Here is a 72,089-nt window from a genome sequence, read left to right on the forward strand (position 1 = left end):
TATGTGTTGTAGCTACATCCTAGTGCTATATATGTAGTATCTACATTTTATTATTCTATATGTGTTGTAGCTACATCCTAGTACTCTATATGTAGTACCTACATTTTATTATTCTATATGTGTTGTAGCTACATCCAAGTACTATATATAGTATCTACCTTTTAATATTCTATATGTGTTGTAGCTACATCCTAGTACTCTATATGTAGTACCTACATTTTATTATTCTATATGTGTTGTAGCTACATCCAAGTACTATATATAGTATCTACCTTTTATTATTCTATATGTATTGTAGCTACATCCTAGTAAGCTATATGTAGTATCTACATATTATTATTCTATATGTATTGTAGCTACATCCTAGTGCTATATATGTAGTATCTACATTTTATTATTCTATATGTATTGTAGCTACATCCTAGTGCTATATATGTAGTTTCTACATTTTATTATTCTATATGTGTTGTAGCTACATCCAAGTACTATATATAGTATCTACCTTTTATTATTCTATATGTGTTGTAGCTACATCCTAGTGCTATATATGTAGTATCTACATTTTATTATTCTATATGTATTGTAGCTACATCCTAGTGCTATATATGTAGTTTCTACATTTTATTGTTCTATATGTGTTGTAGCTACATCCTAGTGCTATATATGTAGTATCTACATTTTATTATTCTATATGTATTGTAGCTACATCCTAGTGCTATATATGTAGTATCTACATTTTATTATTCTATATGTGTTGTAGCTACATCCTAGTGCTATATATGTAGTATCTACATTTTATTATTCTATATGTGTTGTAGCTACATCCTAGTACTCTATATGTAGTACCTACATTTTATTATTCTATATGTGTTGTAGCTACATCCTAGTACGCTATATGTAGTATCTACATTTTATTATTCTATATGTATTGTAGCTACATCCTAGTGCTATATATGTAGTATCTACATTTTATTATTCTATATGTATTGTAGCTACATCCTAGTGCTATATATGTAGTATCTACATTTTATTATTCTATATGTGTTGTAGCTACATCCTGGTGCTATATATGTAGTATCTACATTTTATTATTCTATATGTATTGTAGCTACATCCTAGTGCTATATATGTAGTATCTACATTTTATTATTCTATATGTATTGTAGCTACATCCTAGTACGCTATATGTAGTATCTACATATTATTATTCTATATGTGTTGTAGCTACATCCTAGTGCTATATATGTAGTACCTACATTTTATTATTCTATATGTGTTGTAGCTACGTCCTAGTACTATATATGTAGTATCTACATTTTGTTATTCTATATGTGTTGTGGCTACATCCTAGTGCTATATATGTAGTATCTACATTTTGTTATTCTATATGTGTTGTAGCTACATCCTAGTATTATATATGTAGTACCTACATTTTATTATTCTATATGTGTTGTAGCTACATCCTAGTACGCTATATGTAGTATCTACATTTTGTTATTCTATATGTGTTGTGGCTACATCCTAGTGCTATATATGTAGTATCTACATTTTGTTATTCTATATGTGTTGTAGCTACATCCTAGTATTATATATGTAGTACCTACATTTTATTATTCTATATGTGTTGTAGCTACATCCTAGTACGCTATATGTAGTATCTACATATTATTATTCTATATGTGTTGTAGCTACATCCTAGTGCTATATATGTAGTATCTACATTTTATTATTCTATATGTATTGTAGCTACATCCTAGTACGCTATATGTAGTATCTACATTTTATTATTCTATATGTATTGTAGCTACATCCTAGTACGCTATATGTAGTATCTACATATTATTATTCTATATGTATTGTAGCTACATCCTAGTACTCTATATGTATTATCTACATTTTATTATTCTATATGTGTTGTAGCTACATCCTAGTGCTATATATGTAGTACCTACATTTTATTATTCTATATGTGTTGTAGCTACGTCCTAGTACTATATATGTAGTATCTACATTTTGTTATTCTATATGTGTTGTGGCTACATCCTAGTGCTATATATGTAGTATCTACATTTTGTTATTCTATATGTATTGTAGCTACATCCTAGTACTATATATAGTATCTACCTTTTATTATTCTATATGTGTTGTAGCTACATCCTAGTACACTATATGTAGTATCTACATTTTATTATTCGAAATGTGTTGTAGCTACATCCTAGTACTATACATGTAGTCTCTACATTTTATTATTCTATATGTGTTGTAGCTACATCCTAGTACTATATATGTAGTATCTACATTTTATTATTCTATATGTGTTGTAGCTACATCCTAGTACTATACATGTAGTCTCTACATTTTATTATTCTATATGTGTTGTAGCTACATCCTAGTACTATATATGTAGTATCTACATTTTATTATTCTATATGTGTTGTAGCTACATCCTAGTACTATATATGTAGTATCTACATTTTATTATTCTATATGTGTTGTAGCTACATCCTAGTACACTATATGTAGTATCTACATTTTATTATTCTATATGTGTTGTAGCTACATCCTAGTACACTATATGTAGTATCTACATTTTATTATTCGAAATGTGTTGTAGCTACATCCTAGTACTATACATGTAGTCTCTACATTTTATTATTCTATATGTGTTGTGGCTACATCCTAGTACTATATATAGTATCTACCTTTTATTATTCTATATGTGTTGTAGCTACATCCTAGTACGCTATATGTAGTATCTACATTTTATTATTCGAAATGTGTTGTAGCTACATCCTAGTACACTATATGTAGTATCTACATTTTATTATTCTATATGTGTTGTAGCTACATCCTAGTACTGTATATGTAGTTTCTACATTTTATTATTCTATATGTGTCGTAGCTACATCCTAGTACTATATATGTAGTATCTACATTTTGTTATTCTATATGTGTTGTGGCTACATCCTAGTACGCTATATGTAGTATCTACCTTTTATTATTCTATATGTGTAGTAGCTACATCCTAGTACTATATATGTAGTCTCTACATTTTATTATTCTATATGTGTTGTAGCTACATCCTAGTACTCTATATGTAGTTTCTACATTTTATTATTCTATATGTGTTGTAGCTACATCCTAGTACTATATATGTAGTCTCTACATTTTATTATTCTATATGTGTTGTAGCTACATCCTGGTAGTCTGCATGTATGATGGCTACATCCTAGTACTCTACATGTATGATAGTAGTCTATTCTAGTACTCTATATATGTGGTAGCTATATCCTAGTACTTTATATATGTATGATAGCTAAATTCTAATACTCTATATATGCGGTAGCTAAGTCCTACTATTTAATATATGTGGTAGCTACATTCTAGTGTTCTATATATGTGGTAGCAACGTCCTAGTACTCTCAATATATGGTAGCTACTTCCTAGTACTCTGTATATTTGGTATCTACATCCTAGTGCTCTATATATGTGGTTGCTTCATTATAGTACTCTTAATATATTTGGTAGCTATATGCTAGTACTCTGTAAGTATGATAGTTACAAACTAATACTCTATATATATGGAAGCCACATTCTAGTACTCTTATACATCTGGTAGCTACATCCTGGTACTCTAAACTATGGTACTTACATCCTAGTACTCTGTACATGTAGCAGTTGCGTCCTGGTACTCTGTATATGTGGTATCTTTAGTTTGATACTCTATATCTGATAGCTATTGCCTAATACTCTTATATATGTGTTGCAGCTACATCCTGGTACTCTATATGTATGATAGCTACATCCTATATATATATATTGAAGTTACATATTTTATTACAAGTTTATTTTTTTATATGTGTAGTAGCTACATCCTAGTATTCTGTATATGTGGTAACTACATCCTAGTACTCTATATGTGTGGTAGCTACATCCTAGTACTCTATATGTGTGGTAGCTACATCCTAGTACTCTGTATGTGTGGTAGCTACATCATAGTACTCTTGGTGTGGTAGCTTGGTGTGTGTTTCCTGTAAATAATGAATCAACTCACAACACCAGTTTTTATTATATACATACATGTAACAGTGTCAAGTGCAACACACATAAAAAAAGACAATAGTTTGCAACGACTGCGTTAACTTGTATGGAACAAAATATTTCTCCTCAGTTTAGCATGAGTCTCTCTGTAAGCTATACGTAAAAGATAGTTACACTATTCAAATAAAGAGAAAAAAAAGAGTATCTCTAACAGGGATTTTATAGATTCTAAATGGAAATCTTAAAGTTTTACAAACTCTAATCTGACTACAGCCACAAATCCCACAGTGTCTGTCTGATAGGGGAGAGTTTGACGTTCATTATTAAACATAATAGTACAAACAAAACCATAGTGCTCATAATATGCATCTCGAACAAATAACCTCGAACCGCTATCCGTGGAGTAAAAGGATGGTAGAGCTCTAAGTTAGTATGTGCTCTGTCGAAAGAAAAGATTTTACCTGTTTCGGGACATCACATGAAAAGTCACAACTGTTCTTTCTGCAGAATAGCATGTTTAATGAATAATTAATAAACCTCGTCTCGTGCGTAGCCAAAGTAAGGAGAATTTAAAGTCAAAAGAACTCTGTTCGTAAAGATCTTTGTGAAAAGTGTGTGTTAAAGCTGTAATGCTCAGTAATAGAAATACTATGCTCCGATGTTTTTAGAAAACGAAAAACAAAAATAGAGTTGAAGGTCAAGTGACATGCCTGGAGTTTTGTGTTTGTGGGCAAAAATCGTTATTACTGTGTTGGTACAATAATTCTTGTTGTTCATGATTACAAGAAACCCATTTGAAGTAAGAATGTATTCTATATACGGCTGGTATTAAAACTTTAAAATAAAATATTAAAATAAAATACAAAACAATTGATCTTCTTAGGTCATTTTCTGGTTAACAAAGATAGTTTGTTCTTAACCTGTATTCTAAGATGTGCCCAGTTTGTTCTTAACCTGTATTCTAAGATGTGCCCAGTTTGTTCTTAACCTGTATTCTAAGATGTGCCCAATTTGTTATTAACTTGTATTCTAAGATGTGCCCAGTTTGTTCTTAACCTGTATTCTAAGATGTGCCCAGTTTGTTCTTAACCTGTATTCTAAGACGTACCCAGTTTGTTCCTAACCTGTATTCTAAGATGTGCCCAATTTGTTCTTAACCTGTATTCTAAGATGTGCCCAATTTGTTCTTAACCTGTATTCTAAGATGTGGCTAGTTTGTTCTTAACCTGTATTCTAAGATGTGCCTAGTTTGTTCTTAACCTGTATTCTAGGACGTACCCAGTTTGTTCTTAACCTGTATTCTAAGACTACCCAGTTTGTTTTTAACCTGTATTCTAAGATGTGCCGTTGCAGTCGTGATGATGGTTTACATATATTCTTGAACCACATCACTTTTCATCCACTACAATTTATTATTATCCAAAGTAGAACCTTAGATTCAGTAGGAAATAAACGGGAGAGTCATGGGGCTATTTTACAGTGGTGAAAGCCATTATTAGTTCTAACTATACTATTAATTGGATAATATATATATATTATTTTTGTGAAAGTTTTTGTGAAATTATTTTAAGTTTTTTGTGAAAGCGAAACTTAAATTCAATATTGTTTACTTTTGTGTAAATTTGCATTCATGAGTTCTTTCATAATTGATAATTACAGTCATGGAAAAATTATTTCATCGCCCAGTTTTTTACACTTTTTTTGGTTCATGTGATTCTTACAAAATTGTGCACATGTCAGAACTAGTGTAAAACGGTTATTGGTGCAAACCGACTCAAATTAAAATATTGTCGTATTTGTCAACTATTTGTTGACCATCTGCTGCAATGTATTTGTTAGATTTAAATGTTTAATAACTATTCACATGGATCTCTGAATAAGAAAACACAAACCTAAAAATAATGTAAATGACATATAGTAGTTGCAGAGTCTATTTCTTGTTTACTATTTGGTAATGCCCCTCTGGTCTTAAAATGTGCTTGACGTCACCGTGGTATAAGATATATTAGGGTCTCAATGTAGACAGGGATGAGTTAATATAGATTATAGATTCCTGCAATTCAAAGGTGCTTCTTGGTTTTGTTTTGCACTTTAGAGGCTCTAAACCTCTAGTAGTTTTCCATAGTTTCTTGACTTTCTCCCTTCTTACTTGAGTAATGAAATAAAACCTAATATGTGTTTTCACAGCCTCTACTTGAGTAATGAAATAAAACCTAATGTGTTTTCACAGCCTCTACTTGAGTAATGAAATTAAACCTGATATGTGTTTTCACAGAGTTCATGAATATTTCTAACCATTTTAGCACTGTGGCATGAAGCAGAGTGATTCTGAAATGCGCATTGGTAAATGTTTCTGAACTGGTTGACTTCAACTTGGCCTTGAAGATATTACTATATTTGTCGGCATTGACAGCGCTTTCCACAGAATTCAGGCATCTCACACCCTGGCCAGAGATGCATCTCAATATCACCTGACCATGAAGGTGCTTCACAGTTGCATTGAAACTCTATTACACATTGACGTCATACAAAGTGTTTCCCATGCGGTTTGAACTTCGGTTAATCTGAGGAGATCATACTGTTTCAGCTTAGCCAGCATGATCGTCAAGTTGAACCTCATTTTGTTGGTGAGAATGAATTTCTTTCCTAACCATCTTGCTGCAAGACCAGCTAAGCAGACAACACTGGAGATTGCATGTGGTAACAGTGGCTGCAAGACCAGCTGATCATACAACACTGGAGATTGCATGTGGTAACAGTGGCTGCAAGACCAGCTGAGCAGACAACACAGCATGTGGTAACAGTTGCTGCAAGACCAGCTGAGCAGACAACACATCATGTGGTAACAGTGGCTCTTGAAGTTTCTTGCCATTGTTTTTGAGATCTGTGAACGACAGCCAACGATTCTCATACATATATGAACACGACCATCAACTACTGTGCAAGTTTTCTTCCTATCACTTCCCTTCTATCACTACACACAGTTAGTCTCTCTATATCTCTTCACCCAGCAGTTCACAATAGATTGGTTAAACTCAATTCTTCTGGCAACCTGCCTTGTCAAAAGTCCCTCTTTGTTCAAAGAAACAATCACTGTTTTATTTCCCCTTTAGAATTAACTTGCAACCTTTGCCCTTGGTAGCATAACACACACGTTGTAACAGATAGGCATTTACACCGATATTCGGTAAGATGCAACATCTAGACAGTCTATAAGCTGCTAATGTAATAATTAAATGGTATTGCATCGTTCATGAAACATTTTTGCACTTACATTCATTAAAGCCTCAAAATAGACGGTGGTTCTGTAGAAAAGTGTGAAAAATTGGATGATGCAAAAATTCGTTCCACCACATAATTTTTCTGACTACAGAAATTCATTACGTCAATATCTGGCTTTCCTTTGTACAAATTCAGCACAAACGAGAGCAACTACTCAGTTATGTTATGAAGGTTTTCCTTCTTATATCTAAATTAAGTGCGCTCTTGGAATTTTCGTGGATTGTAACTTCATTGTGTTAAGAAAATATTCAGAAACATCTGTACTTTTGAAATATTTCAAGTTGCGTGATCAAAAACTATTCAAGCATAGCCAAACATTGAGTGTAATTGTATAAGCATTTCATCCAAGCATCTGACATAAAAAACAACTATTTATTTTATTTAGGACATCAAGAATGAAATCACAAATATTCTTTTCGAAACAAAATGTATTTAATAACTAAATTTTGGCCTGGTCTCACGTGCAGCCAAAGTAAAAAGAAGTGATGTTGTTTATGTGAGTAACTCTTCTTGTCGAAACGAAACACATAGGCAACAACAATTTAAAATGTATATCTCTAATGGTTTGTTTATATATATACAAACATTATGTCTCTAATGGTGTGTTTATATATATACAAACATTATGTCTCTAATGGTTTGTTTATATATATACAAACATTTTATCTCTAATGGTTTGTTTATATATATACAAACATTTTATCTCTAATGGTGTGTTTATATATACACAAACATTTTATCTCTAATGGTGTGTTTATATATATACACACATTATATCTCTAATGGTGTGTTTCTATATATATATACACATTATATCTCTAATGGTGTGTTTATATATATATACACACATTATATCTCTAATGGTGTGTTTCTATATATATATATACATTATATCTCTAATGGTGTGTTTATATATATATACACATTATATCTCTAATGATGTGTCTGAGAAGATCACCAAGTTGAGGGACTGACAACTTAATGAATTTTATCAAATTATATTCAAGTACACTGATTTTAATCAGTATCCACAGCACACTTGGCTCTGTAAAATCTTGCAAAGAAAAAAAGAAGTGGTTGAATAAAACAATAATCCTTATTTTTACACAACTCACAATATACTGCATGAGTTTTGCATTACACTCGGCTACAACTGATAGCTAAAGCAGACACCTGGTAGAAATAACGTTTATACGAGATAAAAAGCAAGACAAAAATCATTGCGACACCATACTTTAAACTCAGATTATGGTTCTAAAGTAAAATCGTACAATCTTCAGATTACTGTCGATGATTTTTTCAGATGATATATATATTCAAGAGAAATACCCCTCCATAACTCAAATAAGTCACTTTACTATTTTTTAGAATGAATCTGACCTCATTCAAGGTGAGCATAATATTGAATCAAGACCAAGCAAGTATAAGTCTTACATGTATTTTTAAACAAAAGAAAATCATAGGTGTACAACCATGTTCTTTTTACAAGAATGCCATAAACCACATGCATGTAAATCTACAAAAACAAACATCATAATATATACCAGATAATGATATGTTATTTCTAATTGTGGATTAGCCCATCAAGGATGTCACTTCCGCTCTTAATCATAATCATCCATTACTATTTATGTATTCATCCGATCCTTCCTTGAACTCAGTTAAATTTTCTGCCCCATCATCCTTGAAGGCAGCTAATTCCAAAAGACAACCATCTTGTTTTAAAAGAAATACTGTCTAAGCAGCAGACGATTCCTACGCTATTCCTAAAATGTTAATTAATGCCCCTTAGTTTATTGTTTTCATTGCTGAACACACACACAAAACGTTGCTGGATTTATATTATTAATACCCTTAATAATCTGTGTAACATCAATGAATCCCTCTCTGACAATTTTACCCTAAAAGAATTTAGAGATTTCTTGCCTTTCTTCGTAGGACAATCCCACCATTCGAGTTACCATCTTAGTGGCTCTTCTCTGAACCTTCTCCAACAATCCAATGTCCTTCTTCATCAAGGGATTCCAAAACTATATATAGTACTCTAAATGAAGCCTTACAAATGATCTATACCGTGAAACAATAACAGCCCTTATCTTATATTTAATAATTCTGTAGATTCTACCCCGAATCCTGTTAGCCCTAATTCTATCTACAAGACACTGTTCATTCATAATGATGAGAAACTCACTTGAAGTAAAAATGTATTCTCTTGACGGCTGACATGGATATTAAAACTTTATTTAAAATAAATTACACAACAACGTTTCGACCTTCTTAGGTCGCGAGTTCGAATCCCCGTCACATCAAACATGCTCACCCTTTCAGCTGTGGGGGCGTTATAATGTGATGCTCAGTCCCACTATTCGTTGATAAAAGGATAGCTCAAGAGTTGGCGGTGGGTGGTGATGACTAGCTGCCTTCCCTCTAGTCTTACACTGCTAAATTAGAGACGAAATTCAAAACAAACCAAACCTTATTTGGTCACATTCAGATACACGAGAGAATGCAAGACACTATTTAGATAACTTAGGTAATTTCTCAACCACAACACCAAGATATTTGCCTTCAATGACAATATTTAATGTATTCCCATTAAACTGTAACAATAATTTGAACTGTGAAAACTTACATGCATCTCTTTACATTTTGGATTGTTAAACATCGTCTACCACGTATTGGTCCAACACATCAAATAATCTAAATCTCCTTGTAATAGTCTGCAGTAGCTCTAAGGTTTGGTTTTGGTTTGTTTTGAACTTCATGCAAAGATACACGAGGGCTATCTGCGCTAGCCATCCCTAATTTTGCAGTGTAAGACTAGAGTGAAAGCAGCTAGTCATCAGCACCCACCGCCAACTCTTGGGCTACTCTTATTACCAACGAATAGTGGGACTGAGCATCACATTATAACGCTCTCACGGTTGAAAGGACGAGCATGTTCGGTGTGATGGGGATTACGAGTCGAGTACCTTATCCATCTGGCCATGCCGGGTTCAGCTCTAAGGGCTCTAAGGGAAGAGCTAAACGTGAAATGAATGCTGCTTTTACAAAATGCAATGAGTTTTATAAAAACAGCACACTTTTAACACATGTTGAAAACGGTAGTAAATGATTCAATAGTTTTATTTCCAAAAACTAAAGCAGAATATTTATCCCAAAGAACCGACTTTTCTCTGGCATAAACTATTGTCAAATGTTTCCTACTTATAAATTCATTGTATTATTTTCTTGTTTAATTATATTAAATCATTAAAAAATAGAGATTTCTGTAAACTTACCTGAAGGCTTTTATGTTATTTGACTTTCAAAGTTGTGAGCAGCTTAATCATAGCAAATTCTCTTTGGCGTCTGTTCTCTATTTCGGAAAATATCAATATAATTTGATTGTATGCAATTAATCATTAATATTTGAAGCTATCAGTGCTTAGAGAAACTGTGTAATTACAAAGTTTAACTCATACAGTATTTCAAGTTTATTCATGTTTGTAGATCATAGTTGTTCCTAAAAATTAACTTTACAACTTTAAACCAGTACTTCAAGACTGGAATGGGCTTATAACTAACTAGTAGTGCAAAATATGGAGAAATTAGCAATAACGATATGAGGACCGTAATTCGCTATGATTATACCAAGGTCATATTCTCTGCTGGGCCCGGCATGGCCGAGCGCGTAAGGCGTGCGACTCGTAATCCGAGGGTCGCGGGTTCGCGCGCGTCGCGCTAAACATGCTCGCCTCCCAGCCGTGAGGGTGTATAATGTGACGGTCAATCCCACTATTCGTTGGTAAAAGAGTAGCCCAAGAGTTGGCGGTGGGTGGTGATGACTAGCTGCCTTCCCTCTAGTCTTACACTGCTAAATTAGGGACGGCTAGCACAGATAGCCCTCGAGTAGCTTTGTGCGAAATTCCAAAACAAACAATTCTCTGCTGTTTTTTCTTCTTTTTTTACCCTCTTTCTCTCGCTCTCTCTCTCATACACACACACATAATTAGATGTTATTGCTTGAAACTTCACTTTAATCTCTGTAGATTGTAGAATATTAACTCTCGTTAAGGTATTGACACTCACAGTGATAACGGCAATCCATTGGAAAACTAACTTCTGGTGGAGGAAGATTATTCACTGGCCATTGAATCCATAGTCTATACTTTTATTTTATCTCTCTAGATATTTATTGTTGTACTTGTGCCAGTTCTGTTGATTTGGCATAAAATATCGTGCAAAGTAACATAATATTCTAACATGTGTAATATTAACGATATTCCCTTAACTGTTCATTGTTGCTATTTCCTCAGAAGAATAATAACCTAAAGAAGGAGAAAGAAGTAATTTTTTGACTGAGTAAGTTAGAAAACTGTTAAGCAAAAAAATATATATATATTAAATATTTAAGAACGGCTCGCATAAGATGGTAAGTAAAGTCAGTTCGTTGCGCTACCTAGTCTACGCAATTATCCGATGTATTATTGCTACTAATAGTTACGTTGAGTTGTATCAGAATATTGTTCATTGAATGTAACGTATGTTTTATATTAATAATAACGTTTATTCGTGCTAGAGGTTCTGTACTTAAATATCACCATTAGTAATAAAAAACGGTATGTAATATTTTGGGAAAATATTATTTTTTTTTCAAATTTTACTCTTAAGTTGGAAATATTTACTATTAGTATTATTTAGGCGTATATCGGAATCACTCCACTGAATTACAAATTATTAATTCTGGATGATTCACACTCGTACTCATAAGCTAATTATATTTTGTAATAGGCTAAGTTTGTAAATCACTCATCGTGATTTATAATAAATAGGAATCTAGCATGTTTAGGACTAGAGGATCGCAGTAAGACGCCGTAAGTGATAATGAAATTAACTATTACCAGTACTAGGAATACCATTATTATTTTGAAGTATGATTCATGACAAATGAATGTAATAGCACGACTTAGCCCAAAGTTTACACTTAAATCAGTCGAGCATCTTTTTCCAACTCAATTTACATTCGTGGTTGATAACTTCAGATAAGTGAAAAAAACACTTTGAGTTTAAAAGTAGTTATTGACTAGAGTCTGAATTTTTTAATGTTACTAGTGATTGTAGTAGAATGTGACTGTCTGAGTGACACGTGTATAGCCATGATAATCTAACTAGTCATGCTCCTGATACAGCCCGAGTCATAGTCATACTTCATAACGAGAATGACTAGGTCAGTAGTACTGAGTCACTTAATATGACTCATCATACTACTATATGTTGATCAGCCCAGATGTTATTACACAGTTTACTTAAAGTTTGGTTGTTGTTAGTCCAGAAGACAGACTTCAGTTCTCAATTTTTTGCTTCGCTTTTACCTAAACCGAAAACATTATAAAGTTTTATACACTTAAAACAATGTAACACATAAATATATCTACAGATAAAAAAAGATAAAATGATTTATAACTTTAATGCAATTGTAATAAATTATGGTGAGTGTAATTTGATTATTTTTGTGTGAATCTTATGTCAGAATTCCTGCACCATCTGAGGCTGGTGTAGAAATGTGTTGTTTCTTAAACTTATTTCAGAAATACTCATAACATTGTGTACTTTTGTTATAAAAGTTGCTTGGTGTAAGTTTTTCCATTACTGCTGAGAGCAGCAACCATTGACTTATCAGGAACCACACTAGCTATTTTCTGTGTTGAAATGTCATTTGTCCTTTCAGTTTTCTTTTAATAATATACTTCTGTGTTGCAAATGGTTGTAATTAGCCAGCTTACAATGTATTTGTCTTTTTTTTTTTTTTAGGAATTAACAGGTATTACACTATGTATTATTATTATTACACTATGTATTATTATTACACTATGTATTATTATTACACTATGTATTATTACACTATGTATTATTACACTATGTATTATTATTACACTATGTATTATTATTACACTATGTATTATTACACTATGTATTATTATTACACTATGTATTATTATTACACTATGTATTATTACACTATGTATTATTATTACACTATGTATTATTATTACACTATGTATTATTACACTATGTATTATTATTACACTATGTATTATTATTACACTATGTATTATTACACTATGTATTATTACTCATCATTTAAGAGGTACTCGCAGTACTGAAATTTGGTTATATCATGATGTTTCATAAACACTAGAACAAATTTTAATAACAGCAGTTAATGACTGAATAATGTAACTGTATTAGAAACAAAATTTTTAAATGAACTATAAGTTCCTATGATAGTAATAATAATAAAGGATTACAACACAGTTACAATAAGTGGATCTAAAAAAATCTTTTATTTTTCTTTTGTGACAGATATGACTTGTATACCATTATTTTTTGTATTATTACACTTTATTGAATATTTGTTTTAATTGTAAAGGAATCTCATTATATTAATTTTTTGCTTATATTTTCAAACTTTAATATATAGGAATTGTGCTGCATATTGTGATTAATCTGTCATTTTAATATTTTTCAAAGCAAATTCAGTGTTTCTTATATTTGGTTTGTCACTTTCATAATGAGATTTGTTATTTTTTTAATGATTACTTTCACCATCTTCCAGTCATTTGGAATAGTGCAAAACTGCTGAAGTAAATGTAGGTGTGGATATTATTTTCAAGCTGTCTTGCATGTAGAATAGTTAGATGAACCTTATAAGGACAGTAATGTTTGTCTGGTGTGAAGATCTTAACTTGGAGGTCGCATTAGCTCTTCCATTTTTTATGATCGTAAAGTTGCATTCCACACTGTGTAATAATTTGGTAAAAAGGTTTTAGAATGTTTACAGTTTTATCTTTCTACATATAAATAATTTCATGATGTACTGCAGTATTTTAAAATAGGTCAGAGTTTGTCTTATTTTTGTAATTATAGAGATTCATTATGTACTGATGGTTTCAGGTATCAGATATCTTGTTTTTCTAAATTATGTAAAGAGTATTTATTTTCTATATGAAAGTCTGCTTGTTGTAATATAATGACAAGTTTTACATTATTAATTACCAACATACCATTTGGTAAGGTTTAGTATGGAAAACTGAATGAACCTTATTAGCTTAATAATAATTTTTTTGAAATTTTATGGACCTTATTTTTATCTCCAAACAACATTTGTCCATGAACTTAGAAAATATTATTGGGTCTAGACAGAACTTGAGGCATTGTGCTCGTTGTAGTTGGCAATTTTGAAAAACATTATCATTGACCACAATCCTTGTATTTCATTTTGTAAGAAACATGAAATATGCTACTCATGCATATGATTCTTTTTTCTGTGCTTTATGCTCTTGAATTATTTAACTATTACTAGTGAGGCATACTGTGAAACATTTATAATAGATCCATTCAAATAAAGTTGAATAGTTTTTCACATCATATACACTTTGTCTTCTATCATTTCTAAGAATTAACTGCATCAAGAATGAATAATTCTAAAATATTGCTGGGAATATTTTTTAAAAAGCAGTTATTAACTTCCAAGTACTTCTCTGTTTCTTTTGTAACAATTTTTTCTATATTAAGGCCATTAAACTGACCATTGTAATTTCTTCTATTTTTGTTAAATAATTAATATTTTTAATTTTCTAGTCATAAGTTGTTTCTTTAGAAAACTCCTAGCCTTTCTGTTATTTTTATTCCTACAATATTCAAATTTTTATGTAATATTTTGTGATTTAGTGATCTGTATGAGTGTAATATTTTGTGATCTGTATCAGTTTAGATTTGACCAAGGTAAACCTGTACCTTGAGATTGTAACATTTCTCCATAGGACACCAATCTTCTATCATGCCCATGTTTTATTTTATTGTTGGACTGGAAATGAGTGAAGGGTGATTTTAATGTGTTGACGGATAAAATTACTCATGACTGGATGTATGTTTAAATCTCTGTAGCTGTATGTCTTTCTGGTTAATAGACCATTGGTGTTCATCCAGTAAAATCTGTTTCATCTACAGTTGGGTTAAATGATAAAAAATAGTTAAATAAACATTATTATTTCTAGCTCAACTGTGAATAAAACCTTTTTGTTTTCTTCCCCATTGCACCACTTAATCTGTCTTTGTTTTTAAATCTTAAAATTCATCTGCAGTGTGCTTCAACTTCTACACTTTAACAATTAAGACTATCTTTCAGACATCAAGGACTCATTCAAATTAGCATTTTTCTAGTTATTGTGGTTGTTTGTACTTAATAATACCACAGAGTAAGTCACTGTTTGTACTTAATAATACCGCACAGTAAGTCACTGTTTGTACTTAATAATACCAGAGTAAGTCACTGTTTGTACTTAATAATACCACAAAGTAAGTCACTGTTTGTACTTAATAATACCGCACAGTAAGTCACTGTTTGTACTTAATAATACCGCACAGTAAGTCACTGTTTGTACTTAATAATACCGCACAGTAAGTCACTGTTTGTACTTAATAATACTGCACAGTAAGTCACTGTTTGTACTTAATAATACCGCACAGTAAGTCACTGTTTGTGCTTAATAATACCGCACAGTAAGTCACTGTTTGTACTTAATAATACCGCACAGTAAGTCACTGTTTGTACTTAATAATACCGCACAGTAAGTCACTGTTTGTACTTAATAATACCGCACAGTAAGTCACTGTTTGTACTTAATAATACCGCACAGTAAGTCACTGTTTGTACTTAATAATACCGCACAGTAAGTCACTGTTTGTACTTAATAATACCGCACAGTAAGTCACTGTTTGTACTTAATAATACCACAGAGTAAGTCACTGTTTGTACTTAATAATACCGCACAGTAAGTCACTGTTTATACTTAATAATACCGCACAGTAAGTCACTGTTTGTACTTAATAATACTGCACAGTAAGTCACTGTTTGTACTTAATAATACCGCACAGTAAGTCACTGTTTGTACTTAATAATATTGCACAGTAAGTCACTGTTTGTACTTAATAATACCGCACATTAAGTCACTGTTTGTACTTAATAATACCGCACATTAAGTCACTGTTTGTACTTAATAATACCGCACATTAAGTCACTGTTTGTACTTAATAATACCGCACAGTAAGTCACTGTTTGTACTTAATAATATTGCACAGTAAGTCACTGTTTGTACTTAATAATACCGCACAGTAAGTCACTGTTTGTACTTAATAATACCGCACAGTAAGTCACTGTTTGTACTTAATAATACCGCAGAGTAAGTCACTGTTTGTACTTAATAATACCACAGAGTAAGTCACTGTTTGTACTTAATAATACTGCACATTAAGTCACTGTTTGTACTTAATAATACCGCACAGTAAGTCACTGTTTGTACTTAATAATACCGCACAGTAAGTCACTGTTTTTACTTAATACCGCACAGTAAGTCACTGTTTGTACTTAATAATACCGCACAGTAAGTCACTGTTTGTACTTAATAATACCGCACAGTAAGTCACTGTTTGTACTTAATAATACCGCAGAGTAAGTCACTGTTTGTACTTAATAATACCGCACAGTAAGTCACTGTTTGTACTTAATAATACCGCATGTGTAAGTCACTGTTTGTACTTAATAATACCGCAGAGTAAGTCACTGTTTGTACTTAATAATACCGCAGAGTAAGTCACTGTTTGTACTTAATAATACTGCAGAGTAAGTCACTGTTTGTACTTAATAATACTGCACAGTAAGTCACTGTTTGTACTTAATAATACTGCACAGTAAGTCACTGTTTGTACTTAATAATACCGCACAGTAAGTCACTGTTTGTACTTAATAATACCGCACAGTAAGTCACTGTTTGTACTTAATAATACCGCACAGTAAGTCACTGTTTGTACTTAATAATACCACAGAGTAAGCCACTGTTTGTACTTAATAATACCACAGAGTAAGCCACTGTTTGTACTTAATAATACCAGAGTAAGTCACTGTTTGTACTTAATAATACCGCACAGTAAGTCACTGTTTGTACTTAATAATATCGCACAGTAAGTCACTGTTTGTACTTAATAATACCGCACAGTAAGTCACTGTTTGTACTTAATAATACTGCACAGTAAGTCACTGTTTGTACTTAATAATACCGCACAGTAAGTCACTGTTTGTACTTAATAATACCGCACAGTAAGTCACTGTTTGTACTTAATAATACCACAGAGTAAGTCACTGTTTGTACTTAATAATACCACAGAGTAAGCCACTGTTTGTACTTAATAATACCAGAGTAAGTCACTGTTTGTACTTAATAAAACCACAGAGTAAGTCACTGTTTGTACTTAATAAAACCACAGAGTAAGTCACTGTTTGTACTTAATAAAACCACAGAGTAAGTCACTGTTTGTACTTAATAATACCACAGAGTAAGTCACTGTTTGTACTTAATAATACAACAGAGTAAGTCACATATAATTTTGGTTCGTCAACTTGGAATTTAGACAGATCAAGTAAAATAAGGGAAAATAAGGCCAGGCCGGTCAAAAATAAAGTAGCCCAGGTCAGTATTACCTCTTATATTAGGAGTTTACTATTTCTCCATTGGTTGGTTTGATATTAATTGCACTATTATCAGGACATTTCACCCTTGACAAAGTCGTAATTAAACATCAACAGGACCAAAAGTGAACCAACCCAACTCATTTTGGACATGACTGCAATACTGCAATATTTGCTATGTACTGGGAAGGACACACAGACTGTAAGAGTTAAAGTTTATATAAGGCTATGTATTAATATCTTAGGAGTTCATAAAATGTAACTGGAAGAAGCACACCTGTTTGTACAAGTAGCTGAAGAAGGTGCATGTTACATTATTTTAACCCAGTCTAGAGTTGCATCTTCTGTCAAGTCAGGTTTAAAGACTGAAGCACAACTGTTTGTACAAGTAGCTGAAGAAGGTGCATGTTACATTATTTTAACCCAGTCTAGAGTTGCATCTTCTGTCAAGTCAGGTTTAAAGACTGAAGCACAACAGGCAGCTATAACTTGGTACCCAGACTTTTCACACAGTATAAACTTGTTGGGTGACTTACAAGTTAAACTATATACATGTATTAAAGTTTGTCATCAGTGATGAGATGCAGTTATTGAATGTTAGATTCATATGTCATAATTAACCTGTTTTGTTCTCTCTTCTCTGCTTAGCAGATTATATTTCATTGTATAATCTGAAAATAACTAAGTTTATGTGAACTTGAAATTGGTATTTGAGTCTGTTTATGATGCCTTAGCTGGTGGTGATATATGTATTATTTTTAAAATTTTTCTTCAGTACTTATTAACTTAAATGCATTACTCAAGAAAGTGTAATTTTTTAAATATTTATTTTCAATCTGTAGAGAAGTATATTCATGTAAACACTTTACACACATCTAAAAGCATATATATTTATGCACTTAAGTACAAATTCTGTTGATGTTAAATCTTAAATAAAATTATGATTAATATTTTTTATTCTAAACTGTCATCTTGACAACTGTTGTCAAGGCAGCTGGGAATTGTAAGGCTTAAAGCTTAAAATGTATTAATTATTATCATGTTGTTTAAATTTGTGTAGATGTAATATTCTTAGCTAGCATTTTGCAAATATTTTAAGGCTGAAATGTACTAAGTGTAAATTCCAAAGCTCAAATGTACTGTGTTTAGTATTTGAAATTAAAATTACACTGTTATTCATGTGACTAAGATGTCTAAATTTGCCTTTTACTTTGTAATTATATTTATATGTTTACTCTCTCTAGTTAGTAAGATACATTAAAAGCCTTTACTGTGCAGATTGGCCACTTTTATTTTGACTAAAGAGTGGTATACCTACAGTACTGGTCTTTATCTCTAGCTAAAATAATTGGGAGAAACATGTTACAAAAAGTTTCCATCCACAAGCTAATAAGCTGTGATATATAGCACAGCTTTGAGACCACAAAATCAACATTAATTCATGCCTTTACTGCAGGGAATAAAGGGAGATCAGCTGGAGTCATTTTTTGCCTTCAGTGCCAAGAAGGAATCTGGTACGGCTGTTTATGTTGCTAACTCATCTTGTACAAGATCTTGCAATTGTCATCATCCTCACTGTTGGGAGAGTAACTGACATTGTGTTATACCTTTAGAACCCAGGAGGAAAGTTGGAGTGGTAGTTTATGTAACTAATCTGTATAGTATGTGATATTACAACTGTCTTCATGTTGTAGTATTCTAGGAATCTACAGTAAAGTGTTCTGCTTGATGCGACAGCTGATCTGTTGTAACATGTAGCTAAGGCGATAACTGTATTCATGTCAATGTTTTGTAGTTTTCACAATGGATTTCTCTTGAAATGCTGAGCTAATTGTAGCAGGGAATGAGCCAGTATTATTGCATCTGATGGATTGTAATACCAGCAACAGGTTTTGTTTGGCTACAGCACCAGTGAGTTTTTCACATACTATTATGCTACATACTTGACTCTTGGCTTTTAGGACTGGCAGTAACCAGTGATTGATGAATGATTTCTTTTTTCTTGAGTGAATGCATGTCTGGCTTTGTTAGCTTCCATCTTCATCACTTCCACTAAAAGACAGGCATGATATAAAGCAATGATATATGACATACTGCCCAACCATCCTCTGTTATAATTGACCACATCTTCCTAACCAACAACTTCCCATGTGAAGTTCACAATAATTTACTTATATTATTGTGTTATTTATTTAATTCTGTTATTTCTTAGAGCTATTTAATTTAAGTTCCAGAAAAGCTCATTGTTCATTTTGTCCAATCTGTTTAAACTATGTTTTAGAGTGTATTAGGTCTATAATAATTTTATCAGTTTTTCTGGACTGACTTACACTTTTGTTTCATTATACTGTCTTTTGTTACCATATATTCAGTTTTTCTGCTTGAAAAAATTGTAATCAATCTTATTTTTTGTAAAGCAATATTATGTTTGAATTTTAATTAATTTGTATTTAATTAAGCATTATTTATTTAATATCCAGTATATTAATTTTGACCAATGATTTTTAGAAAATTTACTTGTTTTATAATTACTTTGAACTGTTTAATGTTTTTAGTTTCATATTCATGAGTTGATTTCATATCACTTGTTTTCTTTGACCTCAACTTACACAATGAGTACTTGTACAAAATGAATATTTATTATTAAGTCTTTGATCTTGCTGTAATATATGTTGATTTGTAAGCTGTTTGTATTAAAATAATGTTTCATTTATTTTGATTGCTATTATTCTGTTTCTCACTATCTTTGTTTTTTGAACTGCTATTATTATTATTCTATTTAAGTGACCTAAGAAAATGTTTATCTTGTTGTTAAATTTAGATTTTTGTGTAATATTTGATAACTAAAGTTTCTTTGTTCTAGTTATTTTATTATTTATGATTTTGAGCTTATCCTGACATGAATCTTTGATTTGAGTTTTCCAAAATTTTAGTATGGTTTTAATTCTGTTACACTGATTATTTTTGAACTAGATTTTTCACTAAAATGGGATTTTTCTTATTCTAACATTGAAAGGAGAAGTTTTATTATGAAAATACTGTATTATTGTATTTTATTTAGTATAACTATGCAACAGTGTAGTCTTATGTATTAATGATTTTCAAGACTTTTGCCATACTGTTTCATGTCTTAAGGTCATTGTTTGGTTAATTAACCTGTTCCATGATTTTCCCAAGGTAACTGTGGTGTTTTCTATGTTTAAAAAACATATTTGTTCAAGTTAAGATGAGCAATCTATTTTACAGCATATTCTTAGTTATCTGCCCAAATTTATTGGCAAATTATCATGTATTGCAATCAGTGCTCTTGAAATGGCATTGGAAATGGTGTTTGTGCTGATCTCTACCACTACAGAAAACATTTATGTTAATTACTGTAATTTCATTGACATACCTTGTCTATAAATCCAGATATAAAACATTCACTGATTATATTTTTGTTCAGAAATGTAGTAACAGATCATAAAAATATTAGTTTCATTAATACATAAGTATAAGGGTAGCAAAAAGTGAAATAAAAAACAAACTTTTTAAAGCTATTTTCAAAGAAGTTTGAAATGGAAAAAGTTAAGATATATATAGTAATGTTAAACCTTAATTGAGTAGGTCAGTGATCTCTTTAAAAGAAAGAAGGGTGTGCTCGCCAAGGCTATCATAATTTTATTCCTACAAATTATACTGTTCAAAACTTGTGTAATACTTTCAAACTTTAGTTGTCTTCACAAGTTTGATATTGACCACTGTGTAGGCCTGTACCTTAAGATTGTAACATTTTGGAACATTGGCCTTGAACTTCAAAATTAGTGGAAGATGACCTTCATGTGTTATTATTCCAGCCTTCTCATAATAATGTAGAGTGGCCATTTTGCTATCTTCTGTTTAATTGGTTTGTTTTCCACCACATATAAATTCCTCCACTATAATGGTTTGGTCTTCAAACATCATTGAATAGTCAGCTTGATCTAAGCATTCATTCTTCCAGCTGTTTTGATTGTGACTTATCTATATGCAATTCTATATAAGAATATTACAGACTACAAAAATAAACATGACTGTGGACATGCAAGTTACTAAGTTCTGTTAGAATATGTAAAGAACCTTATAAACATGACTGTGGACATGCAAGTTACTAAGTTCTGTTAGAATATGCAATGAACCTAATAAACATGACTGTGGACATGCAAGTTACTAAGTTCTGTTAGAATATGTAATGAACCTTATAAACATGACTGTGGAATGCAAGTTACTAAGTTCAGTTAGAATATGCAATGAACCTAATAAACATGACTGTGGACATGCAAGTTACTAAGTTCTGTTAGAATATGGAATGAACCTAATAAACATGACTGTGGACATGCAAGTTACTAAGTTCTGTTAGAATATGCAATGAGCCTAATAAACATGACTGTGGACATGCAAGTTACTAAGTTCTGTTAGAATATGTAATGAACCTAATAAACATGACTGTGGACATGCAATTTACTAAGTTCTGTTAGAATATGTAATAAACCTAATAAACATGACTGTGGACATGCAAGTTACTAAGTTCTGTTAGAATATGTAATAAACCTAATAAACATGACTGTGGACATGCAAGTTACTAAGTTTTGTTAGAATATGCAATGAACCTAATAAACATGACTGTGGACATGCAAGTTACTATGTTCTGTTAGAATATGCAATGAACCTTATAAACATGACTGGACATGCAAGTTACTAAGTTCTGTTAGAATATGTAATTAACCTAATAAACATGACTGTGGACATGCAAGTTACTAAGTTCTGTTAGAATATCTAATGAACCTCATAAACATGACTGTGGACATGCAAGTTACTAAGTTCTGTTAGAATATGTAATGAACCTAATAAACATGACTGTGGACAAAGTTACTAAGTTCTGTGAGAATATGTAATTAACCTAATAAACATGACTGTGGACATGCAAGTTACTAAGTTCTGTTAGAATATGTAATGAACCTTATAAACATGACTGTGGACATGCAAGTTACTAAGTTCTGTTAGAATATGTAATGAACCTTATAAACATGACTGTGGACATGCAAGTTACTAAGTTCTGTTAAGATATGTAATGAACCTTATAAACATGACTGTGGACATGCAAGTTACTAAGTTCTGTTAGAATATGTAATGAACCTAGTAAACATGACTGTGGACATGCAAGTTACTAATTTCTGTTAGAATATGCAATGAACCTAATAAACATGACTGTAGACATGCAAGTTACTAAGTTCTGTTAGAATATGTAATTAACCTAATAAACATGACTGTGGACATGCAAGTTACTAAGTTCTGTTAGAATATGTAATGAACCTTATAAACATGACTGTGGAATGCAAGTTACTAAGTTCTGTTAGAATATGCAATGAACCTAATAAACATGACTGTGGACATGCAAGTTACTAAGTTCTGTTAGAATATGGAATGAACCTAATAAACATGACTGTGGACATGCAAGTTACTAAGTTCTGTTAGAATATGCAATGAACCTAATAAACATGACTGTGGACATGCAAGTTACTAAGTTCTGTTAGAATATGTAATTAACCTAATAAACATGACTGTGGACATGCAAGTTACTAAGTTCTGTTAGAATATGTAATGAACCTTATAAACATGACTGTGGACATGCAAGTTACTAAGTTCTGTTAGAATATGTAATGAACCTTATAAACATGACTGTGGACATGCAAGTTACTAAGTTCTGTTAAGATATGTAATGAACCTTATAAACATGACTGTGGACATGCAAGTTACTAAGTTCTGTTAGAATATGTAATGAACCTTATAAACATGACTGTGGACATGCAAGTTACTAAGTTCTGTTACAATATGTAATGAACCTTATAAACATGACTGTGGACATGCATGTTACTAAGTTCTGTTAAGATATGTAATCAACCTTATAAACATGACTGTGGACATGCAAGTTACTAAGTTCTGTTAAGATATGTAATCAACCTTATAAACATGACTGTGGACATGCAAGTTACTGACTTCTGTTAGAATATGTAATGAACCGTATAAACATGACTGTGGACGTGCAAGTTACTTATTTCTGTTAGAATATGTAATGAACCTTGTAAACATGACTGTGGACATGCAAGTTAATAAGTTCTGTTAGAATATGTAATAAACCTAATAAACATGACTGTGGACATGCAAGTTACTAAGTTCTGTTAGAATTTGTAAGGAACCGTATAAACATGACTGTGGACATCCAAGTTACTAAGTTCTGTTAGAATATGTAATGAACCTTATAAACATGACTGTGGACATGCAAGTTACTAAGTTCTATTAGAATATGTAATGAACCTAATAAACATGACTGTGGACATGCAAGTTACTAAGTTCTGTTAGAATGTGTAATGAACCTTATAAACATGACTGTGGACATGCAAGTTACTAAGTTCTGTTAGGATATGTAATGAACCTTATAAACATGACTGTGGAATGCAAGTTACTAATTTCTGTTAGAATATGCAGTGAACCTAATAAACATGACTGTGGACATGCAAGTTACTAAGTTCTGTTAGAATATGGAATGAACCTAATAAACAGGACTGTGGACATGCAAGTTACTAAGTTCTGTTAGAATATGCAATGAACCTAATAAACATGACTGTGGACATGCAAGTTACTAAGTTCTGTTAGAATATGTAATTAACCTAATAAACATGACTGTGGAGATGCAAGTTACTAAGTTCTGTTAGAATATGTAATGAACCTTATAAACATGACTGTGGACATGCAAGTTACTAAGTTCTGTTAGAATATGTAATGAACCTTATAAACATGACTGTGGACATGCAAGTTACTAAGTTCTGTTAAGATATGTAATGAACCTTATAAACATGACTGTGGACATGCAAGTTACTAAGTTCTGTTAGAATATGTAATGAACCTAGTAAACATGACTGTGGACATGCAAGTTACTAAGTTCTGTTAGAATATGTAATGAACCTAATAAACATGACTGTGGACATGCAAGTTACTAAGTTCTGTTAGAATATGTAAAGAACCTAATAAACATGACTGTGGACATGCAAGTTACTAAGTTCTGTTAAAATATGTAATGAACCTTATACACATGACTGTGGACATGCAAGTTACTAAGTTCTGTTAGGATATGTAATGAACCTTATAAACATGACTGTGGAATGCAAGTTACTAAGTTCTGTTAGAATATGCAATGAACCTAATAAACATGACTGTGGAATGCAAGTTACTAAGTTCTGTTAGAATATGCAATGAACCTAATAAACATGACTGTGGACATGCAAGTTACTAAGTTCTGTTAGAATATGGAATGAACCTAATAAACATGACTGTGGACATGCAAGTTACTAAGTTCTGTTAGAATATGCAATGAACCTAATAAACATGACTGTGGACATGCAAGTTACTAAGTTCTGTTAGAATATGTAATTAACCTAATAAACATGACTGTGGACATGCAAGTTACTAAGTTCTGTTAGAATATGTAATGAACCTTATAAACATGACTGTGGACATGCAAGTTACTAAGTTCTGTTAGAATATGTAATGAACCTTATAAACATGACTGTGGACATGCAAGTTACTAAGTTCTGTTAAGATATGTAATGAACCTTATAAACATGACTGTGGACATGCAAGTTACTAAGTTCTGTTAGAATATGTAATGAACCTAGTAAACATGACTGTGGACATGCAAGTTACTAAGTTCTGTTAGAATATGTAATTAACCTAATAAACATGACTGTGGACATGCAAGTTACTAAGTTCTGTTAGAATATGTAAAGAACCTAATAAACATGACTGTGGACATGCAAGTTACTAAGTTCTGTTAAAATATGTAATGAACCTTATACACATGACTGTGGACATGCAAGTTACTAAGTTCTGTTAGAATATGTAATGAACCTTATAAACATGACTGTGGACATGCAAGTTACTAAGTTCTGTTAGAATATGTAAAGAACCTTATAAACATCACTGTGGACGTGCAAGTTACTAAGTTCTGTTAGAATATGTAATGAACCTAATAAACATGACTGTGGACATGCAAGTTACTAAGTTCTGTTAGAATATGTAATGAACTTAATAAACATGACTCTGGACATGCAAGTTACTAAATTGTGTTAGAATATGTAATGAACCTTATAAACATGACTGTGGACATGCAAGTTACTAAGTTCTGTTAGGATATGTAATGAACCTTATAAACATGACTGTGGACATGCAAGTTACTAAGTTCTGTTAGAATATGTAATTAACCTAATAAACATGACTGTGGACATGCAAGTTACTAAGTTCTGTTAGGATATGTAATGAACCTAATAAACATGACTGTGGACTTGCAAGTTACTAAGTTCTATTAGAATATGTAATGAACCTAATAAACATGACTGTGGACATGCAAGTTACTAAGTTCTGTTAGAATATGTAATGAACCTTATAAACATGACTGTGGACATGCAAGTTACTAAGTTTTCTTAGGATATGTAATGAACCTTATAAACATGACTGTGGACATGCAAGTTACTAAGTTCTGTTAGAATATGCAATGAACCTAACAAACATGACTGTGGACATGCAAGTTACTAAGTTCTGTTAGAATATGTAATGAACCTTATAAACATGACTGTGGACGTGCAAGTTACTAAGTTCTGTTAGAATATGTAATGAACCTAATAAACATGACTGTGGACATGCAAGTTACTAAGTTCTGTTAGAATATGTAATGAACTTAATAAACATGACTGTGGACATGCAAGTTACTAAGTTCTGTTAGAATATGTAATGAACTTAATAAACATGACTGTGGACATGCAAGTTACTAAGTTCTGTTAGAATATGTAATGAACTTAATAAACATTACTGTGGACATGCAAGTTACTAAGTTCTGTTTGAATATGTAAAGAACCTTATAAACATCACTGTGGACATGCAAGTTACTAAGTTCTGTTAGAATATGTAATGAACCTTATAAACATGACTGTGGACGTGCAAGTTACTAAGTTCTGTTAGAATATGTAATGAACCTAATAAACATGACTGTGGACATGCAAGTTACTAAGTTCTGTTAGAATATGTAATGAACTTAATAAACATGACTCTGGACATGCAAGTTACTAAATTGTGTTAGAATATGTAATGAACTTAATAAACATGACTGTGGACATGCTAGTTACTAAGTTCTGTTAGAATATGCAATGAACCTAATAAACATGACTGTGGACATGCAAGTTACTAAGTTCTGTTAGAATATGCAATGAACCTAATAAACATGACTGTGGACATGCAAGTTACTAATTTCTGTTAGAATATGCAATGAACCTAATAAACATGACTGTGGACATGCAAGTTACTAATTTCTGTTAGAATATGCAATGAACCTAATAAACATGACTGTGGACATGCAAGTAACTAAATTTTGTTAGAATATGCAATGAACCTAATAAACATGACTGTGGACATGCAAGTTACTAAGTTCTGTTAGAATATGCAATGAACCTAATTAACATGACTGTGGACATGCAAGTTACTAATTTCTGTTAGAATATGCAATGAACCTAATTAACATGACTGTGGACATGCAAGTTACTAATTTCTGTTAGAATATGTAATGAACCTTATAAACATGACTGTGGAATGCAAGTTACTAAGTTCTGTTAGAATATGCAATGAACCTAATAAACATGACTGTGGACATGCAAGTTACTAAGTTCTGTTAGAATATGGAATGAACCTAATAAACATGACTGTGGACATGCAAGTTACTAAGTTCTGTTAGAATATGCAATGAACCTAATAAACATGACTGTGGACATGCAAGTTACTAAGTTCTGTTAGAATATGTAATTAACCTAATAAACATGACTGTGGACATGCAAGTTACTAAGTTCTGTTAGAATATGTAATGAACCTTATAAACATGACTGTGGACATGCAAGTTACTAAGTTCTGTTAGAATATGTAATGAACCTTATAAACATGACTGTGGACATGCAAGTTACTAAGTTCTGTTAAGATATGTAATGAACCTTATAAACATGACTGTGGACATGCAAGTTACTAAGTTCTGTTAGAATATGTAATGAACCTTATAAACATGACTGTGGACATGCAAGTTACTAAGTTCTGTTACAATATGTAATGAACCTTATAAACATGACTGTGGACATGCATGTTACTAAGTTCTGTTAAGATATGTAATCAACCTTATAAACATGACTGTGGACATGCAAGTTACTAAGTTCTGTTAAGATATGTAATCAACCTTATAAACATGACTGTGGACATGCAAGTTACTGACTTCTGTTAGAATATGTAATGAACCGTATAAACATGACTGTGGACGTGCAAGTTACTTATTTCTGTTAGAATATGTAATGAACCTTGTAAACATGACTGTGGACATGCAAGTTAATAAGTTCTGTTAGAATATGTAATAAACCTAATAAACATGACTGTGGACATGCAAGTTACTAAGTTCTGTTAGAATTTGTAAGGAACCGTATAAACATGACTGTGGACATCCAAGTTACTAAGTTCTGTTAGAATATGTAATGAACCTTATAAACATGACTGTGGACATGCAAGTTACTAAGTTCTATTAGAATATGTAATGAACCTAATAAACATGACTGTGGACATGCAAGTTACTAAGTTCTGTTAGAATGTGTAATGAACCTTATAAACATGACTGTGGACATGCAAGTTACTAAGTTCTGTTAGGATATGTAATGAACCTTATAAACATGACTGTGGAATGCAAGTTACTAATTTCTGTTAGAATATGCAGTGAACCTAATAAACATGACTGTGGACATGCAAGTTACTAAGTTCTGTTAGAATATGGAATGAACCTAATAAACAGGACTGTGGACATGCAAGTTACTAAGTTCTGTTAGAATATGCAATGAACCTAATAAACATGACTGTGGACATGCAAGTTACTAAGTTCTGTTAGAATATGTAATTAACCTAATAAACATGACTGTGGAGATGCAAGTTACTAAGTTCTGTTAGAATATGTAATGAACCTTATAAACATGACTGTGGACATGCAAGTTACTAAGTTCTGTTAGAATATGTAATGAACCTTATAAACATGACTGTGGACATGCAAGTTACTAAGTTCTGTTAAGATATGTAATGAACCTTATAAACATGACTGTGGACATGCAAGTTACTAAGTTCTGTTAGAATATGTAATGAACCTAGTAAACATGACTGTGGACATGCAAGTTACTAAGTTCTGTTAGAATATGTAATGAACCTAATAAACATGACTGTGGACATGCAAGTTACTAAGTTCTGTTATAATATGTAAAGAACCTAATAAACATGACTGTGGACATGCAAGTTACTAAGTTCTGTTAAAATATGTAATGAACCTTATACACATGACTGTGGACATGCAAGTTACTATGTTCTGTTAGGATATGTAATGAACCTTATAAACATGACTGTGGAATGCAAGTTACTAAGTTCTGTTAGAATATGCAATGAACCTAATAAACATGACTGTGGAATGCAAGTTACTAAGTTCTGTTAGAATATGCAATGAACCTAATAAACATGACTGTGGACATGCAAGTTACTAAGTTCTGTTAGAATATGGAATGAACCTAATAAACATGACTGTGGACATGCAAGTTACTAAGTTCTGTTAGAATATGCAATGAACCTAATAAACATGACTGTGGACATGCAAGTTACTAAGTTCTGTTAGAATATGTAATTAACCTAATAAACATGACTGTGGACATGCAAGTTACTAAGTTCTGTTAGAATATGTAATGAACCTTATAAACATGACTGTGGACATGCAAGTTACTAAGTTCTGTTAGAATATGTAATGAACCTTATAAACATGACTGTGGACATGCAAGTTACTAAGTTCTGTTAAGATATGTAATGAACCTTATAAACATGACTGTGGACATGCAAGTTACTAAGTTCTGTTAGAATATGTAATGAACCTAGTAAACATGACTGTGGACATGCAAGTTACTAAGTTCTGTTAGAATATGTAATTAACCTAATAAACATGACTGTGGACATGCAAGTTACTAAGTTCTGTTAGAATATGTAAAGAACCTAATAAACATGACTGTGGACATGCAAGTTACTAAGTTCTGTTAAAATATGTAATGAACCTTATACACATGACTGTGGACATGCAAGTTACTAAGTTCTGTTAGAATATGTAATGAACCTTATAAACATGACTGTGGACATGCAAGTTACTAAGTTCTGTTAGAATATGTAAAGAACCTTATAAACATCACTGTGGACGTGCAAGTTACTAAGTTCTGTTAGAATATGTAATGAACCTAATAAACATGACTGTGGACATGCAAGTTACTAAGTTCTGTTAGAATATGTAATGAACTTAATAAACATGACTCTGGACATGCAAGTTACTAAATTGTGTTAGAATATGTAATGAACCTTATAAACATGACTGTGGACATGCAAGTTACTAAGTTCTGTTAGGATATGTAATGAACCTTATAAACATGACTGTGGACATGCAAGTTACTAAGTTCTGTTAGAATATGTAATTAACCTAATAAACATGACTGTGGACATGCAAGTTACTAAGTTCTGTTAGGATATGTAATGAACCTAATAAACATGACTGTGGACTTGCAAGTTACTAAGTTCTATTAGAATATGTAATGAACCTAATAAACATGACTGTGGACATGCAAGTTACTAAGTTCTGTTAGAATATGTAATGAACCTTATAAACATGACTGTGGACATGCAAGTTACTAAGTTTTCTTAGGATATGTAATGAACCTTATAAACATGACTGTGGACATGCAAGTTACTAAGTTCTGTTAGAATATGCAATGAACCTAACAAACATGACTGTGGACATGCAAGTTACTAAGTTCTGTTAGAATATGTAATGAACCTTATAAACATGACTGTGGACGTGCAAGTTACTAAGTTCTGTTAGAATATGTAATGAACCTAATAAACATGACTGTGGACATGCAAGTTACTAAGTTCTGTTAGAATATGTAATGAACTTAATAAACATGACTGTGGACATGCAAGTTACTAAGTTCTGTTAGAATATGTAATGAACTTAATAAACATGACTGTGGACATGCAAGTTACTAAGTTCTGTTAGAATATGTAATGAACTTAATAAACATTACTGTGGACATGCAAGTTACTAAGTTCTGTTTGAATATGTAAAGAACCTTATAAACATCACTGTGGACATGCAAGTTACTAAGTTCTGTTAGAATATGTAATGAACCTTATAAACATGACTGTGGACGTGCAAGTTACTAAGTTCTGTTAGAATATGTAATGAACCTAATAAACATGACTGTGGACATGCAAGTTACTAAGTTCTGTTAGAATATGTAATGAACTTAATAAACATGACTCTGGACATGCAAGTTACTAAATTGTGTTAGAATATGTAATGAACTTAATAAACATGACTGTGGACATGCTAGTTACTAAGTTCTGTTAGAATATGCAATGAACCTAATAAACATGACTGTGGACATGCAAGTTACTAATTTCTGTTAGAATATGCAATGAACCTAATAAACATGACTGTGGACATGCAAGTTACTAATTTCTGTTAGAATATGCAATGAACCTAATAAACATGACTGTGGACATGCAAGTAACTAAATTTTGTTAGAATATGCAATGAACCTAATAAACATGACTGTGGACATGCAAGTTACTAAGTTCTGTTAGAATATGCAATGAACCTAATTAACATGACTGTGGACATGCAAGTTACTAATTTCTGTTAGAATATGCAATGAACCTAATTAACATGACTGTGGACATGCAAGTTACTAATTTCTGTTAGAATATGCAATGAACCTAATAAACATGACTGTGGACATGCAAGTTACTAAGTTCTGTTAGAATATGTAATTAACCTAATAAACATGACTGTGGATATGCAAGTTACTAAGTTCTGTTAGAATATCTAATGAACCTCATAAACATGACTGTGGACATGCAAGTTACTAAGTTCTGTTAGAATATGTAATGAACCTAATAAACATGACTGTGGACATGCAAGTTACTAAGTTCTGTTAGAATATGTAATCAACCTTATAAACATGACTGTGGACATGCAAGTTACTAAGTTCTGTTACAATATGTAATGAACCTTATAAACATGACTGTGGACATGCATGTTACTAAGTTCTGTTAAGATATGTAATCAACCTTATAAACATGACTGTGGACATGCAAGTTACTAAGTTCTGTTAAGATATGTAATCAACCTTATAAACATGACTGTGGACATGCAAGTTACTGACTTCTTTTAGAATATGTAATGAACCGTATAAACATGACTGTGGACATGCAAGTTACTTATTTCTGTTAGAATATGTAATGAACCTTGTAAACATGACTGTGGACATGCAAGTTAATAAGTTCTGTTAGAATATGTAATGAACCTAATAAACATGACTGTGGACATGCAAGTTACTAAGTTCTGTTAGAATATGTAAGGAACCGTATGAACATGACTGTGGACATCCAAGTTACTAAGTTCTGTTAGAATATGTAATGAACCTTATAAACATGACTGTGGACATGCAAGTTACTAAGTTCTGTTAGGATATGTAATGAACCTTATAAACATGACTGTGGACATGCAAGTTACTAAGTTCTGTTAGGATATGTAATGAACCTAATAAACATGACTGTGGACATGCAAGTTACTAAGTTCTATTAGAATATGTAATGAACCTAATAAACATGACTGTGGACATGCAAGTTACTAAGTTCTGTTAGAATATGTAATGAACCTTATAAACATGACTGTGGACATGCAAGTTACTAAGTTCTGTTAGGATATGTAATGAACCTTATAAACATGACTGTGGACATGCAAGTTACTAAGTTCTGTTAGAATATGCAATGAACCTAACAAACATGACTGTGGACATGCAAGTTACTAAGTTCTGTTAGAATATGTAATGAACCTTATAAACATGACTGTGGACGTGCAAGTTACTAAGTTCTGTTAGAATATGTAATGAACCTAATAAACATGACTGTGGACATGCAAGTTACTAAGTTCTGTTAGAATATGTAATGAACTTAATAAACATGACTGTGGACATGCAAGTTACTAAGTTCTGTTAGAATATGTAATGAACTTAATAAACATGACTGTGGACATGCAAGTTACTAAGTTCTGTTAGAATATGTAAAGAACCTTATAAACATCACTGTGGACATGCAAGTTACTAAATTTTGTTAGAATATGCAATGAACCTAATAAACATGACTGTGGACATGCAAGTTACTAAATTTTGTTAGAATATGCAATGAACCTAATAAACATGACTGTGGACATGCAAGTTACTAAGTTCTGTTAGAATATGCAATGAACCTAATAAACATGACTGTGGACATGCAAGTTACTAATTTCTGTTAGAATATGCAATGAACCTAATAAACATGACTGTGGACATGCAAGTTACTAAGTTCTGTTAGAATATGCAATGAACCTAATAAACATGACTGTGGACATGCAAGTTACTAAGTTCTGTTAGAATATGCAATGAACCTAATAAACATGACTGTGGACATGCAAGTTACTAATTTCTGTTAGAATATGCAATGAACCTAATAAACATGACTGTGGACATGCAAGTTACTAATTTCTGTTAGAATATGCAATGAACCTATTAAACATCACTGTGGACATGCAAGTTACTAAATTTTGTTAGAATATGCAATGAACCTAATAAACATGACTGTGGACATGCAAGTTACTAAATTTTGTTAGAATATGCAATGAACCTAATAAACATGACTGTGGACATGCAAGTTACTAAGTTCTGTTAGAATATGCAATGAACCTAATAAACATGACTGTGGACATGCAAGTTACTAATTTCTGTTAGAATATGCAATGAACCTAATAAACATGACTGTGGACATGCAAGTTACTAAGTTCTGTTAGAATATGTAATTAACCTAATAAACATGACTGTGGAGATGCAAGTTACTAAGTTCTGTTAGAATATGTAATGAACCGTATAAACATGACTGTGGACATGCAAGTTACTTATTTCTGTTAGAATATGTAATGAACCGTATAAACATGACTGTGGACATGCAAGTTACTTATTTCTGTTAGAATATGTAATGAACCTTGTAAACATGACTGTGGACATGCAAGTTAATAAGTTCTGTTAGAATATGTAATGAACCTAATAAACATGACTGTGGACATGCAAGTTACTAAGTTCTGTTAGAATATGTAAGGAACCGTATAAACATGACTGTGGACATCCAAGTTACTAAGTTCTGTTAGAATATGTAATGAACCTTATAAACATGACTGTGGACATGCAAGTTAATAAGTTCTGTTAGAATATGTAATGAACCTAATAAACATGACTGTGGACATGCAAGTTACTAAGTTCTGTTAGGATATGTAATGAACCTTATAAACATGACTGTGGACATGCAAGTTACTAAGTTCTGTTAGGATATGTAATGAACCTTATAAACATGACTGTGGACATGCAAGTTACTAAGTTCTGTTAGGATATGTAATGAACCTAATAAACATGACTGTGGACATGCAAGTTACTAAGTTCTGTTAGAATATGTAATGAACCTAATAAACATGACTGTGGACATGCAAGTTACTAAGTTCTGTTAGAATATGTAATGAACCTAATAAACATGACTGTGGACATGCAAGTTACTAAGTTCTGTTAGAATATGGAATGAACCTAATAAACATGACTGTGGACATGCAAGTTACTAAGTTCTGTTAGAATATGCAATGAACCTAATAAACATGACTGTGGACATGCAAGTTACTAAGTTCTGTTAGAATATGTAATGAACCTAATAAACATGACTGTGGACATGCAAGTTACTAAGTTCTGTTAGAATATGTAATGAACCTTATAAACATGACTGTGGACATGCAAGTTACTAAGTTCTGTTAGAATATGTAATGAACCTTATAAACATGACTGTGGACATGCAAGTTACTAAGTTCTGTTAGAATATGTAATGAACCTTATAAACATGACTGTGGACATGCAAGTTACTAAGTTCTGTTAGAATATGTAATGAACCTTATAAACATGACTGTGGACGTGCAAGTTACTAAGTTCTGTTAGAATATGTAATGAACCTAATAAAAATGACTGTGGACATGCAAGTTACTAAGTTCTGTTAGAATATGTAATGAACTTAATAAACATGACTGTGGACATGCAAGTTACTAAGTTCTGTTAGAATATGTAATGAACCTTATAAACATGACTGTGGACATGCAAGTTACTAAATTTTGTTAGAATATGCAATGAACCTAATAAACATGACTGTGGACATGCAAGTTACTAAGTTTTGTTAGAATATGCAATGAACCTAATAAACATGACTGTGGACATGCAAGTTACTAAGTTCTGTTAGAATATGCAATGAACCTAATAAACATGACTGTGGACATGCAAGTTACTAATTTCTGTTAGAATATGCAATGAACCTAATAAACATGACTGTGGACATGCAAGTTACTAAGTTCTGTTAGAATATGCAATGAACCTAATAAACATGACTGTGGACATGCAAGTTACTAAGTTCTGTTAGAATATGCAATGAACCTAATAAACATGACTGTGGACATGCAAGTTACTAATTTCTGTTAGAATATGCAATGAACCTAATAAACATGACTGTGGACATGCAAGTTACTAATTTCTGTTAGAATATGCAATGAACCTAATAAACATCACTGTGGACATGCAAGTTACTAAATTTTGTTAGAATATGCAATGAACCTAATAAACATGACTGTGGACATGCAAGTTACTAAGTTCTGTTAGAATATGCAATGAACCTAATAAACATGACTGTGGACATGCAAGTTACTAAGTTCTGTTAGAATATGCAATGAACCTAATAAACATGACTGTGGACATGCAAGTTACTAATTTCTGTTAGAATATGCAATGAACCTAATAAACATGACTGTGGACATGCAAGTTACTAAGTTCTGTTAGAATATGTAATGAACCTAATAAACATGACTGTGGAGATGCAAGTTACTAAGTTCTGTTAGAATATCTAATGAACCTCATAAACATGACTGTGGACATGCAAGTTACTAAGTTCTGTTAGAATATGTAATGAACCTAATAAACATGACTGTGGACATGCAAGTTACTAAGTTCTGTTAGAATATGTAATCAACCTTATAAACATGACTGTGGACATGCAAGTTACTAAGTTCTGTTACAATATGTAATGAACCTTATAAACATGACTGTGGACATGCATGTTACTAAGTTCTGTTAAGATATGTAATCAACCTTATAAACATGACTGTGGACATGCAAGTTACTAAGTTCTGTTAAGATATGTAATCAACCTTATAAACATGACTGTGGACATGCAAGTTACTGACTTCTTTTAGAATATGTAATGAACCGTATAAACATGACTGTGGACATGCAAGTTACTTATTTCTGTTAGAATATGTAATGAACCTTGTAAACATGACTGTGGACATGCAAGTTACTAAGTTCTGTTAGAATATGTAATGAACCTAATAAACATGACTGTGGACATGCAAGTTACTAAGTTCTGTTAGAATATGTAAGGAACCGTATAAACATGACTGTGGACATCCAAGTTACTAAGTTCTGTTAGAATATGTAATGAACCTTATAAACATGACTGTGGACATGCAAGTTACTAAGTTCTGTTAGAATATGTAATGAACCTAATAAACATGACTGTGGACATGCAAGTTACTAAGTTCTGTTAGGATATGTAATGAACCTTATAAACATGACTGTGGACATGCAAGTTACTAAGTTCTGTTAGGATATGTAATGAACCTTATAAACATGACTGTGGACATGCAAGTTACTAAGTTCTGTTAGGATATGCAATGAACCTAATAAACATGACTGTGGACATGCAAGTTACTAAGTTCTATTAGAATATGTAATGAACCTAATAAACATGACTGTGGACATGCAAGTTACTAAGTTCTGTTAGAATATGTAATTAACCTAATAAACATGACTGTGGACATGCAAGTTACTAAGTTCTGTTAGAATATGGAATGAACCTAATAAACATGACTGTGGACATGCAAGTTACTAAGTTCTGTTAGAATATGCAATGAACCTAATAAACATGACTGTGGACATGCAAGTTACTAAGTTCTGTTAGAATATGTAATGAACCTAATAAACATGACTGTGGACATGCAAGTTACTAAGTTCTGTTAGAATATGTAATGAACCTTATAAACATGACTGTGGACATGCAAGTTACTAAGTTCTGTTAGAATATGTAATGAACCTTATAAACATGACTGTGGACATGCAAGTTACTAAGTTCTGTTAAGATATGTAATGAACCTTATAAACATGACTGTGGACATGCAAGTTACTAAGTTCTGTTAGAATATGTAATGAACCTAGTAAACATGACTGTGGACATGCAAGTTACTAAGTTCTGTTAGAATATGTAATGAACCTAATAAACATGACTGTGGACATGCAAGTTACTAAGTTCTGTTAGAATATGTAAAGAACCTAATAAACATGACTGTGGACATGCAAGTTACTAAGTTCTGTTAAAATATGTAATGAACCTTATACACATGACTGTGGACATGCAAGTTACTAAGTTCTGTTAGAATATGTAATGAACCTTATAAACATGACTGTGGACATGCAAGTTACTAAGTTCTGTTAGAATATGTAAAGAACCTTATAAACATCACTGTGGACGTGCAAGTTACTAAGTTCTGTTAGAATATGTAATGAACCTAATAAACATGACTGTGGACATGCAAGTTACTAAGTTCTGTTAGAATATGTAATGAACTTAATAAACATGACTCTGGACATGCAAGTTACTAAATTGTGTTAGAATATGTAATGAACCTTATAAACATGACTGTGGACATGCAAGTTACTAAGTTCTGTTAGGATATGTAATGAACCTTATAAACATGACTGTGGACATGCAAGTTACTAAGTTCTGTTAGAATATGTAATGAACCTAATAAACATGACTGTGGACATGCAAGTTACTAAGTTCTGTTAGAATATGTAATGAACCTAATAAACATGACTGTGGACATGCAAGTTACTAAGTTCTGTTAGAATATGTAATGAACCTTATAAACATGACTGTGGACATGCAAGTTACTAAGTTTTGTTAGGATATGTAATGAACCTTATAAACATGACTGTGGACATGCAAGTTACTAAGTTCTGTTAGAATATGTAATGAACCTAATAAACATGACTGTGGACATGCAAGTTACTAAGTTCTGTTAGAATATGTAATGAACCTTATAAACATGACTGTGGACGTGCAAGTTACTAAGTTCTGTTAGAATATGTAATGAACCTAATAAACATGACTGTGGACATGCAAGTTACTATGTTCTGTTAGAATATGTAATGAACTTAATAAACATGACTGTGGACATGCAAGTTACTAAGTTCTGTTAGAATATGTAATGAACTTAATAAACATGACTGTGGACATGCAAGTTACTAAGTTCTGTTAGAATATGTAATGAACCTTATAAACATGACTGTGGACATGCAAGTTACTAAGTTCTGTTAGAATATCTAATGAACCTCATAAACATGACTGTGGACATGCAAGTTACTAAGTTCTGTTAGAATATGTAATGAACCTAATAAACATGACTGTGGACATGCAAGTTACTAAGTTCTGTTAGAATATGTAATCAACCTTATAAACATGACTGTGGACATGCAAGTTACTAAGTTCTGTTACAATATGTAATGAACCTTATAAACATGACTGTGGACATGCATGTTACTAAGTTCTGTTAAGATATGTAATCAACCTTATAAACATGACTGTGGACATGCAAGTTACTAAGTTCTGTTAAGATATGTAATCAACCTTATAAACATGACTGTGGACATGCAAGTTACTGACTTCTGTTAGAATATGTAATGAACCGTATAAACATGACTGTGGACATGCAAGTTACTTATTTCTGTTAGAATATGTAATGAACCTTGTAAACATGACTGTGGACATGCAAGTTAATAAGTTCTGTTAGAATATGTAATGAACCTAATAAACATGACTGTGGACATGCAAGTTACTAAGTTCTGTTAGAATATGTAAGGAACCGTATAAACATGACTGTGGACATCCAAGTTACTAAGTTCTGTTAGAATATGTAATGAACCTTATAAACATGACTGTGGACATGCAAGTTACTAAGTTCTATTAGAATATGTAATGAACCTAATAAACATGACTGTGGACATGCAAGTTACTAAGTTCTGTTAGAATATGTAATGAACCTTATAAACATGACTGTGGACATGCAAGTTACTAAGTTCTGTTAGGATATGTAATGAACCTTATAAACATGACTGTGGAATGCAAGTTACTAAGTTCTGTTAGAATATGCAATGAACCTAATAAACATGACTGTGGACATGCAAGTTACTAAGTTCTGTTAGAATATGGAATGAACCTAATAAACATGACTGTGGACATGCAAGTTACTAAGTTCTGTTAGAATATGCAATGAACCTAATAAACATGACTGTGGACATGCAAGTTACTAAGTTCTGTTAGAATATGTAATTAACCTAATAAACATGACTGTGGACATGCAAGTTACTAAGTTCTGTTAGAATATGTAATGAACCTTATAAACATGACTGTGGACATGCAAGTTACTAAGTTCTGTTTATGTAATATGTAATGAACCTAATGAACCTTATAAACATGACTGTGGACATGCAAGTTACTAAGTTCTGTTAGAATATGTAATGAACCTTATAAACATGACTGTGGACATGCAAGTTACTAAGTTCTGTTAGAATATGTAATGAACCTAATAAACATGACTGTGGACATGCAAGTTACTAAGTTCTGTTAAAATATGTAAAGAACCTAATAAACATGACTGTGGACATGCAAGTTACTAAGTTCTGTTAAAATATGTAATGAACCTTATACACATGACTGTGGACATGCAAGTTACTAAGTTCTGTTAGAATATGTAATGAACCTTATAAACATGACTGTGGACATGCATGTTACTAAGTTCTGTTAAGATATGTAATCAACCTTATAAACATGACTGTGGACATGCAAGTTACTAAGTTCTGTTAGAATATGTAATGAACCTAGTAAACATGACTGTGGACATGCAAGTTACTAAGTTCTGTTAGAATATGTAATGAACCTAATAAACATGACTGTGGACATGCAAGTTACTAAGTTCTGTTAGAATATGTAAAGAACCTAATAAACATGACTGTGGACATGCAAGTTACTAAGTTCTGTTAAAATATGTAATGAACCTTATACACATGACTGTGGACATGCAAGTTACTAAGTTCTGTTAGAATATGTAATGAACCTTATAAACATGACTGTGGACATGCAAGTTACTAAGTTCTGTTAGAATATGTAAAGAACCTTATAAACATCACTGTGGACGTGCAAGTTACTAAGTTCTGTTAGAATATGTAATGAACCTAATAAACATGACTGTGGACATGCAAGTTACTAAGTTCTGTTAGAATATGTAATGAACCTAATAAACATGACTGTGGACATGCAAGTTACTAAGTTCTGTTAAAATATGTAAAGAACCTAATAAACATGACTGTGGACATGCAAGTTACTAAGTTCTGTTAAAATATGTAATGAACCTTATACACATGACTGTGGACATGCAAGTTACTAAGTTCTGTTAGAATATGTAATGAACCTTATAAACATGACTGTGGACATGCATGTTACTAAGTTCTGTTAAGATATGTAATCAACCTTATAAACATGACTGTGGACATGCAAGTTACTAAGTTCTGTTAGAATATGTAATGAACCTAGTAAACATGACTGTGGACATGCAAGTTACTAAGTTCTGTTAGAATATGTAATGAACCTAATAAACATGACTGTGGACATGCAAGTTACTAAGTTCTGTTAGAATATGTAAAGAACCTAATAAACATGACTGTGGACATGCAAGTTACTAAGTTCTGTTAAAATATGTAATGAACCTTATACACATGACTGTGGACATGCAAGTTACTAAGTTCTGTTAGAATATGTAATGAACCTTATAAACATGACTGTGGACATGCAAGTTACTAAGTTCTGTTAGAATATGTAAAGAACCTTATAAACATCACTGTGGACATGCAAGTTACTAAGTTCTGTTAGAATATGTAATGAACCTAATAAACATGACTGTGGACATGCAAGTTACTAAGTTCTGTTAGAATATGTAATGAACCTTATAAACATGACTGTGGACGTGCAAGTTACTAAGTTCTGTTAGAATATGTAATGAACCTAATATACATGACTGTGGACGTGCAAGTTACTAAGTTCTGTTAGAATATGTAATGAACTTAATAAACATGACTGTGGACGTGCAAGTTACTAAGTTCTGTTAGAATATGTAATGAACTTAATAAACATGACTGTGGACATGCAAGTTACTAAGTTCTGTTAGAATATGTAATGAACTTAATAAACATGACTGTGGACATGCAAGTTACTAAGTTCTGTTAGAATATGTAATGAACTTAATAAACATTACTGTGGACATGCAAGTTACTAAGTTCTGTTAGGATATGTAAAGAACCTTATAAACATCACTGTGGACATGCAAGTTACTAAGTTCTGTTAGAATATGTAATGAACCTTATAAACATGATTGTGGACGTGCAAGTTACTAAGTTCTGTTAGAATATGTAATGAACCTAATAAACATGACTGTGGACATGCAAGTTACTAAGTTCTGTTAGAATATGTAATGAACTTAATAAACATGACTCTGGACATGCAAGTTACTAAATTGTGTTAGAATATGTAATGAACTTAATAAACATGACTGTGGATATGCTAGTTACTAAGTTCTGTTAGAATATGCAATGAACCTAATAAACATCACTGTGGACATGCAAGTTACTAAATTTTGTTAGAATATGCAATGAACCTAATAAACATGACTGTGGACATGCAAGTTACTAAATTTTGTTAGAATATGCAATGAACCTAATAAACATGACTGTGGACATGCAAGTTACTAAGTTCTGTTAGAATATGCAATGAACCTAATAAACATGACTGTGGACATGCAAGTTACTAATTTCTGTTAGAATATGCAATGAACCTAATAAACATGACTGTGGACATGCAAGTTACTAAGTTCTGTTAGAATATGTAATTAACCTAATAAACATGACTGTGGATATGCAAGTTACTAAGTTCTGTTAGAATATCTAATGAACCTCATAAACATGACTGTGGACATGCAAGTTACTAAGTTCTGTTAGAATATGTAATGAACCTAATAAACATGACTGTGGACATGCAAGTTACTAAGTTCTGTTAGAATATGTAATCAACCTTATAAACATGACTGTGGACATGCAAGTTACTAAGTTCTGTTACAATATGTAATGAACCTTATAAACATGACTGTGGACATGCATGTTACTAAGTTCTGTTAAGATATGTAATCAACCTTATAAACATGACTGTGGACATGAAAGTTACTAAGTTCTGTTAAGATATGTAATCAACCTTATAAACATGACTGTGGACATGCAAGTTACTGACTTCTGTTAGAATATGTAATGAACCGTATAAACATGACTGTGGACATGCAAGTTACTTATTTCTGTTAGAATATGTAATGAACCTTGTAAACATGACTGTGGACATGCAAGTTAATAAGTTCTGTTAGAATATGTAATGAACCTAATAAACATGACTGTGGACATGCAAGTTACTAAGTTCTGTTAGAATATGTAAGGAACCGTATAAACATGACTGTGGACATCCAAGTTACTAAGTTCTGTTAGAATATGTAATGAACCTTATAAACATGACTGTGGACATGCAAGTTAATAAGTTCTGTTAGAATATGTAATGAACCTAATAAACATGACTGTGGACATGCAAGTTACTAAGTTCTGTTAGAATATGTAATTAACCTAATAAACATGACTGTGGACATGCAAGTTACTAAGTTCTGTTAGAATATGTAATGAACCTTATAAACATGACTGTGGACATGCAAGTTACTAAGTTCTGTTAGAATATGTAAAGAACCTTATAAACATGACTGTGGACATGGAAGTTACTAAGTTCTGTTAGAATATGTAATGAACCTAATAAACATGACTGTGGACATGCAAGTTAGTAAGTTCTGTTAAGATATGTAATGAACCTTATAAACATGACTGTGGACATGCAAGTTACTAAGTTCTGTTAGGATATGTAAAGAACCGAATAAACATGACTGTGGACGTGCAAGTTACTAAGTTCTGTTAGAATATGCAATGAACCTAATAAACATGACTGTGGACATGCAAGTTATTAATTTCTGTTAGAATATGTAATGAACCTAATAAACATGACTGTGGACATGCATGTTACTAAGTTCTGTTAGAATATGTAATGAACCTTATAAACATGACTGTGGACATGCAAGTTACTAAGTTCTGTTAGAATATGCAATGAACCTAATAAACATGACTGTGGACATGCAAGTTACTAAGTTCTATTAGAATATGTAATGAACCTAATAAACATGACTGTGGACATGCAAGTTACTAAGTTCTGTTAGAATGTGTAATGAACCTTATAAACATGACTGTGGACATGCAAGTTACTAAGTTCTGTTAGGATATGTAATGAACCTTATAAACATGACTGTGGACATGCAAGTTACTAAGTTCTGTTAGGATATGTAATGAACCTTATAAACATGACTGTGGAATGCAAGTTACTAAGTTCTGTTAGAATATGCAATGAACCTAATAAACATGACTGTGGACATGCAAGTTACTAAGTTCTGTTAGAATATGGAATGAACCTAATAAACATGACTGTGGACATGCAAGTTACTAAGTTCTGTTAGAATATGCAATGAACCTAATAAACATGACTGTGGACATGCAAGTTACTAAGTTCTGTTAGAATATGTAATTAACCTAATAAACATGACTGTGGACATGCAAGTTACTAAGTTCTGTTAGAATATGTAATGAACCTTATAAACATGACTGTGGACATGCAAGTTACTAAGTTCTGTTAGAATATGTAATGAACCTTATAAACATGACTGTGGACATGCAAGTTACTATGTTCTGTTAAGATATGTAATGAACCTTATAAACATGACTGTGGACATGCAAGTTACTAAGTTCTGTTAGAATATGTAATGAACCTAGTAAACATGACTGTGGACATGCAAGTTACTAAGTTCTGTTATAATATGTAATGAACCTAATAAACATGACTGTGGACATGCAAGTTACTAAGTTCTGTTAAAATATGTAAAGAACCTAATAAACATGACTGTGGACATGCAAGTTACTAAGTTCTGTTAAAATATGTAATGAACCTTATACACATGACTGTGGACATGCAAGTTACTAAGTTCTGTTAGAATATGTAATGAACCTTATAAACATGACTGTGGACATGCATGTTACTAAGTTCTGTTAAGATATGTAATCAACCTTATAAACATGACTGTGGACATGCAAGTTACTAAGTTCTGTTAGAATATGTAATGAACCTAGTAAACATGACTGTGGACATGCAAGTTACTAAGTTCTGTTAGAATATGTAATGAACCTAATAAACATGACTGTGGACATGCAAGTTACTAAGTTCTGTTAGAATATGTAAAGAACCTAATAAACATGACTGTGGACATGCAAGTTACTAAGTTCTGTTAAAATATGTAATGAACCTTATACACATGACTGTGGACATGCAAGTTACTAAGTTCTGTTAGAATATGTAATGAACCTTATAAACATGACTGTGGACATGCAAGTTACTAAGTTCTGTTAGAATATGTAAAGAACCTTATAAACATCACTGTGGACATGCAAGTTACTAAGTTCTGTTAGAATATGTAATGAACCTAATAAACATGACTGTGGACATGCAAGTTACTAAGTTCTGTTAGAATATGTAATGAACCTAATAAACATGACTGTGGACATGCAAGTTACTAAGTTCTGTTAAAATATGTAAAGAACCTAATAAACATGACTGTGGACATGCAAGTTACTAAGTTCTGTTAAAATATGTAATGAACCTTATACACATGACTGTGGACATGCAAGTTACTAAGTTCTGTTAGAATATGTAATGAACCTTATAAACATGACTGTGGACATGCATGTTACTAAGTTCTGTTAAGATATGTAATCAACCTTATAAACATGACTGTGGACATGCAAGTTACTAAGTTCTGTTAGAATATGTAATGAACCTAGTAAACATGACTGTGGACATGCAAGTTACTAAGTTCTGTTAGAATATGTAATGAACCTAATAAACATGACTGTGGACATGCAAGTTACTAAGTTCTGTTAGAATATGTAAAGAACCTAATAAACATGACTGTGGACATGCAAGTTACTAAGTTCTGTTAAAATATGTAATGAACCTTATACACATGACTGTGGACATGCAAGTTACTAAGTTCTGTTAGAATATGTAATGAACCTTATAAACATGACTGTGGACATGCAAGTTACTAAGTTCTGTTAGAATATGTAAAGAACCTTATAAACATCACTGTGGACGTGCAAGTTACTAAGTTCTGTTAGAATATGTAATGAACCTAATAAACATGACTGTGGACATGCAAGTTACTAAGTTCTGTTAGAATATGTAATGAACCTTATAAACATGACTGTGGACGTGCAAGTTACTAAGTTCTGTTAGAATATGTAATGAACCTAATATACATGACTGTGGACGTGCAAGTTACTAAGTTCTGTTAGAATATGTAATGAACTTAATAAACATGACTGTGGACGTGCAAGTTACTAAGTTCTGTTAGAATATGTAATGAACTTAATAAACATGACTGTGGACATGCAAGTTACTAAGTTCTGTTAGAATATGTAATGAACCTAATAAACATGACTGTGGACATGCAAGTTACTAAGTTCTGTTAGAATATGTAATGAACTTAATAAACATCACTGTGGACATGCAAGTTACTAAATTTTGTTAGAATATGCAATGAACCTAATAAACATGACTGTGGACATGCAAGTTACTAAATTTTGTTAGAATATGCAATGAACCTAATAAACATGACTGTGGACATGCAAGTTACTAAGTTCTGTTAGAATATGCAATGAACCTAATAAACATGACTGTGGACATGCAAGTTACTAATTTCTGTTAGAATATGCAATGAACCTAATAAACATGACTGTGGACATGCAAGTTACTAAGTTCTGTTAGAATATGTAATTAACCTAATAAACATGACTGTGGATATGCAAGTTACTAAGTTCTGTTAGAATATCTAATGAACCTCATAAACATGACTGTGGACATGCAAGTTACTAAGTTCTGTTAGAATATGTAATGAACCTAATAAACATGACTGTGGACATGCAAGTTACTAAGTTCTGTTAGAATATGTAATCAACCTTATAAACATGACTGTGGACATGCAAGTTACTAAGTTCTGTTACAATATGTAATGAACCTTATAAACATGACTGTGGACATGCATGTTACTAAGTTCTGTTAAGATATGTAATCAACCTTATAAACATGACTGTGGACATGAAAGTTACTAAGTTCTGTTAAGATATGTAATCAACCTTATAAACATGACTGTGGACATGCAAGTTACTGACTTCTGTTAGAATATGTAATGAACCGTATAAACATGACTGTGGACATGCAAGTTACTTATTTCTGTTAGAATATGTAATGAACCTTGTAAACATGACTGTGGACATGCAAGTTAATAAGTTCTGTTAGAATATGTAATGAACCTAATAAACATGACTGTGGACATGCAAGTTACTAAGTTCTGTTAGAATATGTAAGGAACCGTATAAACATGACTGTGGACATCCAAGTTACTAAGTTCTGTTAGAATATGTAATGAACCTTATAAACATGACTGTGGACATGCAAGTTAATAAGTTCTGTTAGAATATGTAATGAACCTAATAAACATGACTGTGGACATGCAAGTTACTAAGTTCTGTTAGAATATGTAATTAACCTAATAAACATGACTGTGGACATGCAAGTTACTAAGTTCTGTTAGAATATGTAATGAACCTTATAAACATGACTGTGGACATGCAAGTTACTAAGTTCTGTTAGAATATGTAAAGAACCTTATAAACATGACTGTGGACATGGAAGTTACTAAGTTCTGTTAGAATATGTAATGAACCTAATAAACATGACTGTGGACATGCAAGTTAGTAAGTTCTGTTAAGATATGTAATGAACCTTATAAACATGACTGTGGACATGCAAGTTACTAAGTTCTGTTAGGATATGTAAAGAACCGAATAAACATGACTGTGGACGTGCAAGTTACTAAGTTCTGTTAGAATATGCAATGAACCTAATAAACATGACTGTGGACATGCAAGTTATTAATTTCTGTTAGAATATGTAATGAACCTAATAAACATGACTGTGGACATGCATGTTACTAAGTTCTGTTAGAATATGTAATGAACCTTATAAACATGACTGTGGACATGCAAGTTACTAAGTTCTGTTAGAATATGCAATGAACCTAATAAACATGACTGTGGACATGCAAGTTACTAAGTTCTGTTAGAATATGTAATGAACCTTATCAAGACCTCATATTGTTGTCAAATTCATTAAGTAATATTTTTTTCATGAATACATTCAGAAGCAGCTAATGCTGTATTACAGTAAGAAATGATACCTGATACATATTGTTTTCAGAATAAAAATGCTTGAGTAATGTTTTGGGTAAATTTAGTTGGAAGCTTAAGAGAGATCTTGTTTAACTCTTTAAGTAAAATTTAGATATTTTGATGAATTAAAACCTTTTTAAAACCTAAGACTAGTAATAAATAATGGTCCTTTCCAACCATGCTTAAAATTATTTTCAAATGAAAAATTTAACAGTTGACTTTTGTTGAGAGAACTAAAAATCATATGTATTTACAAATTAATTCAACAAAAAAAATGTTCTTAATAAGTAAGAAAAGTAAAACCCCAAATCCAGCTTGTATATAAATGCATTAGAGGAAGTCTTTTCTTTCCACTTTGTTCCACAATTCATCTAGAACACAGAGTTAAGCTTATACCTTCATGGGGTTTTCACCTTGAGTTTGTTGATGACAAAGGTTGACGTTTCAGATGCATATTTATACATTTCCATCTTCCATGTATCTAGACATTATTTTGCCCATTGGTGTATATATTATTACTCGTGCCTTCTCTCCTTCAGTCGAGGGATATGGATCTTATAGTCTGCATCCTTTCCTCCTCCTCTCATTGTGTCAGAGGCTCTCTCTCTTTTAGGGACATGGGCTTTTCTGGAAGTTCTTGTTTCGTTTAGTCACCTTAAGAGAGTTTCATCAGGCAAGTGGAGCCTCATTTAGAATCCCATGGATGCCCCTATCACTTTTCCTTCTTCCTTACAGATGCTTCTTATTCTGTTTGAGGTGCCTCTTTGAATGTTCTGGATGTTTTGGGGCAGTCATTGCTTATTGAGTCCTCTCTCCATATCAATCTGTTGGAGGCACTCACCATTTATTTGGTTTTGGCTCTTCACACATGGATGCACTTGGTCTTAAAGACTTCTACTATATGATATTGGACCTCCTTTATTGGGTTCACAGCAATCCTATTTAGTTTGTTGGCTTGTTATATTCTGGATGTCCTGATTCTCATTTGCATCACTTATCACATCCAAACACGATTCTCTCTACAGAGTAGTCCACTAGGCCCACTAATGATGTTTCACGAGCTCTTTGCCAATTGAGATGTTCCAGATCTGAATGTCTTTGCCACTCATCTCCCCTGAATTGGGTCTCCTGTTGTACATTTTTTGGCTGGATCAATGGATACTCATAGTCAAGATGGATGGGTCTATACTTATGTGTCTTCTCTCCTATTCTTAAGCTTCCCTTATCATTTTCATTATACAGATATCTTGATTCTTTTGGTAGCTCCATTTTGGCCATCTTTTGATGTGGTTTTCACTCTTGCACTGACTGCTGGTGTTACCTTCTCTTCCACTTCCTCTTTCCTCCAACGTTTTTTGTCAGACCCAGCTTGACATGTCATCCATTCATTTTCATTCTGTCTTCGTGAATGACTTTTCTCTGGTCTGGTAGGCAGGCCTTTTCTGTTATGTGGCATCCTTTATTTCCCATTCCCCTAGTCATTCCTAGCTATGTATCAACAGATGTGGTACATATACTGTGGTTGGCCCATACATCATGGTTATTCTCTGTCACAGGCTACTGCATTGCATTGTGAACCATGCTTCATTTTAAATGATATGCATGTAGCTTCCTTTCACCTGTCTTGTCCATATGCTTCATTCTTTCTGCATCACCTGTCCTCTTTACCCTGTCTCTCTCAGATTGGAACCTATATGTCCTTCTTGCCCTTACTGTTAATCCATTTGAACCTTTATCAGCCTCTATTTGAAGCCCCTTTTCCTCCTCCTGCTGGTGTACAAACATCATTGATATGTTCACTAATGATGTCTACCACATATTATTTCATAGTTTTCATGTGGTCCTTTTTGCCCATTGTTCTTTTCTGCCCAAAATATTTGCTGCCTGGGAGGGTAATTTCCCTTCACACCTACTCCCTTCCTTCCATTTCACACTGTTCTGTCCCTGATTGTGTCCCCTCTCTTCTGTTACTTGGCATACACTAATTCCTTCTGTGATTCCCATTCCTGTATGTTTATTCATTGCACTCCTTTCCAACCCCTTGGCCCTCTTCTGATCATCTATATGGATTGGCTTCACCTGGCTTATTCCTCCATTTTTGTGGATGCTGGTAATCTTTTTCATGTATCTTCCCTTCAAATTTTTCACCTTACCATGTTTCTGGCTGCTCATTTCTGTCATCATTTGGAGGACATCACTTGTGTCAATATGTGGACCACTCTCCATATCTTTATTGCTCATTATCTTTATGATGATTTCACTTGGAAGTGCATCTTTTGTCTTTGCAGGGTTCTTTGTCAGATATTTGAATTCTGCTCAGTGGAAATTATTGTCTGATCAGGTATACTTATTCTTAAATTCACACTGCATGTCACACATACCCTCTACTGAAATGAGGTAGTCCATAAGGCCACTTGCAGATATACCTCATGGTATTTTGCTTCATAAAGATGTTCAACCTGGACTGTCCACTCATGGATGGGCAGGTATTACTGCCCATTCTAGATAATCCATGTATTGTAGGTCACAGGATCAGCCTACTTTTCAAAATATTGTGGTCATCCATTGCACTCTCTCCAGTACAGCATTTCTCCAGACTCTCCAACACTGTTTCCCCCCTTCTTCAAATGGGGTATGGGAGTCCTTACCACTTAGCAGTTCCTAGCTGCTGAAGTGGTGGACCATGAAGGCTTCCTTCTAAGTGAACTCCATTCTAGCAGTGTTCAGCTGGTGCAGATGTCATTGGTGCTCATCCTACTGTGGACCTGTTTTATAATTCCATGTTTTCAGGCATTGGATTATATATTCTGTCAACATGCAATTACAGCTGAGGTATCCTTCTTCCTACCATTCCTTGGATGTTGGTTGAAGCTGGACAAGCCACATAAGTCCTTGTGTGTGACAGGATACCCTATTCCTGTTATAGACTAAGATGAAAATTTTCCAATTCTGTCTGGTGATGCACCACCACTTGCTTTCCATTCCTCAATTGTTGGTTACTGGCAAATATGGTGATGGTTGTGTTGGATATGAACACATGGTGATGAGGATCCTTGGTATGGAGGCTCATCTTTCCTATCAATTTCCATATCAGAGGAGAAAGGTAGAGGACCTTCTTCCTACCAGAGGTTGGATGTCCCTATCGTGGTTTGCCTGGTTTTGGTCAAAGTTAATCTCCCATTTATAGTCTGATGCACCCCACATGTATGTGAAGAATGGGAAATGGATACATCAATTGATTTAGCTGATAATCATACAGCAGACTAAGCTGTCTTTAGTGAGGAATGAAACCCCAACATTATTGGCTTCCCCCACTTTGTTTAAATAGAATTTGTCTTTCATCATTATACTTTTCCTTTAGTCAGCTTTAGAATACTACTTTTATAACTATTTTACAACTGAATATTCTGGTTCTATTTATTTTGTCACTGAGAAAGTTAGTAATATAAGGGTTTTATTCTCCATGTATAGTCAAGACAGCCTGCTATATGATTATTAACTGGATCCATATCTTCTTTGGTTCCTTTATTTCAAGTTCAATAGCCAGTCCTACATAGCTCTTTCATTTAGCAATAAACTTTTGTTCTAATTCATTTTATGTTTATTTTTTATTATAAGCCAGTGTACATGGGTTACAGTGTGTAATCTAACACATAAATTTTGCATAGAACAATAGTAAAATAGGTAGTCAAGGATCGTAAAAATTATAGTTACTGCTAAACTTGGTGAATCCTAGGCATATTGAGATGATGATGAATAAAAATAATATATTGATTTTGGCTATTTGCTCTAGATAGCTGAAAAGTGACATACACACCAGAATAGTGCGGGTGTATCAGGTAGCTCTTTATATCTAGCTTTGGATGAACTATAGAAATGAAAATCCAGATAACTTTTGTATGATGAATTTATAAAACACAATAGTTTATTAATAATCAGAAAGGTTGGACATTTTTTTGTATTGAAACTTGAAATAAAGTTTGGTTGAGAACTCAGAATACAATATATTTCACAGTTTTAAAAGTTGTATCTTAAAATGTAATTTTTTTCCCATGTGGCAAGTGTAATCTGCCCTAAAAGTTTTCATTTCTTAAAGATTAATGCATAAAAAAGCCTTTTAACTTGCATCTACAAACAAACTTATCCCTATATAAATAGTTAATTATAACCACAGACATGGGCCAACATAATGTAAGTTATGTAATATGCAAGTAATATGGTTGTAACATAAAAAACATATTTTATTAACAGTTTAATATTGTAGGTTATATTTATTTAAATAGCCATTTTATGAAAAGATTTGCTGACTTATGAATGGTATTGTTGCATATGTACATAGTTAAGGCTAGTTACTTGTGTACCAGACATACGCATAAATAGACAATAAATACTGAATCTAGTTGCTTGACACGAGCGACAAAACCTACTGGGAAGCATTGGTAGATATTGAAAATTAGTATATACAATAAATAAGCAGACGTACATCTCTACGACATCATATCCAATGCATACAATAGGTACAATCTGGTGAAGCCCACAGAATACAAATGGCCATGCTACAAAGAAATGTTCCTGGGAATGAATTGTATTTCAAGTCTCCATATATAAAAGATGTACAAGAGCTGTAAAAGTAATTGAGTTATTTCCAACTTACATGCAGTACTAATGTTCACAATGAATAGGATGTTTTGGAAAATATTTTCTGTATGAAATGTGTGATAAGACCTACAGTAAACAGATGCTACCCCCTATACATGTAAAAATGGCTCGTTTGGGTTGAGAAATGTTTTATGTGGAGGATCGAACAACGTTTCGACCTTCTTTGGTCATCGTCAGGTTCACAAAGACCGAAGAAGGTCAAAACATTGTTCACTCCTTTACGTAAAAAACATTTTGTCAACCCAAACGAGCCGTTTTTACATGTATATATTTTTCTCTACAAGTGGGTTTTCTCAACATCACAGATGTTACCCCTGTAGAACAGATGAAAGTGTGCCTAATGCAATCAGAAGTTACATTAATAACACTATCTACAGTGGAAATATACCTAGGTAGAACTAATCTGTTCCTAACTCCAGGCAACACTAAACACTGTTATACACCCTACAAGAGATGCAATATATATTTTTTTTTCCAATTAGTCCAAATTTGCATAGTTATTATATAATAACAGCCTATATCAGCCTTGAGATGTCATTTGAACAATCACAGTTGATAGTATGAGAAGGGATGGTTGATATACCACAATTATTGAGTGTTCTCACCTCAACTGCAGGTTCCCCTTTCACTGCAATCTTTGTGTGATTGCATAAAGTGTTAGTTATCATAACTTACAAATCTTACAATAAACGGACAGTAAGATGAAAGTAGCAGCATATATTATCTTTGCAGAAACAAATTCTTGGTCATAGTACCAAAATGTGACTTAATAATTTAGTCTTTGGTATTTAGGCACAGTGATTTTCAACAAAGTTAAAAGTATCTCTAATAAAGTATGGTCTGGAAGTTTTATGCAGAAGATTATGCTAGCTTCCTGTACCTTTCTGTATAGAATTGCTAGGCTATTGTATTTAGATGGATTCTCCTAGTTTAAGAGTTTCTTTATCTTTCCTTGCATTATTATACAGTTCTCTGACATATTCTTTCCTCAAGTAAAAAAACATATTTAGTCATTCTTATTTCTCTAAGGTGCCACTGGAAGGTGGTTGATTTTATATTGGACTATTTTGTTTGCATTTCATGTAATGTGTTGACTCATAGTCCTCAATTTCTGCATATTTCTTGTTCAAATACTTATCTTTTGCCTACTTACATAAACACCCAATTTTCTGATCTACTTCCAAGTATCTTTACCCTTCTTTTGATAGTTATCCTCTTTCATTCCTTTTTCTTGGAATCTTGGTAACATAATCTTACGTAATCCTTATATATCACACTTTAATGTTTTCGTGTCTTGGCGTACGACATTTAACGTCTACTCCTGTATAGAGGCCTCAAGTTCCACTTTCCTCTCTTCATCTTATATCATTTTTCATTGCTACTTTTATGTTTCCCAACGTCAGCACTGAATGGCCCTACAAATTTGTAATAACATTTTGACCACATGCCAAAATTGACCAATATACTTTGTTTTTGTAGACTCTATAAAGATTTTGCATGACGTTAAACTATTTACGTAGCAAGTCGCTAGTTATTGACAGTTTTCGCTAGACACTCGTGTTGTTCCAGTGAAATGTCACGTGCTTTAAGTTGTTATTAGTTCATGTGACGTTTTATCGCGCACACGTTACAACTAAATGTCATATTCTATTGTATCAGGCATAACATACATTTTGTTAAATATTCTGCTTATATATATCTTGGTACAGTTTCGTTTGAACTCTTACTAAAGATGAGTTTGATGAATGCTGTAACACGAAGTAGAAAAGAATTTTGCAAAATGAAAAATCAAACAAAGATAGTATGTTATCGTGGAATATATTTTTTGAATGGATAGTAATAAATTTAAGTAAATGATATATATTAATCGTTTTATCCATCAGATGGCACCACTAACAAGTGTGATTACTTGTGTATGGTTCGATATAAGATTGTTTTAAACTGTTAAAAGCTATGTTGCAAAAGTGAAGGTTTCGTTTATCGTTATAAAATGTAAGACTAGCTATATAAGAAATAATATTGTAAAATTGAACAAAATATTTTTCACATTTATCAAATTGATACATTTCTTGTGATGCACAACCTAGGTTACTCAGTTATTAATCGTACTGTACAAGAACTTTGGAAGAGCTACCGAAACTGCCTATAGTTAAGCCTATCCCATAATCAGTAGGCCTAATTTGTACTCGTGTTATTCATATTAAATGTGAATTTTTTCGTAGTACTACTAGCATTATCTTATACTAAAAGTTTTGGTTGTTCATACATAAAATATTAAGTAAATTATGTATGTATAGTTAAAGTTTGAGGAGATTATAGCTGTAACTTGTAAGCTCTAAAGGATTAACAAAATGTGACAGTATTTTACCTGTAGGTTGGGTTTAGCATTATTACGATTGTATTTTTAACTATATATATATATATATATATATATATATATTGAAATTTTTAGATTGCTGAAATTGTTTATTCTCGAAATGATATAAATTTATTGCTGGTTATTGTGGCTTCAGTACCTAAAGATACTTTCTTGAGTTGAAGTATTTAAGCTTAACAAAGTGTAAATTGCTCTTTAGATTTGAATGGTATGGTGAAATGCATGTGGTATTTTGTTGTTTAATTGAAACAGCAAGTAATCAAGTGATGTTTGCATGTATTTCTGACCTTGAACTAAGTTGTGTCAGTTGCAACTGTCAAAACAAACCATAAAAAATGCTAGCAGTAATGCAGTCTTTATTATGTAAATAGGAACTAATTGTAAAAGGAAGATTAGAGAAGCTAGTCCATAAGTAAAGAATATGATGAAGACATCTAATTCTGTCCAGACTTAATTGTGCAGTTTAGATCATAAATATGTTACAAGATCTGGAATGCTAGGCTTATGTAAATACATAAGAAAGAATAGATCGGTTGATTGGACTTGTGTTGCCAACTCTTAAATTTAATAGTAGGACTTTTTTAGAAGGGGTTATTGATAAAGGATGTTACATGATTTAAGCTGCTTTTTAACCTCCCTTGTCACACATAGTCGAATGGATGACACTTAACTGAAGTAAATTAATACTGACCTGATTTCATTGGCAACCCTAGATTTGAGATCAGTATGATTAGAAAATGAAGATTTTTTAAATGGATGATTTACACCTCAGTTAGCTGTTTTGATTTTGCAATGGCTGTTAACTCAGCTGTGAGAATGTCATTTTTTTTTATAAATTTTAGCTTAATGTGGATAGCATAGCCTTAATGGACCAGCAGCCCCTTTGTGTTCATGTTTTTCAATAAAATGACTTGAACATTTACAAGAAGTAAAATTTGTAGAAATTATGATTTACTTTGGTAAATAACCTTGTTCTAGTTATTCTGAACAACATGTTTGTTGGCTTTTCCTCTTCCTCAAGTTTGAACAGAATTTGTTTGTACTGATCCTCCTTTAAAGATTAATTATTAATCTGGAAACTTTTGAAAAAGCTTGTTTTAGGAACCAATAGAACTCATAAGTATGAGAAAAAAACTAAATGGTAAACATATAGCCTTTCATAAGAGAATGCTTGCTGCTGTTTATAGTATTTTATTTGATACATTGGATACATGAAATCCTCAGCTAAAATATTGTTGTTAATGTCTATTGATGAATAATTTTTGTTATCAGTTTTAACCACTTTTGAGAGAAATATTTCTTTGTTTAAATATCTAGAACAACTTATGTATAGCACTTCATGCCCTTAACCTTTAAACATCAGGAATGTTGTAGGTAGGAGCATCAGTTGATGATGTACAACTTGGGTTTCCAAAATCTTACACTTATTACTTGTAAAGTTTAGTTTGGACAAGAAATTGTTTCAATTCTTCAAGTGGACAACCCATAGGAAGAATATCTTACAAGTCAGCTTTTCTTAACAGCAAGACTAATCTTAATGACTTAAAGATAGCTGAACCAATAAGTTTTTAATTAAAAAAAACAACATAGTCTTCAATACTTTGTTGTACTTTTCTTCCAGTAATGTTGTGGGAATGTTAATATTAAAGGACAAAAACCATAAAAGAATCTAAAAATACAACAATAATGCTGAAATTTCAATTACTTTCTTTTCTCGACATAGAAAGTCTGTTTTTGTGCATTTTTCAGTTTGTATAACATAAGATGTATGTGTATTATCGTGCCTATCACTTATCTTAACATAAGATGTATGTGTATTATCATGCCTATCACTTATCTTAACATAAGATGTATGTGTATTATCGTGCCTATCACTTATCTTAACATAAGATGTATGTGTATTATCATGCCTATCACTTATCTTAACATAAGATGTATGTGTATTATCGTGCCTATCACTTATCTTAACATAAGATGTATGTGTATTATCGTGCCTATCACTTATCTTAAAAGAGTAACAGGTATGAGTATTGGTAAGTATTGTATGTATACTCAGTATACCAATGTAAACTTATTCCTTAGTTGTATTGTATGTATACTCAGTATACCAATGTAAACTTATTCCTTAGTTGTATTGTATGTATACTCAGTATACCAATGTAAACTTATTCCTTAGTTGTATTGTATGTATACTCAGTATACCAATGTAAACTTATTCCTTAGTTGTATTGTATGTATACTCAGTATACCAATGTAAACTTATTCCTTAGTTGTATTGTATGTATACTCAGTATACCAATGTAAACTTATTCCTTAGTTAATAAATATATTCAGAACATTTTTTCTTCCATGTTTATTTCATTCGCAAACTAATGTTTATACTTAAAACAATAATTTTTTAGGTGTTTTACTCTGTAAACTATCTTAAGATCCATTAATTAAGAATACTAAATAAATTAGACTAAAAGATATATAATAGTTACTATAATTATACAAATAATGGTAAATATAGACAACTAAACTTATCTAAACAGTTTGATAACCAAGTTTTAAAATAACACCATACGTTAAAAAAAACTGACCAAAACACCTAAGAAAACAAAACTTTATATTTTTCCACTGTTATAGTGTAGAGTGATTTAATAATTCTTTTTATTCATCATTAAGTTAATATTGAAAATAGTTATTACCTCATTGTTTCAAAACTTTGTTTTAAAAGAAAAACTAATATTCATTCTTTATTTATTGTTATAACCACAAAGCATGAATTAGAATTCCATCAAACTACCACCATATCATTATTAAAAGTATATGGCATTTTTATCTGTGAAAGTTTCCCAAATAACTTTATTTGGTCAAAGGGAAAAAATTAAGGTTTCAAACTGTTCTACTCTTCCAATGCAAATTGGTTTTACATTGCATTTGAAGTATACACTGATGTGTATACAAAGCTTTAGTAATAAAAATAGACATGAAGCCCAATATATAATTTAATTTACCACACATTAGTGAGTTATAGTAGTTTTAAATGGTAATAAAACTAGTTAAATTTTATATTAGTAATGTTACAATATGAATCACTGTAGTGTACAATGGTTTTGCTAGATATTTTACAGAATTAATTTTAAGTGTTGAAGAATGAACATGTCCACAGGTTTGTTTCAGAAAATGGATATGGATCACTATAGGAGGTTTGAAAATACCATATACTGTTAATATCGTAAATGATTTGTCTTTATGTTGGTAGTGAAAATAAAGAGTTTACAAAAGTATACATGATGAATGTTTTATCAGTCCTTTAGGGTCATCTATTCACTCATGACGATGAACAAAAACAAAACTAAATATAGCCACTCAGATTTACTGTACAATTTAGAAATCAAGAATAACTGAGTTTTGAATTAATGAGACAGGAATCAGTTGATTATAAAAGTAAATTGTTAAATGTTTAAGATAAGTTTGTTCCACAGGTTACAAATTTAAAAACTTCCAAATTAACTTCTGTTATCAAAGATTGTTGAAAATTTAGTGTTAGAAAATCAAAAATGGCATATGAAGAAAAAATTATATTTGTATAACAACAAGGTTTTCTTCAAAATATTAAAGGTAAATATAGTATTAAAATGGGACTTAGACACTTGAAGGATGCTGAAGGAAGGGTTATTGTGAAAGTGTATGGGATATTTGAGTTTCTAGCTTTTTTTTCATTTTCACAAGAGAAGATGTGAATATTATTCTAGATCTTAAGAAATTACTGATTGGAACTTGTGTGTTTTGACTTTAAATATGGTATCTCTCTCATATCATTGTAGTATTCCCAATCATTTCATCCACTACTGAAACATCACCACCCATAAACAGATTATTCTACTTGTATAATAGTTTAAACTTGATTAAAACCACCTGCAATTCTCTGCTTCAAAAGAAAGAATGAAGTGATTTATTCGTATGTCTCCATTACATATTTCATTCATAACCAAGTATTTAATTACTGGTTTTTTCACTCTTTAACATTTTGGTTTCTTTATGAATGATATTTGACTAATATCATAATGTTGTCACTTTTGTTTTCTTTTTGTTATTAGTTTTATTATAACCTCTATTATCAGTCACTCAGATTCTGTTTCAAAGATAATGGCCATCCTTTTATTAAAATCATAATTTTATTGTTTTCACCTAACTTGAGAGAGAGACAGCTTTACATTTCTAAAAGAAATATCTATCCCTCTTTGGGGATGAAACGGGTCATGAAAATGATGATGTTATTTTACCATTTTCGTGCCCTCCATTTTCAGATGCTGGTTGATTATTCAGGGTTTTTGAATTACTATCGCATTATAACTTTGTAATTCAAGGCTAACAAAAGTAATAGTTTGACATATGTTACTACATAGATAATTCAAATTCCATTGTTCACGTATCATTATTTTCAAATTAAATTGAGTTTCTTATTTAAATATTTAGTAATTAAAATTGTGCTGTTTTGTAGTAAATGTGTATTCTGTTTCCAAATATATATAGGTGGAGCAATGGATTCAAGAGACTAGACCAGAAAACATTAGATGATGGAACTTGTCAGTCAGCCAACCTCAGAGACAAGCAGTGATAATGAAGAAATAAATAAGATATTCCCGAAATGCCGAATCAAGTCTGGTGTAGAAGTAAACAATGATGTTAACCAAAATCCATTGTCACAAGATAGTAGGTCATGTTCTCCATCTGATCTTGAGAAGCTGAACTGTGAGACAAGTATGGAAATAAAAAATGGTCAACAGCTAACATTACAAGGATTTGACTTGAACCATGTTCTCTTAGCTAGCAGAGCTAAAGAAAGAAGAGACGACGACTCAGTTTTTAGTGGACGCAATTCGTGTGAATCCTCTCTTCATAATGACGACAGTGAGAAATTCATGCAAATTGTTGATGAAAAAAAAGAACATTTTGATGTTTATGATGAAGAATTTGATGGAGGGTTTTCTGTTGGTCAAAAATCAGAATATGCTCTTCGTGAAAGTCGAATAGAAATTGCAGGTGGAAGAGAGATATTTTCTAAAAGTCGAAGCAGACCATCTAAAAAACGATACAGTGATGAAGTAGTTTATCATCCATTACATAGCTCTAGTGGTCAGTCATCTGAGACCAAATCACATAGTGGAGAGTTCCTGTATGACGAAAGACTTGATAAATATACCTTCTTACCATGTTCTTACAGGAAATCTGACCAAAGTACTAAAAGAATGGAAACTCTGGATATGGAGCATGATGAAAACCATACTTTGAATAAGAAAGAAAAACTAAAATTGACAGACAAATGGCTTCAAGGGCCTGCTGGGAATAGGAAAGTTTCAATATCCAGATTACTGAATGACAGTTGTGAGACATTGACAAATGAAGCCTCTGGTCATTTGGTTTATGAAGCAACTCTTCAGAATGCTTCCATAGTGTATGATGACATTGGTGATATTACAGACAGACAAAAATGAACAAGCGGCAATTCTTGGGAACAAAGTTTAATACACCTGAAAAAGTATTTACAGATATGACTCAGATGAAACAGTTGCGTAACAGTAGGAGTCAGCTTCCTAATTCAGAAAGCTCAGTGTATTTTTACTGTGATTCTAATATCACTTCAGATTTGCCTTCCCAAAGTGATAAGAAAGAATCACCTGAACTGAGTATAGAGGAGATGGATACAGACTCTCAACCAAATTCTCCAGAAAAACAAGATATTGCAAGAGTAATAGGAAATGTTCCAATAGCACAGTACGAAGGTTCTCCCAGACGTTACGGTCCGAGGCCAGGATTTCCTCAAAGAGTAGTAACGGAGCTTCGTGAAGAAGCTTATCAGAATAAAAAATGAACAGTTGTGTGTAGATGTTAGTAATCATGTTTATCAAGAGAATTCAAAGTTCCCTTTGTCCTATGAATCTCCTGATAAGGTACATGTAGAAAAATATAAGCCTGAGAGTAACTTTCATTGTGATGTGACAAACAGTATCAGTAGTAATTGTTCTCGTTCTACCAAAACTCTAAGGTCAGAAGACTTTGATTGTGACGTTACCAGGGATCTAGATAACCAAAGTCCTTCTCTGCCAGTGTCTGGTATTGTATTTGATGATTTAGATTATAAACTTTATCGTGTTAGTTCTGGAAATAAGTACATAGGTAAACGGCTAGCTTTATCTTGTGCAGCAGAAACGCACGATAGCCCAAGACGAATGGATACGTACGGAAGTGAAACAGAAGCAAGTCTCAAAAATGGAGAGGAAGGCAATCAGATAGAAGCAGATAGCAGTGAACGAACGGCCTGTTTATCTAATGAACACGAACTAATGCTTCTTCATGAAAGGGTGCATCAGCACACTCTTCAGGTAGAGATGTCTGAGCAAGACGGGGATTCTGTCAGCACGTATCCTGGGACCGAAGACTTGGGGGAAACTGAAATAGGTGAACAAGTAGACCATACGCGTAACTTTACTCTTTCACTAGAAACTACTGACTGTGAAAGTAATGATGTGGAGAGTGAAGTGTCTGTTGATGGAAGTCAGAAATCAGGAAATAGGTTAACCAGTAGTATGCCAGTTTTAGAGGATGGTCTCTCTAGTCACAGCAGTGATGGAGAAGATGTTTTTAATCAAAATTTAAGTGGTGAAGAGATCGATACAGATGGGTGGTCTCAGGATCAATCACAATATGGTGATAACCCAACACTATTGTTAATGAAAAAACAAATCAATGAAATAGAAGAGGAACTCGCTCTTGGTCTCAGAAGAAGAATTTCTTGATGAAAGTGAGCCACGGTGTGTTACATCATCCTTCACTAAATGGAGCTGATCTCACTTTGTTTGATACTTTGGGTGAGTACTCTGGGTGAAGCATTATGCACCTTATTAGTATTATTCTCTGTATAACTGTCCTGATCTCACTTTGTTTGATACTTTGGGTGAGTACTCTGGGTGAAGCATTATGCACCTTATTAGTATTATTCTCTGTATAACTGTCCTGATCTCACTTTGTTTGATACTTTGGGTGAGTATTCTGGGTGAAGCATTATGCACCTTATTAGTATTATTCTCTGTATAACTGTCCTGATCTCACTTTGTTTGATACTTTGGGTGAGTACTCTGGGTGAAGCATTATGCACCTTATTAGTATTATTCTCTGTATAACTGTCCTGATCTCACTTTGTTTGATACTTTGGGTGAGTACTCTGGGTGAAGCATTATGCACCTTATTAGTATTATTCTCTGTATAACTGTCCTGATCTCACTTTGTTTGATACTTTGGGTGAGTACTCTGGGTGAAGCATTATGCACCTTATTAGTATTATTCTCTGTATAACTGTCCTGATCTCACTTTGTTTGATACTTTGGGTGAGTACTCTGGGTGAAGCATTATGCACCTTATTAGTATTATTCTCTGTATAACTGTCCTGATCTCACTTTGTTTGATACTTTGGGTGAGTACTCTGGGTGAAGCATTATACACCTTATTAGTATTATTCTCTGTATAACTGTCCTGATCTCACTTTGTTTGATACTTTGGGTGAGTACTCTGGGTGAAGCATTATGCACCTTATTAGTATTATTCTCTGTATAACTGTCCTGATCTCACTTTGTTTGATACTTTGGGTGAGTATTCTGGGTGAAGCATTATACACCTTATTAGTATTATTCTCTGTATAACTGTCCTGATCTCACTTTGTTTGATACTTTGGGTGAGTACTCTGGGTGAAGCATTATGCACCTTATTAGTATTATTCTCTGTATAACTGTCCTGATCTCACTTTGTTTGATACTTTGGGTGAGTATTCTGGGTGAAGCATTATACACCTTATTAGTATTATTCTCTGTATAACTGTCCTGATCTCACTTTGTTTGATACTTTGGGTGAGTACTCTGGGTGAAGCATTATGCACCTTATTAGTATTATTCTCTGTATAACTGTCCTGATCTCACTTTGTTTGATACTTTGGGTGAGTATTCTGGGTGAAGCATTATACACCTTATTAGTATTATTCTCTGTATAACTGTCCTGATCTCACTTTGTTTGATACTTTGGGTGAGTACTCTGGGTGAAGCATTATGCACCTTATTAGTATTATTCTCTGTATAACTGTCCTGATCTCACTTTGTTTGATACTTCGGGTGAGTACTCTGGGTGAAGCATTATACACCTTATTAGTATTATTCTCTGTATAACTGTCCTGATCTCACTTTGTTTGATACTTTGGGTGAGTATTCTGGGTGAAGCATTATACACCTTATTAGTATTATTCTCTGTATAACTGTCCTGATCTCACTTTGTTTGATACTTTGGGTGAGTATTTTGGGTGAAGCATTATACACCTTATTAGTATTATTCTCTGTATAACTGTCCTGATCTCACTTTGTTTGATACTTTGGGTGAGTATTCTGGGTGAAGCATTATGCACCTTATTAGTATTATTCTCTGTATAACTGTCCTGATCTCACTTTGTTTGATACTTTGGGTGAGTACTCTGGATGAAGCATTATGCACCTTATTAGTATTATTCTCTGTATAACTGTCAGCACCTATAATAAAAACATTTAGATAAAATAAAGCAGAAAAATAGGTGTGTGAAGATGAAAGATATTGGATATCATATCATAGTTTACTTTGTTTATTCATAAAGTACTGTGTGAAGATGAAAGATATTGGATATCATATTATAGCTTACTTTGTTTATTCATAAAGTACTGTGTGTCACAAATTACAAAAATGTCTCTAATCCAGATATGTGTATATTATTTTCAGTGATACGTGTACTGAAACTACAAAAGCCAACGTATAAAAGTTCCTTTTCTAGAATATACTGTTAAAACATTGTTATATTGTTGATGTGTCATAATTGTATCAAGTATGTGAAATGTAATATTTGTATTTTTATAGTGTGTTAAGTTGTAGGAAATTGTATTTTTAATAATTAAATATTAGTTTTTTGCTAATTACTATCGTTGTAGTGTCTGGATAAGTTACAGAATCAATTGTAAAAAATGTTGCTCACTGACTCTAGTGTTTTGTTAGTTTATAAGGCAGTAGTTACCAACAGTTTAATTAACTCTATATCTTTTATTGTTTACTTACAGGTATTGTTGATCCAAATTCATACAAAAAGTTTGCCTATAATTTTAAATAGTACCATACATGAATAATTATTATGCAAGTCCAGCCCATGTTTTAGTGGAGTCATTAAGCATGGTCATCTCTAAATATAATTTTCTCTTCCATGATTGCAGTACTTGTGCCCTTTGCATAACTTTTAAAAAATAATTGCAAAATTTATTCATTTACTTTCCCATACTTTCATAAATTAGTTACAAAAATTGTAGTTTTTCTCATTGTTTCTAGATGAGTAATAAACTTCATGCAGAATGAATATAGATAAAAGTTTATTGATTATTCTTACGTAGACCTTAGAAAAACGTTGTGTTTGAGGTAACCTGCTTAACTTAAAGTATTACTTGTTTTTTGAAAGCATGTCCAGAGAACATGAAAAAATAATTTAACAGTTAACAGTTTTATTAATTGTGTGAACTGGCTTTCATAATGAAACCTACCACCAGTTGTAACTTTTGTTGGAACTAACATTGAAATTATGTGAGAGTTTTGTTATAATAAATTTATATTAACATTAGTATTAAGCTTGTATTTTATTCCTTCACTATTTTCAAGTTTTGTTTGTTGGAACTCCTTAGTGGTTAATACAATATATTTTACTTCTTTGTAGTTTTTTATTACAGTTCACATTTTTGTTTTCTCAAGACAGAATTTTTAATAGTTTTATAGAGTTGTTTACTTTATTGACAGGAACTAAAGCAGTATAATTTTTAGTTACAGTTTCTTAGACGATATCATGACAATTTTATCCAGTTGTTTAAAGTAAGTCGAAATAACCAATGATATTTATACTGCTAGTAAACTGTATGTTACACTTGTCTCACATAAGTCTATTCAGGCACTTGTACGTTAATAGGAGCAAGCAAAATTAAATAGAAACTTGCTTGGATTAAAAGTGACTTGCATGTTGCTTTGACAGAATGTATGTAAAACATTCTCTATGATGAACCAACTTACAATACAGATTTATTGTTGAAACAACACTAAACTTTCCTTCTCAGTAGGGAAGACCACCCAAACATGAATGCCCATGATCTATTTAAAATAGTTGATTTACATTGTTATTAATACATAATAGATGTGATGTGAGTATGAGTAACTGCCATTGATGGTTGTTAAACATGTTTACGTAAAACCTCGGCCACGTGGCTCAGTAAATAATGGTTGGATGGAAGAAAAACTAATGCTTCAGTAAATTGTTGAAAAACATAATTTTCAATTATATTATTTCCTCAACCTATAAATCCATATTTGGACTCCAGTAAAATTGATAAGTACTACAGACATGTTGAGAAAATACTGTAGATAACTTCAAGTGTAGTGTGTTTACTCTTTAGGTGTTTTGTTGTCAATATCTTGACTTCTCTGGTTTCTTTACATTTTTAGTGTTTGCTATTCCCTCCTCCCTTTCAAGTAACAGTGTTTGATTATCTTGTTTTCACAATGGCATGCTACAGTATAGTATAGCATTTAAAAACACTACCTACCACTACAGGTTTTTCTGGTAGTGTTACCATAAACACAAATTTATTTTTGGTCTTAGTGGTTAAGAGTTACCTATAAGGGTTGATTGGTTTATGGCAAGTCTAAACTGAGCTTAGTTAACCTGGACTTTAACTGCTTGTGTATGTATGATATATAATTACATTATAGTTCAGTTATTTTAACTGTTTTTCACTGTACTAGTTTAATGAAGGATCAAGTTTTGTTAGAAATTCAAATCATATTAATCTAACATACATGTTAAGACTGCAGACAAAGTAAAACGTATGAAACTTGTTTAATATTGCTTATTTAAGTAAGATCACATACAACAAGATAAGAAAGGGCCACCTTTATTATACTTTACCAAAATAAAGTTAAAATGTCAAAAAATAATGAATGAATTTACTTCTATAACACATTGAATCTTTTTGTTATATCATAATCTATAGTACAATATTTATATTGTAATCTATAGTAGAGTATTTATATTGTAATTTATGGTACAGTATTTATGTTGTAATCTATGGTACAGTATTTCTTGCTTCTGCAGTCTTTCAGTATAATGTTGTTATTGTAAAGTTTGCACAGTTAATTTCATTATAATGTGTGTCCTTATAAAATTCTTCCCAAAATCACCTGGGAAACAAAGTTATTATCCACTTGGTACAAACTATATTGTGCAGATCACCTGGTAGTAGCTGGAACATTTTCATATTCTGCTATTTATAAACAGAATATAAATGAAGATTTTGCTGTTTTCTTTAAACCAAGAATTTATAATTTTGCTGCTCCCAAACCATTGGAAATTAATGGATGTTTTGCTTATGTTATATACTAGCTTTGTTACTTAATTCATTTCTAGTAAGTTGTTAAATCCATGCTGTGCATATACAGTAACCATATGAAAATACATTTTACAGACCATAGCTTATTTTGACCAGTGCTAGTTAGTAGTCAAGAAGGAACCTGTATAAGTTACATGTATATCTTGATTATTGATAGGGTTGTGTTTGAAGGTTGGTTTGGTAGCCAGTTTCATGATAATTCCAAAGATTGAAGAAGTGTTAGACTTATTTTGCCATTGTTAACAGAAACCATATGACTGTGTGAATAACAGTCATATGCATAATACCCATTGTAAAATACCCATTATATAAAGGATAGTACATTTAAAACAAAAAACCTGTTGAAATGTTGTGTATAACAGTTCTTTGAAGCAGATGATTCTGTTTAAGTACAGGGGGTATGTTTAGTAGTTTCATTGTGTCAAATGAATATCTTCCATACAAGAAACTAGAAGTATTGTGGTTGAATAAGTATCAAACAGTGTTAAGACATTAATACTAAGTACTTTTTATATTAATCTGTTCAGAATGGTAAATGTTAAGTAAGAACTCCATATAACATCACATTTGAAAGTTTTCTTTCACTTATATGAATTACCTGTAAAATAAGTGTTTTTAATCAACCAGAAATTACTAGTTTGTCATTAGGAAATTATTCAAATTAATACTATTGAAGGTTTCGAGCTATATTTAATAAGGTGTTCTGAACCTTCATAAGTCAGAATTTACATTTTGTTACAACAATAATCATGAGTATAACTGACCACCTTATTGTCTCACCTTTATGGTTATTGATTGTGAACAGTTAAAAGTATTGTTGGTTTATATATGCAAAAACGGCTCGCTTGGGTTGAGAAAATATTTTACATAGAAGAGCTAACAACGTTTCGACCTTCCTCGGTCATCGTCAGGTTCACAAAGAAAGAGGTAACTGACCGAAGCTGACCACATGTTTGAAAGGGGTTGTGTTACTGAGTGTCGGAACGTAGAGGGCGGTGTTAGATGTTTGAATATATAATTTTATTTATTTTATTATATTAATATAGGTATAAAGGCGTTTTTTTATATTGGTTTATTTTGGGTTTAAGTTGTTGTATAAGTAAGGCTTCTTTAATTTTGCATTTGTTTATGTTTATTTCTTTATTTAGTATTTGAGTGTTTTCTATGGTTATGTTGTGTTTCTTTGTGAACCTGACGATGACCGAGGAAGGTCGAAACGTTGTTCGCTCTTCTATGTAAAATATTTTCTCAACCCAAACGAGCCGTTTTTGCATATATATATTTCTCTACAAGTGGGTTTTCTTGACATCACTGATTATTGTTGGTTTATTTTGTTCGTGTCCTTCCTACACACAGTTATAATATTCTTTTGATCTTGTATTTTATGTTGTGTTTGATTATCAATATAGTAAATAAACAAGTGAATGTAAATATGTTTTTGTCCAAAATAATGACTTATTAACATCCCATTTAACATTAAGTATAAAGAATGGTAGATAGGCTGTAGTCAACAGTACTACTAGCAGCAGCTTCTACTGACTGCTGTATAGTTAACCATGACTGGAGTTTTCTATTCATTTTAATAGAAAAATGACTTTTTCACATCCAGCATCATTCCTAGTTGATGAAATCATATTTGCATATCCAAATGCAAAAGCTTAGGACATGGATGGTGAACCTTTTTGAGAGTGTGTGCCCAAACTGGGGATAGTCTTCTAAAACATTCTCTTGCACACCCATTTTAGCAGCAGATTATCATTATTATTACTTTGAATTATTTTAAATGAAACAGCTTTGAGTTACATGTTATTAATAACTATAGTAATTCACAATAAATAAAATTAATGAATCAGTAACCACAATAATAATGGACGTTTTTTAAGTAAAGGATTCTTCTTGTTTATCTACATTCATTTTTTGTTTTAATATTAACAGAAAGAATCTTGTGAAATGATAAGCTTTGGTTCATATTATGTGACATAAAAAACAAGGAAAGTAAAAAAACGCACATTTTACTTTTAGTGAGACTTTTGCTGCTGTACCAACAATGACAGATATTTTATATCAGGCTTGTATTTGTTTAGCTGCTGTACCAACAATGGCAGATATTTTATATCAGGCTTGTATTTGTTTAGCTGCTGTACCAACAATGACAGATATTTTATATCAGGCTTGTATTTGGTGGTTTTGAGAGCTAAGCATGCAGCACTAGTTGAATCAGCTAGTCTATTCCTATAATTATGATTTGCAATTTCATCACTGAAAGTAATGACTCATATAAATATGTTGATGAAAATACTGCTATTGCTACATTTTGTAGACAGTCAAAAGTTTCAGGTGTAGAATTTTAGAGTTTCAGAATTTTCACCATTATTTCAGTCACTAACCAGTCTTCAACATTTTCTAGTTCAGCTCTTATGTTGACAAGTTTTTGCCTCTAACTTGAGCTGCTCTGTAAATGAATCAGTTGCATCTCAAAATTATCCAAGTTAATCCACTGCAACATATTTTAGCCTCTGTGTTATGTTCAGGTAGCATTACCAAGTTAACCAGTTCTTTGCAGATTTCATCACCCCTACAGAATCGAGCAATAATAGCTAGCCTAGCTGATGATGTAACATCAATGCAATCATCAAGACAAATAGAAAGGAATTTACATGAACCAATATCTTTTATTAGCTGTTCTGGTATGTTTATTTGCATCTTTAATATTCTGTCTTTTACTGTGTTTCTACTCATTGGCAATTCCCTAATCAACAGAATTGTTTTCTTTTTCTGTACAAAAGAAATAAAAAAAAGAAAGGAACACATTCTAGCTATAATTCTTTACTATACTCCCCATGGTTTGGTTTTCCATGCTTAGCAATAATCTTTCAAATCTCAAAACTAGCAGCAACTAAGTTGGAACAACCTGAAACAAGTTTCGATAAATGTGTTCTTTTTGTTCTTTATCACAAAGCCATATTTGAACATAATGCTACTTTACAGAGGAAGTCCTGCACACACTGTTTCAGAACATAAGATCTATAATACTTTATCACCCTTATTGAGCATGCCAGATCATTCAGTCTTTGATTCTTGAAAATCTCTGCTGCTGTTCCTTTCCATTTGAATGTTTTTGTTTTTTTGCTGATTGAGCTGACATTCTAACAAGCTAAAAAAGGGTAAATACAATTTTAAATTATCTCACCAATTAACTTAAATATGATAATTTAACTTACTGTAACATAACAGGTGAAAATTTGTCATTGGTATAAAAATAAATCTATAATTAACTAACTGATCAAAAATACATGCATGCCATGCCAAATAACATAATTTTAACAATCTAATAGGTATATTTACTGTGAAAAAATAAATGCATATTTACTATTATTGTCACTAAATATCCAGTATTAAGATGGTAACCATTAACAGGGAGATTATTGGCTTTACTTTATTGAGAGATTGATTGTCCAGTCATCTTATCTTTGTTAGGACAAGACTCGAGATTGGGGTCAACACATCTTGAAATACGATCTCGTGACTTTGGCAAGATGATGTTATACTGTTGTGGTTTTGGGATGTTTTTATTGTTAATGTTATCAGAAGTTATTTGGGTTCAGTAACACAAGTTCAGTTGGATTGATCATAATCAAGTTCAGGTCAGAAATTAGAGCTCATTTCTGTCTTTTGTCCTATAACAGTAGATTAGGCTTAATATGGGTCTTTGTTATTTCAGGATTACTTGTAATTCATCTCACAAGTATATACTGAAAAGTAGGTTAACTTGTTTTTTTTCATTGCATTACATCTCATGTATGTGTTCTTGTCAATATACACTTGTGTAATACCTATTTTATTTTTGCTATTATTTATCTTTTATACTTTGTATTAACTCCTGAAGCTGGGTCCACACAAACTTCTGATACAGTAAATACTTTGTTGTATTTTTAATTAGTAACGGTTAATGATATACTTTGTTTTGTGCGGTTTGATTATGCCTAACATATGTCTTGCTTTCGATTTATGTGCAGTTTGATTAGGCGTAACAAATGTCTTGCTTTTGATTTATGTGCAGTTCATTTTATGGGTAAATTAATAATTTGTTATGTATCTTATTTTTATTAACATATAGCATCTAATACATATGTTTATTTTGCTACACACTTTCTTTATATCAGCTACTTCGTTTTCATAATTCCTTGTAATTTATGTTTTTTACAATTAATTATTTTAATCTGTGGAAACCCACAGTGGCTGGGTTCCACTCTAATTTCTCATGGTATTGTTCTTCTTTGTCTGTGATTTTACTGGTTTTTCCTCTATTTTCCTAGGCTTCTACTTTCGAATCTGCTAGACCGACCTTGGACAGTATAATTTTCCTATCCTTCTCCAGATGGTGTTTCATGATGAACATTTTTTGTTTCTTTTTTGAGAGAGAGTATTTGCATGCCTTCCCCTGCACAGGTTTTTGTTCATTTTGCCATAGCTTACCATCAGGCAAATATTCTTGATTCTTTGTACTTAGAACCTGTAGCCTGTAGGGGGAGGGTAGTCTCTGTCCATTTTATCATCCACCTAGTATTCCAGCATCATCTTACTTTATTGATTCTTCTACAGGAAATGTCCAGATTTCCTCCCTTTGCTTAAGCATTATGCCTGTATTTAGGGGATATTCATGGGACATTTCCTTCTTCTGTCTGTGATGGGGCATTTATCATCTACAGTTCTTTCCCTCCATATGTGGCTTATTTGTTTTTCGGTTTTTCTGGGGTTGGACATTGTCTTGCACTGTTTGTTTACTATCCATTTCTAATAGGGACTTACTGTTGGCAGTTTTTGTCTACAAGTTTGTTTTTTATTTCTTTACTACATTTAGCATCACATGGAGTTTCTGTAAAGCTATATCCTGTTTAATTCAGTTGCTTTTTATGTTTTATTCTGTAACATTATCACCTTTATTCATATTCTATGTCTTAACCTTTCTATTATTTACCTGTTGTACTTTAGGATTTCTCCGTTTTTCGTGTATACTTGATACTGTTTGGAGTTCTGAATTGATTGGTCCTGCCACAATAACTTCTTGGTTCTTCTGTATTTTAATATCTAATACTTCATCACAGTTGGGTGGTAAACTTCTGAGGACAAAAAATGACCACTATGCATTTTCATATTTGTCATTTGTCAGGTTGCTATCTTAGTTTTTTCACCACAATGTGGTATTGATTTCATGGCATGCCCTTCAGACTTCTTTTGTTTCCATATTTCATTTGAAAGGTGCTCTGTGATTCACCCAACTTCTACATTTTGGTGGTGTTTTTTTAAACTCCCACCACTGCTTGGATGTTTGGTTATTTCCTACACATCTACTTCTTACATTGGACAAGTTCTTCCTCTAACTACTTAATTGTCTATTTGAAGATTGTTTTTTACACATTCATCTGTGTCAGGACCATCTTTTTTCCTCCTTGAATGCATTTGTCAGAGATTTTAGTTATCCACACCATCACAATTAACTTTCTTATTGCAAGGTAGGTTTGGATACATTTGAGGATGTGGCTTCTATGGAAACACTTCTTTCTTTAGGTTTGGCACATGTATGATATTTTCAGTTGCTGTACAAACCATGCTAAGGTTTTCTTTGGATTTTTCTTTTAATTTTTTCTTTCAGTCAAATGCAGATAAGAATAAGAAAATGAGCTAAAGCATGTTGGACTGTTGGAAATAACAGGATTTGACTAATGTTTTATTTTAACTGTTCAGCGGTGGTTACTTACTAAAGCATGTTGGACTGTTGGAAATAACAGGATTTGACTAATGTTTTATTTTAACTGTTCAGCGGTGGTTACTTACTAAAGCATGTTGGACTGTTGGAAATAACAGGATTTGACTAATGTTTTATTTTAACTGTTCAGCGGTGTTTACTTACTAAAGCATGTTGGACTGTTGGAAATAACAGGATTTGACTAATGTTTTAT

At 32.2% G+C, this 72,089-nt stretch overlaps 1 protein-coding gene across 4 annotated transcripts; it reads left to right on the forward strand.

Annotated features, from left to right (window-relative positions):
• The first annotated feature begins 11,781 nt into the window (after nucleotides 1-11,781).
• Nucleotides 11,782-60,141, forward strand: LOC143239826 (uncharacterized). 4 transcript variants are annotated; one of them, XM_076481372.1, is made up of 2 exons: nucleotides 11,782-11,924; nucleotides 59,180-60,141. In XM_076481372.1, exon 2 carries the CDS (start codon nucleotides 59,221-59,223, stop codon nucleotides 60,139-60,141), a length of 921 nt encoding a protein of 306 aa, XP_076337487.1. In that variant the 5' UTR covers nucleotides 11,782-11,924; nucleotides 59,180-59,220. The 4 variants fall into 4 exon arrangements, with proteins under 4 accessions (XP_076337487.1, XP_076337485.1, XP_076337484.1 ...); XM_076481370.1 differs by lacking the exon at nucleotides 11,782-11,924 and adding an exon at nucleotides 12,049-12,179; XM_076481369.1 differs by lacking the exon at nucleotides 11,782-11,924 and adding an exon at nucleotides 54,150-54,273.
• The last annotated feature ends 11,948 nt before the right edge of the window (nucleotides 60,142-72,089 follow it).

This window comes from Tachypleus tridentatus, chromosome 13, assembly GCF_004210375.1.
Source record: "Tachypleus tridentatus isolate NWPU-2018 chromosome 13, ASM421037v1, whole genome shotgun sequence".
Taxonomy (NCBI): Eukaryota; Metazoa; Arthropoda; class Merostomata; order Xiphosura; family Limulidae; genus Tachypleus; species Tachypleus tridentatus.

What these genes read in the sequence shown, in the direction of transcription:
- LOC143239826 (XM_076481372.1), top strand. Translation starts at nt 59,221, where the DNA reads ATGATGGAACTTGTCAGTCAGCCAACCTCAGAGACAAGCAGTGATAAT.